Source organism: Mustela nivalis (assembly GCF_964662115.1).
Source record: "Mustela nivalis genome assembly, chromosome: 8".
Taxonomy (NCBI): domain Eukaryota; kingdom Metazoa; phylum Chordata; class Mammalia; order Carnivora; family Mustelidae; genus Mustela; species Mustela nivalis.
The window spans coordinates 130,715,888-130,779,313 of NC_139027.1; the positions used below are offsets into that span (position 1 = coordinate 130,715,888).

General features: G+C 53.8%; 2 protein-coding genes across 7 annotated transcripts; both read right to left on the bottom strand.

Moving 5' to 3' along the window:
- Window positions 1-7,671: 7,671 nt before the first annotated feature.
- On the bottom strand, window positions 7,672-20,581 carry SLC35H1 (solute carrier family 35 member H1). Of its 5 annotated transcripts, none has more exons than XM_082744776.1 (10): window positions 20,491-20,581; window positions 15,971-16,345; window positions 15,212-15,362; window positions 14,279-14,342; window positions 13,505-13,577; window positions 12,790-12,958; window positions 12,624-12,707; window positions 10,078-10,253; window positions 8,861-8,990; window positions 7,672-8,561 (listed from the first exon to the last, which is right to left on the bottom strand). In XM_082744776.1, exons 2-10 carry the CDS (start codon window positions 16,088-16,090, stop codon window positions 8,428-8,430), a joined length of 1,101 nt encoding a protein of 366 aa, XP_082600902.1. In that variant the 5' UTR covers window positions 16,091-16,345; window positions 20,491-20,581; the 3' UTR covers window positions 7,672-8,427. The 5 variants fall into 5 exon arrangements, with proteins under 5 accessions (XP_082600902.1, XP_082600903.1, XP_082600904.1 ...); XM_082744777.1 differs by having other exon boundaries at window positions 19,781-20,491; XM_082744778.1 differs by lacking the exon at window positions 20,491-20,581 and adding an exon at window positions 20,080-20,459.
- A 1,500-nt stretch (window positions 20,582-22,081) lies between these two features.
- ELMO2 (engulfment and cell motility 2) lies at window positions 22,082-60,737 on the bottom strand. Of its 2 annotated transcripts, XM_082744767.1 has the most exons (21): window positions 60,643-60,737; window positions 49,161-49,288; window positions 48,800-48,840; window positions 48,287-48,359; window positions 47,925-47,975; window positions 44,445-44,626; window positions 42,811-42,910; window positions 41,938-42,089; window positions 39,409-39,487; window positions 36,251-36,301; window positions 31,999-32,121; window positions 31,509-31,643; window positions 30,828-30,932; window positions 30,637-30,745; window positions 30,112-30,248; window positions 28,830-28,993; window positions 28,632-28,744; window positions 28,351-28,458; window positions 27,536-27,618; window positions 25,044-25,121; window positions 22,082-23,649 (listed from the first exon to the last, which is right to left on the bottom strand). In XM_082744767.1, exons 2-21 carry the CDS (start codon window positions 49,236-49,238, stop codon window positions 23,449-23,451), a joined length of 2,163 nt encoding a protein of 720 aa, XP_082600893.1. In that variant the 5' UTR covers window positions 49,239-49,288; window positions 60,643-60,737; the 3' UTR covers window positions 22,082-23,448. The 2 variants fall into 2 exon arrangements, with proteins under 2 accessions (XP_082600893.1, XP_082600894.1); XM_082744768.1 differs by lacking the exons at window positions 39,409-39,487; window positions 41,938-42,089; window positions 42,811-42,910; ... (4 more) ...; window positions 49,161-49,288; window positions 60,643-60,737 and adding an exon at window positions 38,236-38,258.
- Between the last annotated feature and the right edge of the window lie 2,689 nt (window positions 60,738-63,426).

The following is a 63,426-nucleotide window of genomic DNA, read 5'->3' on the forward strand; positions in this document are numbered from 1 at the left end:
TCTAGATGAGCAGAATATTCGGAAGCTGGAAACAATGACTGTCCCCACAGAGGGAGATTAGGCATCCGGAAACACGGGCATTTATTCCTTTCGAACCCTTTGAGTTTTGCCTCATGCGTATGTACTCACTATGTAAACATTTTTAAATTAAAGATATATGTACATCTCATCTGGATTTTCAGAATTTGCTTTGCTCCTGAAAGGATTGGAGGCACTTCTAAGCATACACAGAGATGAGCAGAGGCTGCCCTGCTGTCAGGAAGTTGACAGTCTCATGGGGAAGAGAGAAGAGTAAACAATGTCCGTGGAGTGTCATATGAGGAGCAGAGGGCCGTGGGAGGCCACTCGGGCTGGTCTCACATGATCCTGGTGGTGACACCAGGCTGTGGCCTCCAAGCAATGACCTAGCACGGCCACCTTTATCTTGACCCTGTCTGGGCCTGAACACCAAGACGCCCACCTCTGGAACTCAGCTGCATGGCCAAGACACGCTCCCCACCCTCGCAAGTTCAGGCACTCTGGGGAGCTGGTCCCTAAGTCCGTGAGCCACGTGTCCATCTGTCTGTCCAGGGCAGGGAGAGCTGGAACGGCAGCCGGTGGCTGGTGTGTTTATTCTGCAAGAGCCCTGCTGGGTCTGGGTATAAATGCGGGGAGTACAGGAGGGAACTTGCCTCTGGGGCCCTGATGTCCAGCCCGGCCATGATCTCAGGCTGGGAAGCAATGAGGGGGTGGGGGGGCGCCAGGGTTGAGGGAGGGCAGGAGCCGGGCAGGGGGAAGACAGAGAGGACTAGCCAGGCTGCTTGGAGAATGCGGTCTTTTCCGAGCAGCCCTTTGAAATCCAGCAAGAATAACTTTAAACAATAAGATGCTTCTCTCTCCCCCTCGGCTGTTGCCCAGGCAACGCCAGTGCGCAACAACTGTTTAGTTTTTTAAGAAACCAAATCCCCCTCCCTTTGGTCAGCTACCGCCAGGAAGATGAAGAGGCGGCATAGGCGCCCCTGGCGGCCCATTGTGTGGGGACCGGGGTCAGCCGCCTGCGGCAGTGACATTTAAATCTGACGCTACATATTATATATGAACCTGGAGCGCACTCCTCAGTGACTCGAGCTCTCTGACTGGGGGAGGCTTCCATCTTCCGCCCCAAACTGCCTGCTTGTGGCTCCGACAGTTTGGGGGGTCACTGCAGAGGCCGATCTCTGCCTGCAAAGCTGCTGGTGGCAGCGTGGGTGTGGGGAGGCAATGTGTCCCCATCCTCCGAAGCACCTGACCCAGGAGAGTCCTCATGGGCCAGAGGTTCTTGCAACCTCCTGGGGCAGTGTTTATGGCTCTCCTCTCCAGTCCGGAAAACCCTGCCTCTGTGGGGCCTTGGCCATTCACCCCAGCAGCTCACCGATTTTGCATTTTCCTGCTGGCCAGGCGGGCTGATGCCCATTATCTCTGTGGGGCCTCCAACCCAGTGAGGGAAGCTTCTGCTCTCCCCAGGTTACATATAAAGAAACGCAGGGGTGGGGAGCTCTGAAAGAAGGCTGCACTTTCAGACAGAAATCCTTAGGACCCTGCAAGGAGGCAGATGCTACCATGAACCCATTCTGTCAGATGGGGAAACTGAGGCTCGAAGGGTCCACAGGACAGCTAGCTGGCATGGCACGATTTGGACTGGGGCCGGCCCCACCGCAGAGCCTGTGCTCCTGTGTCCCATGGCAGACTGCCTTGGTGAGATTCTGTGACGTGGGGACAGAAGGCTGGAGCTTTCCTGTTCCTGGGACTTGGCCCATCTTCTGGAGGGACGACTGGGCTCCCCACGTGGCCTCTGCGGAAGGAAAGGGGTGAGCTTTGGCCTTATGACATTCTGGATCCTCAGGCAAGGTCAAGGAGCGTCTTTAAACCCTCCCATGCTTGTCTATAAGATGGCAGCCTGGTTGGAGAGGGGCCTGGTGGCCACTTGGAGAGAGCTGTCCCTGTGGGAGGCTGCCCGAGGCCCTGTGCTGGGCACTCTCCTATTCTCGCATTTAATCACCCAGCAACTTGGGACACAGGTATCATCATTCAGTTTTCAGAAGAAAAAATGGAGACCCGGGGGGGCGGGGTCTCTAGGCCCAAGTCAGGGCTGAACGCGAGGGAGCAAGGAGATAAAGCTGGGGGACAGGTCCCGGCACATAGCAGGTTCAGAGCAGGGGCCGGCTCCAGGCTCCCGGGAAGAGAAGCAGGGGCTTGGTCTCCTGGGAAACAAAACATGGGACGAAGTTAAATTTAGAAGAGCCAAACCAGGTTAGAACAGGCCCCTGATCCAAGCTCAGCCGCGAAATCAGGCCGGGAAATTGGCTTCAGCCACAACAAAAACCTCGAAGTCTGGGCGCTTGTGAAAGAGGCCGCGGTGGGGGAGGGCGGCTGCGAGGCGAGGCGGCTGGGCTCCGCTGCTGTCTGCGGCTCCTGTCTGCGAGGGCCCAGTGAGGGATCCCACAGCTGGCCCAGGTGGCCTTGACATGCCTGGGGGTTCCCCCTCCCCCAGTGACAGGGAGCACAGGACCAGGACCAGGCGCCATTGCCGGGCCGACATCTCAGCCCGCCGATGATGGGTCCCTCCGTGGACATCAGGGCAGGCAGGGGGAGATCCCCCTCCGCCTCCTCCTCCACCCAGAAGCTCTGTCCCCCAACAGCCTGGGGCAGCTCGTTTAGCACCGCTAAGTGGCAAGCCCAGAGGGGCTGCCGCGGGAGGGGCCCGGTAATGAACTCCTATTGGCTTCCTTCAGGAGATCACTGCCTTAATTTACGAGGCCTGAGCGGCTCTCATTTCCCCAGTGCACGTTGAGTAATTAACTATTAATAAAAGCATTACCGAGTTAACCACGGGGGCATGTTTAATTCATGGGGCAGCCCTGGAACAGGACGGGAGGGTTTGGCTCAGTGGGGGATTCCTCCCAGAACCAAATATTGCCAGCGGGAAGCAGCCCTGCCACCAGCCCTGGGCCATTCTTGATAGTCCTAGCCAGAGGGGTCTGGTCCCTGGAGGACAGTGAGACTGTGGGCCTCCCAACCAGAGGGCCATCCAGTGGACAGCCGGCCCTGGTAGGTGTGAGTCCCAGTGGGATTGACTCCTTGCTGTGATGAGGGAGCGAGATGAGTGAACTTGGGCAAGTCCCCTGGCCTCTCAGAGCCTGTTTCGCATCTGGAAAGTGGGGTGACTAATAACACGGAACCTGTAGGGGTGGACTCCAAGAGGGAAGGTGATCACTCATACCTCTTTGTCTTTGCATCTGCTCTTCCTCCTGCCTGTTATGCCTTTCTCCTTTTGTCTGCTTGGCAACTCTTATTTTGTCTTCAAGACTGTTCAAAAGAGTCATCTCCTCCTGCCCCAGGCAAAATTGGTTGGTCCCTTTCCTGTCCCTCCCATACATTCTTCTATTATACACTCACCCATCCATCCATCCATCCATCCACCCGTCCATGATCCACCCATCCATCCGTTATCCATCCATTATCCATCCATCCATTCATCCATCCATTTATCCATCCATCCATCCATCCATCCATCCATCCATCCATCATCCATCATCTATCCGTCATCCATCTATCCATCCATCCATCCTCCCATCCTTCATCTATCCATCATCCATCCACTCATCCAACCATCCATTGTCCACCCATCCACTCATTCATATTTATTGATTACCTATAGTTTGCATCTCTGATCATGTTGTTCTGAAGTTTTGGATAAGCTTGTCTTTCCCAAGACTAGTGGTTCTTAATCTTCTGGGGATCAAGGACTCTTCCCCAGAAAAATGCATATATACACATACATGTCATGTCGCCTCCCTCTTCAAAGATTTCTGGTCATCCCTGAAGTCAGGCTGTGGGCCCTGGGAGTGGTGGATGCTGTGAAGGGCTGCTCAGAAGCCCCTCTAGGATTGAAAGACTGATTCTCCCAGCCACCGGGATCTTGGCTGGAAGAAGGCCCTCAACTGTCAGCCCTCTTTGTAGACTGTTTTAATTGGAAGGCAACTGTCTCATCCAAAGTCATGCCTTCATCCAGGGTAGGCTCACTTCCAGTGACAGATCAGTGTGGGAGTGCAAAGGCTTTTCCCAACGTGGGGTAAGTCTGAAGGGCTAGCCCCTTTCCAGGGCTCTCTGTCGGGACTGCCTCAAAGCGGGACTTCTCCCCCTGCCCACACTTATGTCCTTACCCTCCCTTCCACAGGTGTTCTTCTCAAGAACACTTTCTAAATAAGGTCCTCCACACCGATCTCCAGTTGTGCATCTACCTCCCAGGAAACCCAGTGGATTAAAAAGCCCTGTGGAGGGGGCACCTGGGTGGCTCAGTGGATTAAGCCTCTGCCTTCGGCTCGGGTCATGATCTCAGCGTCCTGGGATCGAGCCCCATGTCGGGCTCTCTGCTCAGCGGGGAGCCTGCTTCCCTCTCTCTCTCTGCCTGCCTCTCTGCCTACTTGTGATCCCTTTCTGTCAAATAAATAAATAAAATCTTTAAAAAAAAAAAGCCCTGTGGAAGTTCACTGAGGACAGCAAGTGTGTCTTCATGACTTCTGTATCTCTAGCAGCTCTTACTGGCCCGGGTGCACGGTGGACACTCCGGAAACAGTTATTCAATGTATCTTTGTGCATTTTCTCTTGGTTCTCTGCTCTGTCCCTCCATTGTCCCAGCAGGAGAGTTCTCATCAGACACCCAGGAGAAAGGGACAGCCCTGCCAGCAGGATGCCGATGGGACCAGAGCTGTGGGCCTGTTTCTGGGAAATGCACTAGTTGCCAACGAAGCTGTAAATAACCATGGGAACAGAAGTCAAGCTAATTGGTTGTTACAAAGCAGGGGCAAAGGGGCTTGGCTGCTGTCAGGGCTGTGTGGTTAGGGGTGAAGTTTCAAGGGGATGGCTGGGAGGCTGGAGGATACCAGGAATGGGTGGGGGCAGCCTTTTCTGGCAGGAGGAATCATTTACAAGTTAGACTGAGGTCCCCGGAACCTGGAAAATCCCCACTTCAGTTTCCACTACTGGGAATTCCTTCACAGAACAAATATCTATTAAGTGTCGGGGGAGCCAGGCATGGCAGGCAGGACGACTCCTTTGTACGGCGGGGCCCCCCCATGCTTGAGCCTCTCCCTGGCTTTGTCACCTGGCAAGTGATGGGACACCCTGGCCGCTGGCATCTGCTGAGCGGCCCCTAGCACGTGCCCGGCGCTGTGCTGTTGGACACAGATGATTCGATTTCATCTACACAACAGCTTTGGTAAGAGATATGGCCTATCATTTTTCCTTCTTTACGGAGGAGGCGGCAGGCCCAGAGGGGATCGGCATTGTCCCCAAGGCACAGACCTCGTCACAGGGCGAGAGGAGGAAAGGAGAGCAAACTCCAAGTCTGGTGGGGGCCCGGGGCTGCTCTGTCACAGCGGAGCTGAACCTCCGTGAGCTTCGTTCCCACAGCTCTGAAATAGGGATAATCCACCCCTACTGCCCTGGGTTGTTGGGGACAAGTCACCCCTGTGAACTGCCTAGAGGGTACCCAGCGGATATCCTGTTCTCTTCCCCAGTTCCCTTGTCCCCTGCCTCCACACTTCCCTGGGCCTGGGAGGAAGGGGGGCCCCACTTGCTGTCTCTCCAAGAACACTCATCCCTAACCCAAGTCCAGCACAGCGCCCAGCATGTGGCCAGTGCTCGCTGAGTGTGGTCCACCCAACTGGGTGACCCCATTTGGGAGTCCCCACCCTGTCCTCTGGATTGCAAATTGGGGACCCCCCCCCCCGAGTCCAACATTACCGCAGGATGCAGAGAGCTGTGGCAAGTACTGCGGAGACAATTCTATCCGTACCAAGGGATTCCGCTCTCCAGCCACTGGGTTTTTGGGTTTCTCACAGGAGCAGAACCAGACCCGGGTGGCCCCCCAAACCCAGGCAGAGAAGGGTGCCAGGATGAAGAGGAAGGCATTTCAGGTCCCGCTCCTGTCTGGGGTCTCCCCCCAAGGCGAACCCATCCTCTTCTCCTCCCACCACGACCCGACTGCAGACATCCTCATGTAGTGGGGGCGTAGACCTTCCTTCCCCCTGCCCCGGGGAGACGATGGGCATGCAAGCATTTAAAACTTGAACCGGCAGGGCAGCCCTCCTTCCGCCCTCCTCTGCCAAAGCCCCAGAGTTGGAGGCCGAGTGGGGACAGACGCCACAGCCTTAGAGAGACAAGTCACATCCTCAGCTTCCCTCGACCTGTGCAAGCACCGAGTTGCCATGGCGACGCTGCAGCCCTGAGATGCAATGGCTGCAGACGGCATGGGTGCTTCCAGGGCTCGCGGCCCCGGGTGGACGCTGTCTGGCCCAGAAGGCCAGGCGATCGGGTGGGCCGGGTGGGGGAGGAGAAGGAGGCCTCCTCCAGGCTCAGCTGGTAATTGCTGCTAAGTGAGGGTCTGTCATTGAACCCAATACGCGGGCGGTGCGGGCCCCGCTCTGCACCCTGTAATTACTGCACCAGACAGCAGCGCTTACTCCCCGGGTGGGGAGAGGGCGGACGGTGGGGGGAGCAGACAGGAAGCTCTCATCCACCTGAGCCGGCGCGGGGCTGTGGCAGGCTCTCCCGCCCAGGAGCAGCCTCTCCGGCAGAGGTGGGAGGCCCCCGGCCCCTCCTCTCGGCTGGCTGGCCCCACGTCATCCGTCATGCGGTGTGGAGTGTGAGCTGCTCTCGTCCGGGCCTCGGAGCCCGCAGAATCCGGGGGGGCGGGGGCGGCCAGCCCAGGTAAGGCCCCACAGCAGGGGAGCTCTCGGAGGGAAGTCTGTCTGCCTTGGGACTTGGGGGCGGGCGCAGACCTCCTCCCAATTCCTCCTGAGCCCCGAGGCTCTGGGGACCTCAGGCTAGTCCCGCCCCCTCCGCGGCCTCGGCTTCCCCGCTGGCTCCCTGCCCGCCGGTCCCCTGCCTTCTCCGGGATTTTCTACGGCAGGGGCTGGCTGGCAACCCAGCGCCCCGAGCAGACTCCTGGTTTGGGAAGTGAGGTGTCCCTGGGACAGAGCCACACCTTTTTGTGTCTGTCCGCCTTCCTGCTATGAGGGCAGAGGGCGACAGAGGACGGGAGAAGCCACGGCCCGGACCATCTGGCCCTTTACGGAAGTTTGCTGACCAGTTTCTAAAGTGTAACTCTTCCTAGGCTTATCGGAGTGTACTTTTGTGGCTCCGATGTGATTAGAGCAGTCGGCGACAAGCCCCGTTCTGGTCCCCGTCCTAAGACACCGCTGTCCTCTTCCCAGGACCCCAGCCTGGATTCTGAGCCGGCCGGGTGGGTGGCGCCCGGGGAGTCGCGTGGTGCAACGGCGCCACCTGCTGTGGGTGCCTCGAAGCACTTCTGCCTGGAAGTGCCAGACTTTGGGGAGGCGGCGGCAGCGGGGCGCGGGGAGGGGGGGCGCGAGGCCTTTGAAGCGGAGGCCAGTTTTCAAAACCCTGGCACATCAGAGCAGGATCTCGCCCAGCCCTCTCGTTTTATAAGGGCTGCAGTGCAGGCAGGGGGGGTGTGACCAGTCCAAGTCAGGTGAACAGAAATTCTGCTCAGATCCCCGAGGCCCCTAAGCCAGTCCATCTGCGTCTCTTCCATGGGCATGTGCTTGGGACAGGACCTGGCTGTGAATCCTAGTTCTGTCACTCGTGTAGGGTCCTGATTCCATGGTCGTTGAAAGAATTTGCAAAATAAACACTTATATATAACATTTAATCTACTATCAATATTGACTTTGTCTTCTGAATAACCGAGAAAATTATTCCCATTTCACAGAGAAAAACACTGGGGTACAGAGAAGTTAACCAATCTGCTGAAGGTCACACAGCTAGTAAGTGACAGGACTCAAATCTAGGCTGTGAAAGCCCTAACAGCCCCAGAACGGTGCTCTGTAAATATTTTTTTTCCTGCCTGCAGTCTGACCAGTCATCTGAAGGCAGTCCCGGGCAGGGGCAAAAGGGGAGAGCAAGGTCCACATCCCCCCCACCCCAGCCCCCATTCCTCCAGGCAACAGCCAAGTGGCCAGTGGACTGTAAATCCTTTATTTCCAAACTATAAATAGACCTGTACTGAGAAAAGACAGCCCCAGACCCCAGGGGAGAGGCCAGGCTGCAGCCTTGGCTTCTCCCCTTCCCAACTGCTCCGCAGTCTAAACCCGGCCCCTCAGAAACCCGCTGCCCCTGGAAATCACCACCTGCGCTGTCAGCGCCCAGCAAGCCGCGGAGACCAGCCCGCTCCCTTGGCCAGCGGGGCACATCTGGGCCCTGCTCTGGCCTGACGCTCCCCCCTCGGTTGCACCAGCCCTGCGGGAGCCCCGCCGGAGCCCCGCCGCGTGGTCACGTGCTCCCCGAGGCCCAGCCCCCAGCCTGGGAGAGTCCCCCCCCACCCCGGGGCTGCAGTGAGGTGCGAGGCCTGGGAGCAGCCTGGTTCCCTGCCAGTCTCCTGGCTCGTCACTGCTGCCCCTGGGCCACAAAGTACTCCCCCTCCTCCTCGTTGTCGTCCTCCTCGGGCCGGCTGCTCCGAAGCAGCAGCTCCAGGTCGGGGTGGGAGCCCAGCCCCTTCAAGGGTTTAGGGCCACCGTCACCTGGGGACAGAGAGAAACCAGCTGTAGACCCAACCACAGTTTTCTCGGTGTCCCCCAATGTGCGTGTCAAGTTGCCCAGGTCCCACCTACTCCACCCCACCTCCTGGAAATGACCAGCTTCTAAGTGGGGGGGGGCGGGGGGAGCCCATGTGGCGATGGCGGTGGCCTGGGTGAGTGGAGCCACGTGCCTTTCCTGGCTGGGTGGCTGGGGCCCTAGGGCTGGGTCAAGGGGAGATCCAAGGGGCTGAGTCACGGCGGGGAGCATCAGAAAAGCAGCTTCTGAGCGGGGCTCGGGTTACCTCTGGCGTGGAGGGCTTTGAGAGCCACGTGCAGGGAGATGCCCGAGAGGCAGAGCGCGAAGCCCAGCCAGTTCAGGAGGCTGATCTGATCCCCCAGCAGGTGGGCTGCCAACAGCAGAGTGCAGACTTCCTAAAGGCAGAGGGGCAGGAAGGGGAAGCAATCAGGAGTTGGCTCCTTTGCAAGGAAGGCAGACGGTGGGGGCACCGGGCACAACCGCAGGGCAGAGCCTGGCCTGCCAGAGCTCCTGGGGCCGGAGGTGGCCTGGCCAGCAGGGCAAAATGGGGGCTTCCCTGAGCTCAGAGCACCAGGCCTGCCGGCAGTGCTTTCCTCCCTTGGTGCTACTAGGAGGCAACAAGGGAGGTGCTCTGCACTGCATTCTGTCAGGGTTAAAGAGGCAAACCAGACCCAAGGCTGGGAGCAGAGTGTCCAGCCTGCGGCCATGTGCACAGGAAGGAAGGACAGCTGTGCTTCCAGAAGGCATCCAGACATGGAGGGCACAATGCTGCAACAGGAGAATGCCGTGTCACCCTGGGCTCCACAGGACACACACTGGCCACAGGGCTCTGCAGACACGGTGGCTGCTGGTAGGACTAGTGACATGACTCATTCTGAGAACCGCAGCTCACGCCTCTTCCTAAGCCCCTCGGGGAGACGTATGGTTCTGGGTTTAGGCAGCACTACTCAGGCGCCAGTGTCTGTCTCATGAAGGAGAAACCGCACCCTGCCCCCATGGGCTGAGCAGGGCGGTGTGAGGGATGGCAGGGGAGGGGGATGCCTGAGAGCTGAGGCGCATGTGCTGCTGGGGAGCAGTAAAGGCAAAACAGGCTAACAAAGCACTGTCCCTTGCTGTGACCATGGCAGACATCACCAATCAATCACAGACCCCCTTTCCCAATGAGTCTGGATGGGGCTTCTCAACCCACAGTTCCAGGCCACTGCCAAAAAACCAGAGACCAGAGTGGGTAACGAGATTGCACCCCAGGCCCTGTGGAGTCAGAATCGCAGCTCAGCCACCTGCTGGGTGTGTGTCCTCCATCTGGGAACCACTGTGTAGGACTGTGGCCAGGAAGGGAGGGAGTTTCAGACGAGAGCACCCTAAGCAGGCTCTCTGTTTCGTCTCTGCTGGGGTCTGGGGCGCGGGAGCTGGGACAGAAGCTGCTACGGAGCCTGTGGTCTGTGCTGTAAGACAGGACTGGGGCCACCCCCACATATGCACCTTAAAAATGCCAGCGATGGAGAGGGTGAGGCTGGAGGTTCTGGAGACCAGGAGGAACTCAGAGAAGCCCAGACCAAAGGCGAGGATCCCTCCAAGGAAGAGGCTCCCCAGAACCCGCAGGAGCAGCCCGGTGTCCTGGAAACGGAAGATCTTCTCCGATGTGGACAAATGGAGACCTGAAATCAAAGGGCGACAGTGGGAGGCCACTGCAGCCCGACTCGCTGCAGCCCTGAGGAGGGGGACAGCAGGTGGAAGAGAACACTGTGCAGACAGCCTGACACCTGGGGACCCAGGGAAGCAGCGATGGCCCCCCGAGTGTCCCGGTGCTAGGGTGGAAGCCCTGTCCCCTCCCTCGGTGCTGATCTGCCTGTCTTTGGGAAGGAGCATGACTTTGCGTGGCCTCTGCAGCTGTGGTAAATACGGGACCAGAGAGAGGCGGGGCAGCCCATCAAGTGACAACTGTTAGTGCCCTGGGCCCTGAGGCAAACCCTCCCGCTCAATGTCGGGTGGGCCGCCTGCAACAGGACCTCATTTCATCCTCCCAAACCTTCCCCACTTTAATCTGGGTCTTCGCCATCACACAGCTGCAGGACGCGGCTGAGACATGCCCCCTCTCAGGACCATCCCCTCAGTGATAAAATGAGAGCATTTCAGCCAGACCTGCGTTTCTCAGGCAGTATAAAGTGGAGAACGGTTCTCAAGAAGTAAACGCACACACATAAATATAGGACAAAGCCTTGTTCTTGAGACACGCCCCCAGGCCCCCACACACCAAGTTTGGTGTGGCTTCTAGAGGGTTCCTGGCCCTCCAACACTGTCCCTCCGTAGGTCTGTGCAGAAAAGGCCCGAGAGAGGCACAGAGCAAGCACCTGTGGGGGCTGGAGGCGGGATGAGCACTGAGATTTTTGGAGGGAAGCACCTAAGAAGAGTGGAGTGAGAGTCCCTCCCGGGCAAGCAGCTGCCCAATGTAGGGCGCCCTGTCTGGTGCTGGGCTCAGCAGTACTGCAAAGGCGGCGGCAAATTGAAGGAAATTCGGGAAAGAGCAACATAAGTGCTGAAGGCGCTTGGGGGATTAATTTACCAGAAAAGATTAAAGGAGCTAAATCCATGCAGCTTTGCTAAGTGACAACTCCCAGGGCTTTCGGCGGAGGGGGTGCAGGGAAGGGTGTCCGTGGCCAGGACGGGAGGGGGCGTGCTGGGTGGCGCAGGGGCAGAAGGCAAGGGTGGGGCAGATGGTAACTGGGAGAAAAAGGAGGCTGCAGAGCAGAAGCTTCCTGGACAGTGGAACCAGCTGGAGAGTTCGAGACGCTTCACTGCTTGAAACTAAAATGGATGTGGGGCAGAAGTCTCTGTAAGGACCCTGAGGACAGAAGGAAGGGACTGGGGGAAGGATAAACAGGGACAAAGACTAACCTTGAAAGCCGGGAGGAAGGAAGGAAGGAAGGAGACCTGCACTCGCAGCCGCAGCCGGGACGGTCCCCCCACCCCCTCTCCTCTTGTCTGGGAAGTGAAGGTGAGGGGGGAGGGTGCCCGACCCAGCCTCCTGCCCCTCGGCCACACACTCCATCCCCCAGGCCATCCCCCATGCCACCACCCTCTGAACCTTCTGGTCCCACTTCCTGGGAGACCCTGCCTGTCTGACTCTGTCCGGGAAGTCTTTTTGACTTGGCTTTCCACGCTAGCACCCTGAAAGACTTCCTGGCCCTCTGCTCCTTCTAAGAAACAGCACATGGCCTGGTGAAGAGGAAGGACTCAGGAACCAGCAGCTGGAACGGAATTCTGGCTCTTTGGGCAGTTATCTTCACTTCTCTCCACCCGTTTTTGACCTGCACGATGGACATAATGCTCGTACTGCCACGTGGGGGTTTGGGGGGGCACGTGTAAAATGATCAGAACAGGGGCGCCCGGGTGGCTCAGGCAGTTCAGTGTCTGCCTTCCACTCAGGTCATCATCTCGGAAACCCGGGATGGAGCCCCGAGTCGGGCTCCCTGCTCAGTGCAGTCTGCTTCTCCCTCTCCCTCTGCTCGTGTTCTCTCTCAAATAAATAATCTTTAAAAAGAAAAAAAAAAAAACCAGAACCACGCTGGCATAGCTGTCTGGTTGTACCACGTCCACTATCATTATCGCCTGTTGTCTTTTATATACTTTTTAAAAATTATTTGACAGAAAAAGAGAGAAAGAGAAAGAGAGCACAAGCAGGGGGAACAACAGACTGAGGGAGAGGGAGAAGCAGGCTTTTTGCCGAGCAAGGAGCCTGATGTGAGGCCCGATTCCAGGACCCTGGGACCGTAACTTGAGCTGAAGGCAGACATTCAACCAACTGAGCCGCCCAGGCGCCTCTTACGTGTACTTTCTGTGTAAGCAGTTATCATGCTGGATTCCAGCCATCTGGTTTAATGTCTGTCCAGCCCTTCGACCAGGCTCCGCCAATGGACGGACAGCACCTTTGATCTTTGTAACCTCTGCAGCTACCACAGAGCTGGCCTCAGAGCAGGGAGGGGGATCCACTGCACCGAGGGGACCCCAAGAGGGACGACCCAACGTACCTTCAAATATGGCAAAGAGAGGGAAGAGCCCCAGAAACATGAGTGGCTGCAGGTGGAACATGGTGTCGATGGGGTTCTGGAGCCCTGCGGAATGAGGACGGGCGTGAGTCGTCAGGCCCAGCCTGGCCTGCTTCCACCCTGCCTGGGGCCCGCAGCCCGCTCTCACCAAGTTCCGCCTTCTGCAGGAGCATCTGGGTGAGGGTCCAGCGGATGCCACCGATGAATGAGGCCCCCAGCACCAAGGCAAAGCCCTCCACGTTGAATTGCGTGGACTTGTAGGTGAACATGAATAGGCCCCCGGCGATGAGGAGGACCACCAGGACCAGGGCCGCACGCTAGCAGGGCGGGGAGCAGCGGGCACTGACTGCAGGGTCCTGAGTTTCTCAACCCTGGAGCCTGGGCCCAGGGGCTATGCTGGCTGATCTGGGGGAAGAAACCCTTCTCCCCCGAGACCTCTGGGGTCCCAGCCAGCACCCTCCCATCCATGTAGGCAGGACTGACATTCCGTGGACATGTACCCAGCATCCCTACTTAAACTTCTGGAGTAATTTCCTACAGCTGTTCTAGGCCCCCAGGAAGTCCCCCAGTACTCTGGCCCTGGCAAATAAGGGGCAGCTGCCTCCAGGACCTGGCTGCGCCTGACCCCTATCCTTGAACCCTTTCTCTGTCATTCTTCTGGTCATTACACCTGCCATGCATGCCAGCTGCTAAGTATTCTCAGCAGTGGCCTGTCCTAGGTACTCCCTCAGCAACTGGAGTTATTGCCAGCTGGGGTGGCCTCGTCTCCTCTGTCACATACAGTTCACAAGCCACTGCTCAGACACCCCTTTCAGTCTTAGCATCTGTGGGGGTAGGAGGGACCAGGGGAGCTGGGGCCTCACCAGCTCCTCCAGCTTGAAGATCAGGGAGAAGATCAAGATGAAGAGGACGGCCGAAGACTTGGTCATGGTGTACCTGCGAGGGCAAATGACCCATGATGCACTGCCAGGGCCCAGGGCCCAGAGCCGCCACCAGGACAGGAGCCACCAGGACAGGAGCCCACGGACTGTGCTGGAAAGGCGGGAGGCTGTGGGGACCCCTGACTTCCCTGAGGGCAACCGGCTCTGCTCAGAACAGCTGAGCAATCTGAGTACAAAAGACCAGAGGCCTGAGTCATCCGGCTGATACGTGACCTTTCATTGGCAGCAATCTCTGACAAAGGGGCCTCTGACTGTCGCCAGAGAGAAGAGGCTCCAAGTCAACCCTGAGCTCACCACGTCCTCTTACTTATCTGCTCCTCTGTGGGGACTGGGATCAGGAAGGAGGAAAAGAGAAGGCGGGACTGTGCACCCTGAACTACAAGGTCAGCGATGAGAAACAACTGTTACAGCTGCCCCCTGTGCGGGTCAGTGCCCTTCCTCCCCGGCATGACCGGCACCGCTCTAAGCGCCTGGCACCCCACAGCCATTGGGCACGCAGGCACAGCATTCCTCGGAGCCCACCAACTGCTGGGAGGGCTGCTGGCTACCAGGGCGGAGCTGAGCAGGGGCTGCTCCTGGGGGTGGTGACATACCCAGCCCACAGGCCCCACAGGGTAGGGGGTGTGGACGGGGTCAGAGAGGGCGCCTGAGCCTGGCGCTGGGGGCAGGGGGCTGGGAGGGCATGCTGGGACTCACAGCGAGACAGTGATGTAGAGGAAGCTCCAGTTGGACAAGCCCACGTCAAGCGCCGTTGCCAGTGCTGTGGAGACACGGGCACCCACCGAACATGTAGCCAGGGCGGGCCAGCAAGGGCAAGCCAGTTGTTAGACACTTCCACGGTGCCCCCAAGTGCCCCCTGCTCTGCCCTGAACACCCTGGCTTTCTCTGGGGCCCTTGGGCCTTCCTTTCACAGCAACTTGGCTTAACTCCTGGCCAAAAAGAGGGAGGGGTGCTGCTCCAGCAGTAGGGCTGACGGGCAGGGCAGGGCAGAGCCTGCTAAGTACTGTGACTGTCCCCAGAGGAAGGGTATTAATCCCTCGAGTCTTGTCATCCCTTCTGCGCAACTGGTCAGAGCAGCTTCTCCTCCATCTGGTGGAAGGCACACTCCTCAGAGAGGACCTGGCCCTCCAGGATCTGTCCCTGCCACCCTCTCTTGCCTCCCACTTCTCACCAGCACAGCAGTTCCCGGCATCCCAAGACGGCTTCGGTCCCCCTGCAGACCTGCACAGGCACTAAACCCTCGGCCATTTCAGCCTATGCTCTGGGAAGCCCTCCCCACCTGGGCCTGGGTTCGTTCCCCTCCTCTGTGCTCTGAGGCGCCCCTCATCGTCCCACGAGCAAGGTGAGGGCAGGTGTGGACTTGGAGCTCCTGGTCAAGGCCAGTGCTGCATCCAGGGCTTATCCTGGTGTGTGTGAGCATGCGTGTGGTGTGTATGTGTAGGGGGGCCTGGGGAGGACATGAGAGGCAGAGATAGGGCTGGGGGGAGGCAGGCTGAGAGGAGTGAAGCGGGTGGCTGGAGAGGGCCTTCTCTCCACGCCACCAAGGCTCTGTTTGTTCTCAGCCCACAGTTTTCCAAACAACACTGCCCCCAGCCTCCATGCACCCAGGGCTGCCCCAGGGCCACGAACCTGTGGGAGCCACTCTCCTGAGGTAGTCTGTCCAGCTCAGCACCACGCGGGCCCTGTGGCTGGAGCACTGAACCAGGGCCCTGGACAGGGCGGAGAACAGGAAGATCACAGCCAAGTGCAGCATCGTCATGAAGAGTGGGAAGTGGAAGCTCTAGGAGCCCAAAGCACAGACAGCGCGGCGTGGTTTACAGCCCCCCTCCCCACTTGGCCAGGCCAGCAGCAGTGGCGCCGGCCGCGGGGTTTACCAGGGCTCTATAGCGGCCAAGGGGCTCCCCCCTCCCCCGATCAGCAATCACTTGGGATGAGAGACTCGTAGTTCCAATACTAGAGATCATGCCGAGAGCCGGTGGCAGACCAGGGGTCCACCGTGCCCTGGTGCTGTCTCCACCACTTCCGGGGACCGGTCAGCCTCCCGCTCCAGCCCCTGGGTTACAGCCAGCGCTGGCCAGTGCGGCTGGACCGGTTATCCAAACCCCGAAGCCCTTCTCTACCGGTCGATAACCAGTTGCTGCCCTCCTCCCAAGTGACCCCAGCTCCTCCTTGGTGTCTCTCCCTTTCCCAATTTCCCTTCGACCAACCCATCTGAGGGGAACCCCTGGTGTGGCAGGGCTCTAGGGCCCGGTCCCAGTATGAGGGTGACTGGCTTCCAGTCTCATCAGCCGAAGCCTGTGCCAGCCCGTGCTAACTATTCGGCGACACTGGGGCCCTGGCTGCAGCCCCCTCCCAGCCGGCCCCCTGTGCTGCGAGGCCTCCCGTTACCTTCGTCAGCCACTTGTTGTAGAAGGTGATGCCGATGGAGAAGCAGTAGTAGAGGAGGACCAGCCCCAGTGTCAAGACCGCTTTCCACACAAAGGCCACGTCGAGGCCCCACCGCCCCATCCGGGGCAGCTGCAGCTCCCAGGCTCCGGGCCGGCAGGGGCAGGCGCCCCTCTGGAACTCCGCGGCGGGAAGAGCTGGCCGAGCTGGGCCGCGACTGTCAACAAGGGCTCCTGGCTGGAGGCGTCCTCTTCACCTCCATGATTCGGAATCATCCACGGAGCCCCAGGCAGTGGCCTCATCCGACAGGCTGGTGGCCTGAGCCAATGCTCTCCATGACTGAGTGGCCGCAGGGCTCACGTGTCCCCAGGTCCGAGGCTAGAGGAATGGACAGGAAGCTCGGGCGGCCGGGCAGAGCAAGGGTCCACCCCACCCCTGCCTGCACGGAGGGGGCCAAAGTGGACCCAGTAGGGGCCAGGAAGGGGTGCGCGCTCAGCGTTCACTCTGTTGCCTCAAGCTGTTCTCCATGAATTGCTGCCAAAGTGACCTTTTAAAAACGTAAATCTGATCATGTCAGATCAGATGTCAGCCGTACAGTGCTCCCGGTGCTCCTCTGATCAAGACCAAAAGCCTTCTTGTCAGCTCTGCCATCCTGACCCGCCCCACTCCCCCACCCCCGCTGGCCTCTCCAGCCTCGGCTCGGGGCTCTCTGTGCCCATCCCACCGGCTGCCTGGGCCCCCCAGACACACAGGCTCTCTCCTCCTGCCCGAAGGAAGGGACGTGCCGCCCACCCCCCATTTCCTCTCAGCTGACGCTGCTCAACTTCAGCTCAACGGCCGTCTCCTCAGGGACTACCCCCGCTCGATGGCTGCTCCTACGGCTCCCCACCTTCCCTGCGGTGGACTTGTGCAGGGCAGGCTGCTCTGAGTGGTGTCTGTCCCCTGGGAGGCTGAGCCTTGCGGCAGTCTTGTGCTCACTGGGCGCACGGAGTTGGCCATATGGGTCTATGACTCAGTGCAAGGGAGGGGCACTTGGTTTTTGGGGAACTGATCTGATCTTTAAGGCATTAAAAATGGGACCAGGAAACCAATACCTCCCCTTCCCTTAGGCTTTAAGGACTGCTCCCCCAGAGGCGGGGCCTGCTTTATGGTCTTGCCTAACTAAACCGCTCCAGGCCCATCCACCTAGGCAGCCCTAATTAGGGTTAGAGCACACGGGCTCTGAGATCAGGATGACCCAGGTGCACAGTTACCCCACCTGCCACTTCATGTGTGCATCCCTTCCGTCTCCTCCTCTGTGATGTAACCAACCTGTTGCAATGCCACCTCCTGGAAGCCTTCCTAGAACCATCTACCAGGCATACCCTACTTTTCTCACCCCCAGTCCTTTCTGAAGGGAGACTTTCATTCCGCTCTGTACACTGGAAGCTGGGTTATCACCGCCCTTCCCAGAGGCAAGCTGGGAGCTAGCATAAGGTTTTGTTGGAGGGATATGGTAGGCTATGGTTCTCTTGAGGGCAATTTTGGAAACCTGTGGGGGTGTTTTTAGGGGAACTCTCCTAGCTTTCAGTGATATGGGGGGTTCTGAGAGAGTGAAAGTCCATATAACTGATAATTGTGCCACATCCTTTGTAACTTTGATAATCTATGTAGATATAAGACTTACTTATAATTACCTGAACCCTGGACCCAATTTTTTTTTTAAAGTAGATCCTGTGCCCAGCATGGGTCTAGAACTCACAATAGAGACCAAGTTGTGTGCTCTACGGACTGAGCCAGCCAGGCGCCCCAAGAGCCCAGCTGTTTTACCTGATGCAGTTTTTCCACGGTTCTATCATGCATTGCAATTTCCAAGAGTATGTCTGCCATGGGCATGTTTTTCATAGAACTGTTTTTGAGAACGAGTTTGGAGAAACCACACCATCTACAGCAGTGGCCCAGTAGCATGGCTGTGGTGCTTGCACCGTGGCTAGCACGATCCCTGTGGCCCTGCAGGTGGGGGAAGCATGGGCTGCTTCACTGTGGCTTCTAGCATCCTTGCCTTTCCTTGTATCCGGGTTTTTCAATCTTGGCATTATTGATACTTGGGGCCATATCATTCTTTGTGCATCGTGGGATGTCTAGGAGTGAACTGATCTCTACCTACTAGAGATGCCAAGAGCAACCCCTCCTCCTCATCCGAAGTTGGGACAAACAAAAATGTCCCCAGACATGGCCAAATGTCATGAGGGGCAAAAGCACTCCCTGCTAAGGATGACTACCTACACCACAGAGGCAACCACAGGGCCTTCCACCTGCCAGCACCTGATCCCCGTGGTTCCCACCCAAGGCAGGGCAGTCTGTACTTTTCTGTGATTCAACTCGTCACATACTCTGCCTTTGGTGCAGTTTCTGCTCCAACATGGCAATCTGTGCCAACCCCCCCCTCCCCCCAAAACCTCCTGTTCAAATCCCACCCTTCCTTCAGTCAGCAGGTCCCCTACCTCCAGAAAGTCCCTCTGATTACCTCAGCCCACAGGGAGCACTGTCTCCAAATGAACAACACTCATTCTCCTATTGTCACCTAACCCCAAACACAAAATCAGACCTCAGCTAGAAGGGCTCTTGGAAATCATCTAGCCATTTACTCAATGGCCATTTTATTAAGCACCACTGTATACCTAGCGTGGGAAATAGAGATATATATGTAACTGATACGGTCCCCACCCTACTTTTACGGTAAGGGAAACCAGGCTTAAAGGGGCAAATGCTCTTTTTCAAATCCCACTTAACAAGAAAGGAATTCCATATTCTGCATTAGTTTCCCCTGAGGGCAGCCTAGCTGGGAGCAGCAGCCACATCAGGAAGGAGTTGGTGCACAGCCCCCCATAGCACCTGGCCCCCCTCAATCTCCGGGACTGTAACATGGGCAGTGCTATTTAGTGCTACAAGTGTGAGCTTGGGATGAGAAAGCCCTGGGATCCATTCCTGGCTCCTGTATGAACACTGGCACTCTCGCATGTCCTGAACTCTGGACCTCAGTTTCCAGTAAAGGAAGATAAAATCATCTGCCTCTTGGGAGGCGAGTCAGTGGCATCCAGTACAGTGCCTGATGGTGGCCTGAGGCAGGATTTACGCCCTTCCTGGCCCCCTTACAGCAGAACTCCCCCAGGGTCCTCTGCACTACCATCCCTACTCGCTTGCAGCCCAAACTCACTTCAGCCCACCCCACTGCTCCACTGAATCCCTACACCTCCCCCCTTGTTCCCCTCTGAGGACCAAGTCTCTGTTTTCATCAGCACCTTACAAAACTGACCACTTCCTCCTACTGGTAAAGCCTCTTGGATGCCACACCACACTCTCCTGCTGTTTCTTCTGCTTTTCTGGACTCCTGGCCTTTTTCAATGGCTCCTCCTTGTCAACCAACCTATAAAAGTTGACCGCCGAGGGATGGACCCTGGCTTTTCTTCATTTTCCCTTGAGTAATCTCATCCCATCTGAGAGACATTCCAGTGATTTCTAAATTCTTTCCATTAGCCCCACCCTTTTCTGCCAGCTCCTGGCTGGTACCTCCAAGAGTCTACCTGATAGCTCCACCCAAGATACCTCAAACTGAAGGTGCCCCCAACCTATTCCAAAGTCATTAGGAAATGCCAGCACAACACACCCGGTTACTTAAGCCTAAGCCCAAATGAATGATGAACTCATCCCTGACCACTCTTTCCTTCCTTCCTCCAATCCTATCCTAGGTCAGTTCCTTCTCACACATCCCCTGTGGACCAGCTGCCTGTCTTCACCTGCCCTCGGCCACCGTCTAAGCCATGGTGATCTCACCTCGGGGCTGCAGTGTCTCCTAACTGGTGTCCCTGCTTCCTCTTTCCCCGACAGCCCGGAGTCCACACAGCAGCAGGAGAGAAGGCTCACGCGCCGAAAGCAGACCACGCCCTCATAGGGCAAATCCCAACACCTGAGCGCGCCCGAGAGGAGGGCCTTCCCCCAACTAGCCTCTGCCCGTGTCTGCAACCTTGTTCTCCCGCCACTGCCCCGGAGCCCGCCACGCTGGCCCCTGGCCGTTTGCCAGGGCCAACGAGCCTGCGTCCTTCTTTGCACCGGCCGTTCCCTCTTCCGCGGACCTTTGCTCGGCTGCAGCCTCCTCGAGGGCCCGCTCCTCGTCCTCTCGGCACCTCCTACCACCTGACGGTGCCCAGTTTGCCCACGTGTCTTACTGCGCGCCTCGCACTCCCATCCCACCCCGGGATACGGCCTCTCCGCCGCCCGGGCCGCGTCCGCGCAGTTCCGCGCGGCTCAGCACCTGGCCCGTCGCCGCGCGCGCAGGCAGCGCCGAAGAAGCGCGCGCGTCAGGCGGCTGGGGAGGGCGAGTGGAGGCCCCGGCCCCTCCATGGCGCCGACACGAAGGCCCGAGAGGGACAGGAGCCCGGGCGGGCCGCGGCGCGCAGAGCCCGGCCGGGACCCCACTTTCCCGCCCGGGCTGGGCCTCCCCCGACCGCGGGAGCGCGCGCACATCCCGCGGCGCGCCCACTCACCTCGGTCGCGGGCGCGCCGGGCCGGATCCTCCCGCCGGAAGTGCGAGGCCGAGCGCCGCCGCGGGTGGGGGCACTTCCGCCCGAAGACGCCGAGGGGCGGGGCAGGGCGGGGCGGGGCGGGGCTCCAGAGGTCTGCCCGCCTGCACGGTTCTCGGAGACCCTGTGCGGTTTCTCCTGTCGTCTTTGCTCGGGACACTCGCGCTCCATCAGCCTCGCTCTGGCGCCCAGTGCGTGTTGCGGTGGCACGCGCACCCGGGGCAGCCGGGAAATAGCCACATGTTTACTTCTATTGAACAGATTAATTTACCTTATTCCAACCTAGTGCTGGACAACCATGACACCATAAAGATAAAAACTCTCATGGTCTTTCTCTACTGAGATCTTAAGCCAGCTGGGGAATGGTAAGTCAGGGGCATTAAATTTTAGAAGATCCATGAGAGATAAATAATACACATTTGTGAAAGATTTTGTGTGCCTGAAACTTTCTAAGAATTAATTTCAGTAGGTTGAATGGGGGAGTTGGGGGGAGTGTCCGGGCAGAGGAAATGAGAAGGTAAGACTGGGGCCTGGCTTAAAGCCCAGTTGTAAGGGGAGTTAGCCAAAGCTGTGGTTGGAAAAGTAGCTATGGGGCAGGTTGCAGTGGTCTCAAATTCAGATCTCACTCCTGTTGCAGGATTAAAAGAGGCAGAGTCTGGCACAAGAGTCCCCAGGAGGGCAGAGCTGGCTAGGGTTGCAGGAGGCCATTAGGGTTTTTCTTGCCCTCTCTTCCTGGGGCCTCCTGTGCTCTCTTCTAACACTGGCTGCAAATATAGGTCCTTGCAAGTGACTCAGCTGGGCTCCCTGGCCACTCTCAACAGAAAGTTTGAGCCCAGAGTGTAAGCAGTGCCTTAAGCAAACCACTGCTGCCTCCACCCCCGCCCTCTGGCTTCATGCAGGCATTAGTTCATTCATTCAGCACTTACCAAGCACCTACCATGGTACCCATCACTGCCTGAGGTCTTGGCTGTCTTCAGTCCTCAAGGCCTGTACTGCCTGCACTTGCTATGCCTTTTGAAAGAGCTTGTCCTCACCCCCTTCTCTCTCAGAGGGAAAAGAAAGTATCTATTTTCATCACCACCCTCATTCAAGCCTCCCAGCTATCGGGGCTGAGTTTTGGAGCAAGAGCCTAAAACACCAGCTGGAAGGCTGAGCACTAAGCACCAGTGACACACAGGGTGAAGAACATGTCTTCTTTGTTAAGTCACAAGAACGTGAGCTGTTCCCTGGCTGCGTCCCTGGCAGGGAGAAGAGGGAGGATACATCACGGGGGTGTACAGTGTGCCATTCGCTGCTGTGCCCAGCAAGCCGGAGCAGAAAACACTTTGTCCCAGCGCAACAGTCTGTGAGCATCCTTAACTGTCCAGGGGTGTGTGTGTGTATGTGTGTGTGTGCGTGCACGCACACACACACACACACATGCACACACCCAGGGAGGGCAAAGTGGTTGAAGGGAGGAAGTCTCCCAGACACGATGAAATAAGTCTTACCCAAGGTGAAAGCTCCCTTGGGCAGAGAGCGAGTACAGAGAAACAGCTGTTAATAGGTACCACGGTTTGTACATGAAAGAGTATTTATTGAAAACATGGTTACTGGCAGGAAGCTCCTGGCTGCTCTCGGGTTACTCTCTTGGCTCACAACTGGAAGTGGAGGAGTGTGTTTTTTTTTTTTTTTTTTTAGAGGGAGCCTCCAATTTTATTTTCCTTCAAACATTCCATCCTAGGATAGGTAGATCTTATATAAATATATATACACGTTTGTATAAGTATGGCCTCTAGTAAAGAAAATATATAGTACACTCTTCATCGGGCAGTACCTACCATGCCGGGCTACTACGATACTGATTGCCACTGTGTTCACATGTCCAAGGAGAGAGGCTGGGTGCGTGGTTGACATGTGCCGCAGCACCAGGGAAGCCCCGTTGGCACTGCTGTGGCCTCAGCTAGCTCCCTGAAATCATGGCCAATGGCAGAAACCACAGCACTGGGATGGATGGGGGGAAGGGAAGGCCAAACTTCCTGAGGTCGGGGATGCCAAAGGGAAGCATAGAGGAGGGGCTGCCATTCAGGTTAGGTGAGAGATTGCTCTCTAAGGAAGGAAAAGATAAAAATGTGGGAGGGGGGAGGGAGTGGACGCTAGTAGCCTCACCAGTTTCGCCCAGGCCTCGTTTGGGCTCTCCCTGCAGAGTTCTTTGAGACAAAGGGGAGGACTTAGCTCGCACGTCTTTGACTTGCCAGGATGAGAGCCTGAGAGCTTGGTAGGGAGAACTTTCCATCCGCCCAGACAAGTGCGTGGGCAAGAGAGATCCGGTGGCTCCGGAGACCAGAGATGTTAGAGCCGAGCCTCAGTGGCAGCAGCCTGTTGGCGCTGAATGAGGCCGGAGTGAGCCCTCACGAAGGCGATGAAAGCAAGGGCAAGGCATCTACCAAGCAAAGGCCAAGGCCTCTGCTTGGATGTGAGACACAGGCACGGGTCACCCAAAGGCAGTCTCTCTGAGGCTCCTGACACGCCCAGAACGTCTGTCCTCTGCAGGCAGCCTTTGCCGGGCTCGCGCTTGCCTACCCGGGGATCCAGCTGACCGGAGAGCAGACTCAGGAAGAAAAGGTGAGTGACTTGTTAACTCCAGCCCAAGCAGTCCCTGGCCCGGAAGGCAGGGGTGCCTGCTGTTCATTCCTCATGCTCTGATCCCAGGCTCCGCGGTGACAGGGAGGGCCGAGCACCCTGCCTTGGTGACTTGTGGCAGCGGGTGGGGACCAAGAGGAAGCTCTGGGTGGTCTGAGGGGAGTCTGAGGAATGGCTGGCATTTACTGGCCACCGTGGTCACTACAGATTCTGTACAAGCAAAAGACAAGGCACCAGTCTGTGGGTGTTTCTTCTGGGCCCCAAATCCCTTCCTGGGCACCGTGGAGTCTGGCTCCAGGCTCAGCCGTAGTGATAGACAAAGTCATAGCTGCTGGGCTCCTTGGGCACTGGCGGCGGGGCTTCGGGAATCTGGATGTTCTCCAGATCCAGGAGCCGCAGCTTCATCTCCATGCTCAGCAGGGTGTCCAGGTCGCTCTTGGTCAGCTCACTGGACATGTCCTTCCCCAGAAGGGCACTGAGGCCATCAATCCAGATGCAGTACTGTGGGAGCAAGTTGCAAAATGTCACATGGTGGGTGGCCCCTGGTCAGCAAGAGGGCCTGCCAAGGTCCCTTTGCTGAGAGGACTCACCCTAAGTCTCTTTTGACACCACTGAGTAGAGGCAAAGCTGACTGGGGATAATGGCAAAGATAAAATGGGAGGTGACCATCACTTTCTAAAAAAAGCCCCCCTCAAAACAACAACCTTTGGGCTTTTATGAGGGATTTACATTTAAAGCTTCCTATGATAAGCTAAAATATGATTTTTTTAAAAAGATTTTTTGTTTACTTATTTGACAGAGAGAGAGATCACAAGTAGGCAGAGGGGCAGATAGAGAGAGAGGGGTCGGGCGGGGGGAAAAGCAGGCTCCCCGCTGAGCAAAGAGCCCGATGCAGGGCTTGATTCCAAGACCCTCAGGTCATGACCAGAGCCGAAGACAGAGGGCCTGAGTCACCCAGGTGCCCTACTTTTATTTTTTTTTTAAATCTGATTTTTTAAAATGTAACTAATAAATATAGCAAAATGACACCTGAGTACTGGGGTATCAACTACCCAAAACTGCCCCGGAAATGAGCAATGGTGGGAAGGATACATACCAGGTGATAAAAGCAGGACCCAAGAGGAATCACTGTAGGATCTCAATTTTGTTTCAGAAAAAGTTTTAAAAAAGAGAAGCCCAGCCAACAAATGTTAAAATAAGTGCTAGAGGGTCTCATGATAAGGAGGAATAACAGAATTGTCGGCCTATCCCTGTCTCACTCCTGTTTGATCTTTTTCCCTGCCTTTGCTCACCTGTCTCCCCACCTGCTGGTTCCTCATTTCTTCCCAACAGACCTCCACTGGTGGCTCGGGGTCTGCTGAAGCATCTCCTCTTCCAGAAGCCCCATCTCTAGTCCCCTCTGATGCTCCCCGAGCTCAGCAGCCACGTGGGACTCAAGCACAGTTACTCGCGTGACCCGGAATAAGCTCTAGAGCTGCAGGTACAACTGCAGGCCCCATGTCAGGAGGACCAGACCCAGCAGCCTCAAAGCCCAGGCCCGACCCTCTACTGCCTGTGCCCAGGAGCCCCGAGGAGGAAGCATGTGCTGGGTTCACTCAGGAAGGTGGCCGTGGTGGAGACTGAAAAGCGGGGAGCATTTTCCCAGTCCAGACAAGTTAGTCTATCCCCTGGTGAACTTTCTAATGGCAACTTCCGGCTGCTTCTGAAGAGTAACCTGGGGAGCCCAACTCAGGGGAATGGACTCCAGTCTGGCAGATCCTTGGTGCCAGAAAGCCTTCGTGACACACTGTGGTCCCCTGCCTTTAGGGCAATGTCCCTGTCTTGCCCACTCCTGCCCTCTAGCTAAAGAGTCACAGTAGGGGCTCAGCTGTCCAAAGCGGTACCCCACTGCTCACCTCATACTTGTTGGGTGCAATGAAGTTTAAGGTCTCATCAGGGTCATAGAGGATGGAGAATGCCAACTCCAACACCTCCTGAAAGAGAAAGGGTTTCAGTTCCATGGAGCAGTGGGGTGGCCTGGGCTCTGCGCACCAAGAGTTTGGCCAAATTCCTGGTCACGTGGCACCATCACCGAAGGAGCTGGTTCAGATGTATCATTAGGACCCCGGGCACGTGCACAAGTGTGGCTGGAGACAAGGCACGGTGTTAGCGAGTGTTAACTCACCCGTTCCCTATCCAAGTCACGCCCAAGATGTGGACGCTCCTAACACTGGAGAAAAGTCGTTTCTCAACACTCAAAACCTCTGTATCTCAGAGTCTGTGACTATAGATGACCTTTGGCTTGTATGTTGGTGATCAGACTGAAAGCCTTAATGGTTCAGGAACCGTGACAACAGTAACAAATTGTGACCCAACAAATTGTGACATCAACAATGTAACTGTAACGGGCTGGGACAAATAGCAGTTTGCTTAAATGCACGAGCTCGTGGTAATACTGAACGAAACAAAACAACACACACCCAGATCGATCACTGCTGGATGATACCAGAGAACCGACTCACTATTCTGAAAGTACTTTTTTTTTTTTTTAAAGATTTTATTTATTTATTTGACAGAGAGAAATCACAAGTAGATGGAGAGGCAGGCAGAGAGAGAGAGAGGGAAGCAGGCTCCCTGCTGAGCAGCGAGCCCGATGTGGGACTCGATCCCAGGATCCTGAGATCTTGACCTGAGCCGAAGGCAGCGGCTTAACCCACTGAGCCACCCAGGCGCCCCTGAAAGTACTTTTATAAAAGGAAAGAATCAAGCACTTGTTTTCCTTTCTTATATAAACTGGACCACTGGGAAGCCAAGAGTAGAGGATGGTAGGCTTCTGTTTAGATAAGCAGTTCAGCTCATAAATGAAAAGGAATGACCGCATTAGAACACCACTAGTTTGCTAATCTTAATTTACTTGCGGAAGAAACCCTTAGCACCGAGAATCTGCTAACCTCGCAAAAACAGAGACAATCACATCACGTGTCTCTTGATAGAACATAATGCCACCTAGAAGTTGTCCTGCCCACCCCCCAAAAAGGGGGTCAACCCTGAGCTGGGATCCAGCCTCCCCTTAAATCTCTCCACCAATGTACAGATCTAGGACAGAGGAACAAGTTAAACTGTACCACGGGGAGACAATCAGCACATTTCAGACTCAGAAACTACCAAACAAGCAACCTGGTTTCGTCAACCAATAAACTGCAGAGAGGAAAACAAAGACGGAAAAGAGAGAGAGGGGAACTAAAAACTAATCACAACGTGCATGTCCTATTTGGATTCTGATTCAGTGAACAAAATGGGTATGAGTGTGCGTATGTGCGCGTATGTTTACATGTGTGCATACACGTAAACATTTATATATTTTTATTTTATTTACTTAAAAGATATTATTATTATTATTTTTTTAAAAGACTTTATTTATTTAACAGACAGAGATCACAAGTAGGCAGAGAGGCAGACAGAGAGAGAGGAGGAAGGAGGTTCCCTGCCAAGCAGAGAGCTCAATGTGGGGCTTGATCCCAGGACCCTGGGATCATGACCTGAGCCGAAGGCAGAGGCTTTAACCCACTGAGCCACCCAGGCGCCCAAAAGATATTATTTATTTATTTGACAGAGAGAAAGAGAAATCACAAATAGGCAGAGCAGCAGGCAGAGAGAGAGGAAGAAGCACGTCTCCCGATGAGCAGAGAGCCTGATGTGGGGCTCGATCCCAGGACCCTGTGATCATGACCTGAGCCGAATGCAGAGGCTTAACCCACTGAGCCACCCAGGCGCCCCAACATTTATATATTTTTATACAGAGAAATTAAGTTATCTATAAGAATGCAAACATCTATGGGATATTTGATATTAAATAACAACTTTTAAAATTTCTTTTTAGGTGTGGTAATGGTATTGGGATTATGTTAAGAGTCCTTATCGTTTTCAGATACATTCTAAATATTTAAGAGGGAATGATATCATACTTGAGATTTTCTTCAGAGTAATAGTAAGTGGATGGGTAGGATGTGCCATAGTTGTTAAGGCTGGGTGATGTGTATGTGGGGCTTCTGTTTCTGTGTATGTTCAAAACTGTTCTTAGTGTGGCACCTGGGTGGCTCAGTGGGGTAAGCCTCTGCCTTCGGCTCGGGTCATGGTCCCGGGGTTCTGGGATTGAGCCCCACATTGGGCTCCCTGCTTAGCGGGGAGCCTGCTTTGCCCCTCTCTCTGTCTGCCTCTCTGCCTAGTTGTGGTCTCTCTCTGTCAAATAAATAAATAAAATATTAAAAAAACAAAACAAAACCAAAACGGTTCTTAGTCGGGGCGGGAGAGCACGCACTTAAACAGCAGCCACCACCGATTGAACCCTCCGGGCACCACCATGACCGTGATAGTGACCCTGACTCCAGCGGCCTGCCACTCCACTCACCTTGTTCTGTTTCAGAGCACTCTTCTCTTTCATGTGGGGGCAATCCTTCCCAGTGACAATGGCCTTAATGTCTGCAACAGGAACTGGGAAACAAGGGAATTAGTCTCTGTAAGGTTCATGCTGTGAGGGGGTCTTTGCTGTGCTGGGAGGGGAGCTCCAGCCCCCAGACCAAAGAGCTGTGTCAGCTCACAGAGAGCGGCCTTGTGCTAGTTTCTCCTCCACGGTCCCTTCCTGGGGGCCTGGCCTGCTAGGCTGTGTCCAATCTCACTGGGGGTCAGTTCAGGGCTTTGGGATCATCTCCCTGAGGACCAGGGCCTCAGATGCTCACATCACGTCCACGGCACCGTGATGAAGGTGACAATGCCATGAGCACAAACAGCCAGCCCCCATCCTAAGGGCTTTACGTACATGACTCATTCAATTCTGATGAAGGGGATGTGCCTACTTACTCCCATCTTGCACGAGAAACCAAGGCAGAGGTAAGAATTAACTTGCATGAATTACAACAGCAGAGGGAGGGTTCGAATCCAGACAGTCTGGCTCCAGAGCCCCCGCTTGTACCACTGCCCTACAAGGCAGTGTTGCAGCCCCCCTGACAATCTACACCCCCATATCCGTCGGGGATCCCACTGACTTCCCCGAGCAGCCCCGTGGGGTAGGCCAGGGAGAGATGACCTCGGACAGACTGAGCAGACAGGTCCAGGGAGACAAGCCGTCCAAGACCAGATAATCGGCTTGAGAGCACCAGGGTGGAAACTCATGCCTCCTGACATCGAGTCCAGCTACTATGATACAGCAATGGAGAATGAACCTACTTTTCTCCTGCAGGGATTCAAACGTCACCTCCCCTTGCGGGTTGTCATCCAAGTCACCGTAGTGCAGGACCTTGTGGTTCAAGGCCAAGCGGCAGTACCAGAAACGTTCTGGAACACAAGGCCAGACAAGCAGGTGACCACGGACAGTTCTGGGAAAGGCCTGAGCACACGAAGGGCAAAAGGATGATGTGTTCCCAGGCTGCTCCCCACACAGCTTTGTCCAGCAGGCTCCCTCCCCAGCGGGGTGACTCGGACCAGCCTAGTGGCCCAGATGCCCTCACCTTGCCTCCTGCGGTTCCCGATCTTCCGGAAGCTGCTGCCCTCACAAAGCCGGTTCAGCCGCTGCTGCTTGATCAGCTCCAGGATCTCAGGCTGGATCTTCTCCCTCAGCTCCCTGGGTGGACACGTAAGGGAGCAAAGGGGAGGTGAGGACACGGCGGGGCTGGCGGTGCCTCCCCCCACCCACACGCAGCACTTACACAATTGGCGGGGATTGGAAGTCATCCTGACTCATCCGCTCGGACTGGCGCAACCGCAGGATCTCAGAGTAGCTCAAACTACGCAGTTTGCTCTTGAACTGATCCAAAGAGCTGGGTTTGGAGGGCAAAGCTCGAGTGATCTGCTCCCGGACCACCTGCATGACCTGAGCGGGAGGGAAGGAAGCCGGCTGCCTCAGCGCCTCCAAGGATGAAATCAGGCCAGTTCCAGGCAGCCTGGCCCTGCCCCGGCCTTGAAGGGACCCCAGACACCTGCTGGGTGAGCGAGAGTATGGACTCTCAAAGGCACACCTCTTAGGTGGTTCTCAAGGACAAATGCCTGATAGGGACAAGTGCTTTCTTTGCCGTGAATTTCAACTAGCCGGCAGTGTGGTGGAATGAGCATGGGTCCAGGAGTCGGAGAGAAAGGAGCTCAGATCCTGACCCCATCTCTTAATCTGTGCCTTGAGCAAGCCACTTGCCATGTGCAGACCTTCTTCAGCTCGTCTCTGGAGCAAGAGACAGGAAGACTCGTTTTTGGATACATGCTGCCTGCAGGACGGGGAGGTGCTATGTGGGTGCACAGTGCCTGATGCGCGGGAGTGGGTTCAAGAGACGTGCTACTTCCTCTCAAACAACAGTTAAAGAGAAAACAGGCCATCCCACGGCCTGTCCGGCAGCTCTGCGCCCACTCAAGGCAAAGTCTACAGGAGAAAAGACTAGAGGGAGACGTGAGATCATCACTGGGTGGTGGAACTACAGAGAACGTTCTCCTCTTTATACTTGGCAAATTGTTTACAATGAGATGCGTGGCTTTTAGACTGTCAGCTTCCAAGGGCCCTGCAGTCCCTGCGAAGTGTGGGGACGTGGGAATGGCTACCGAGCGGGTAGCCAGGATGTGCCTATCCTGCCAGCCCCCTCCTCTCCCTCGTGTTGCCCAGTCCCGGGACCACCCCAGGGCCTGACACAGTAAAGCGCTCGGTCAGCCAGTGCCATTATGGTCAGGCTCAGCCTCCTGCCCTCTCCAGGAGACAGGCGGCCATGGCGGGTACTGGCTCCACTGGGTCCGCGACAGGCTGAGGGCATCGAGGGGCAGACCCTGGCTCCAGGCTACAGGGGAAGCACAGGCAGAGGGGCCTCAGGTTCTCCAGGGCTGCACCTCGTGACCCAGTGCAGCTGACCACACTGGTTTCCCAGCTCAGAGGCTCCCCAGGCTCGAGCCAGTGGCCCCACACTGTCACGTGACAGCCTCTGCCCGTGGGCGTCAGAGGTTGGAGGCACGCACCTTGTTGAAGTCCTCGGCTGTCGCCCTCATCTCCTTCCAGGTCTTGTTCAGCAGCTGGATGCAGATCCCAAAGAGCTCCTCGAAGGCGCGGTCGTGGGTGAAGAACATTGGGTGGTAGTCGTTGCGGCCCTCATTGGCTGCGGAGCAGGAGAAGCGGGGCGGGTGAGGCGGGGCGCTCGCGGGCACCCGCGTCCCAGGAAAAGAAGCAGAGCAAAGCCAGGGTGCCTGAAAAGCGTGGGGCGGGCCCGCCTCTACTTCCTCAGCTTTCTTCTGCCGGCCTGGCTCTGCCCTCTCTCCGGCTCGTCTCCTGACTCACGGGGGCGAACCAGCAGAGGCGCGGCTCCTGAACATGTCAAATGACCCGCTCCAACCAAGCAGCAGCCAGGAGTCCCATACACAAGGATGAGACGGCTCACCAAGCACAGTAGTCGCCCAGTCCCACCGACCCCCAGCTTTGTAACCTCGAGTCCCCCAGGCTCCGGCTTACAGAGTGGCTGAAGGAAGAGGCGGGTGGCGGGGACTTACGCAGTTCCCCAACCTGCAGGATCTCACAGAGCATTTTGGTGAGCTCGATGGCGCTGCGGCCGAAGGGGCACTCGTGCTTGTCTTCCCGGCTGCTGTTCTCCAGGACGATCTGTGGGGGCGGGTGGCGGCAGGGGGTTAGGGAGACGAGCGATGTGGCAGCAGGGCGGAGCCCACTGTCCCTGAGCCGTTACCCGGATATAGGTGTCCTGATGGACTTTCGCCAAGTACAGCATGTTGTCCAAGGCCAGCATTCCAGGAGGAGTCTGGGTAAAGTCCATCGCTGGGTTGATATGGTTCTGGGAAAATATAGGAACCGGATTTGAGACTTGGTAGCCACCTGTGTGCAGTGCCACCTGAGGGGATGGCCTACTGCCCTCACCCTGCCACTGGCTCTCGTGTTCCCTCCTCCCTGCCCGCCGTCTCTGAGAGCCTGGGAGCTCCTGACTCTGGATGGTGCTGACTCACTCTGGCCCCCCCAGCGCCCCGCATACTGTACGCTGAGTGGGTAGGTGCACACTCAGTGTTCAACTGAATTAACACCATCCTCCAGTGTGTCCTCTCACAAGATGCCCACTTCTGCTTTTCAAAGCACCTCGCTCTCTTTCGGGAGAGGTCTTCTCTTTACCCACGCGACTGACCTCCTGAGCCCTCCAACATACGGATTTGTTCTACAGGGCCAAATGCTACAGGGAAATGTGTGACCTCCCAGCACCAAGGGCAACCAGGTGGCAGGGCCCCTCTAGCTTCTTAGTGTCATCTATTCCAGGGCCACCACGATGCAGGGGGCAGTTCTCGGGGCTCTGTGTGGGTGTGTCCCCTGACCTCCTGTCAGGGTAGCAGGCCTTCCAAGGTCCGTACTTTGGGGAACTTACAGTAAATCCCAGCATTTTGTAGTCCTTGGTATACATGGCTTTGCGCTTCTCAGTCCCACTCCCGGGGACACTGGTAGGGTCAGACTCGGCATCAAATGCAATTCTTCTCAGTTCAAATATAATGTCCCTTTGAGCCTGAGAAGTGAAACAGACAGCCAGGGGGCAAATCAGCTAGCCCAGGGAACAAGGAAGAGAGTGAGCAGGTTGGGCTTTCCTGGGCGGGACGCTGGGCCTGATCAGTCTCCAAGAAGGCATCACCCCCGCCTTCCTAAGACAGAGGTGGGCTTGGCCCAGAGAGTCATGCAGCGGGAAGAGACGGCACACAGGCAGAGCCAGGTTTCCCAGGGCAACACAGACCCTTTCTGCAGACACAATCAGGCATGCTCTCTGGTGCACAGCAGGTGCCCTGTGTGCAGCCTAATGGTGGAATGCACCACATCAAATAGCATAGGACTTAAGCCAGGAGCAGTCTGTCCCAAGGAGCACCTACCTGGTCATTGGGGTCCATCTTGGTCATCATCCTTTCTTCCAGAAGGTTAAAGGTCAGGACTTGCAGGACGTAGAGCTGATGGGCCATCTCAGTTTTGATTGGGCGGTTCCCTCGAATCACATGCTGGAAAAAGCAAAGGCAGGGGGCAGAGGGCTGAGTGGGGTTTTCTTCTGCTGAAGACTTACATCCATGCTGGTAAAAAAGAGGGAACAGGGTTTCCCTCTCACACACGCAACTTGGGAGGCTTCATGTTCTAGAAGGGATAGAGCATGAAAGGGCTCAATTCAGGCTGAGATGATTCACTGCAGGCCCCAAGGGCACAGTCCCTTTCTCCACACTCCCCTGGGCAGGGGAAGTGGAACCAAGGGAGGGGCTATGTCCGGTCACGCCAAAGATGAGGAAGGCTACCCACTACGATTAGGATCCCGGGCTCAGTGCTGGACCCTCCTCCAGGCGGGCACTCAATCCAAGACATCAGACAGTGTGTGAGGAGGACTCCGCTCTGTCCTCCCTTAGAAAAATACAATGTCGTAGATGGTCTCATCAAGTAGAGGCTTTAGGAAAGGCCATTTTCTTGAAATGGTGTAGAGACACCTACACAATGGAGGGCACTTCATGCTCCCTGTCCAGCCCCCATGCTCCCCCACCACGGTCACCACAGGCTCTCCTTCTCACTCTGCATGTGCTCCCCTCCCTGCGTCCCCTACGTTCGATCCCACCCCCTCTTGCATGCCCCCCACCACGCCCTCTCAGTTCTTACCTCCATCCCTCTGATGCCCACTCCACTTCAGGCTTCCTCCTTCCCTCACGCCTCCCCTCTGTCCTTTCCCCACACACTAGCTCTCTGCGTCCCTTGGGTTGATCAATGCCTGGGGATGTTCTTGCCTCCTACTGTCCTGCTCTCACTCCCACAATGGCTGCACTTCCTGGCTTGTTCCCTTGTATTTTTCTTTTTTTAAAAAAGATTATTTATTTAATTATTTGACAGAGATCACACGTAGGCAGAGAGGCAGGCAGAGGAGGAAGCAGGCTCACTGCTGAGCAGAGAGCCTGATGATCCCATGACCCTGGGATCATGACCTGAGCCCAAGGCAGAGGCTTTAACCCACTGAGTCACCCAGGCGCCCCTCCCTGTATTTCTTGCTTTTTCTCTGTCTTACCCTCCACCTTGAATCGTTCTTGGGTCTCTTCTCACCCAAATGAGACTCCTGCCCACTCTGCCACACACACTCCCTCCATGTCCTTCATGTTCTCTCACGCAGTCAACTCTATGCCTCCGGAGCTGTGCTATCTGATATGGTGGCCCTTCGGCATATGTTAGAATTCACTGAAGTCAAAAATTCAGGTCTTTGGTCACACTAGCTACATTTTAAGCTCAACAGGTATATGTGGCCAGTGACTCCCACCCAATGATAGAGTAGATACAAAATATTTCCACTGTCACAGAAAGTTCTATCAGACAGTCCCGCTCTACAGCTCCGTAACGCTAGTTTGCTCTGGCTCGAGATCAATGTCTTTAGACCTGCGCAGTCCGATTTGGTAGCCACCAGCCACAGGTGGCTGTCGAACACCTGAAACGTGGCTAGTCCAAACTAAGATGTGCTGCAAATGTAAAACGGATGCCAGATCTCAGAGCCTTAGCATGAAACAAAGAAAATACAAAATATGTCATAACCCATTTTTTCCTATTGATTACGCACTGAAATTACAGTATATGGGATAGAGTGAGTTAAAGTAAATATATCATTGAAATTGGTTTCCCGTATTCCTTTTTTACAGTTGCTACTCTAACATTTAAAATGAAGGACGTGGCTCGTGCTGTATTTCCACTTGCCAGTGCTGTTCTAGCCCTCCTCGCCCTGACATCTGACTCCAGAGTGTTCTTCATTTCTGTAGATCTGAACAGCTTAATGGCAGCCACAAGCCACGGTGAGTATTTTAACTGAAATATTAAAAAATTACAAACTTAGCTCCCCCGTCACACTACACACATTTCACGTGCTCGGCAGCCCCACGTGGCCGGCGGGCACCATGCCGGACAACACCTCTGTACTGCAGAAGGTTCCAAAGGCAGCGCTGCTCCTAAGTGTTCACCAGTGCGAGCTTAGGCCCTCCTCCTCCTCCTCCTGGCAGCTGTCTGCGGCTCTCGGCTCTCGGCTCTGGGCAGGTGCTAGTCTCCAGCCCAGGCCGACTGCTCTGCTCCTCCTCCCCCTACCTTAGCAAGTTACCCCACCTCCAGCCTCTCACTGCGGGGTCTCCTCAGCGCCCCCCCCCACACCTCCTCTTCTCTCCCTCTGAGCCTTCCTCCCTTCCTCTCCATAATTCATCAAACCACTCTGAGAAGAGGTTAAAGTTAATGTGATATGGTTTTCGTTCACCTGAATCCCGCTTTCTCAAACTTAAGAGATGTCACAGCGGGGAGGTAACCACTCTGCCAACAACGGCTTCTAGGAGTGCAGCCCGTCGGAGAACTCATCGTTCCAGAGCTCTCATCTCAAGTCTTATTTGACTGCTAAGTAATTCAAGGCCTAGACTCCGTGGCCTCACCTCGTGAACTCCCAGGACTTCAGTGAGCAAACATTAACCATTTCATAGCAGACTATCTAAGTCATGAGTCCTGACCCATAGATTCTTCTATGGTAGAATCTTCGCTTGTTCCCAGGTATGTCCAGAAATGAGCTGAACTAATCCCACTGACGTACATATTAAGCCTCGAAGTTCATTACATTTCCCTCAGAAGTGTACCCTCCCTCCCATGCATGCGGAGCATGGCGCCTAAGAGGGCTGTTCAGGAATCTGGACAGGCACCTGCTGGACCTCTGCGCTCCCCATCCCTCATGGGAGATGGCCGGGGCGTCTGCCCATGGCCCTCCTGCCCACGGCCCTCCTGCCCACAGCCCTCCTGCCTGGCTGGTGGTGGGGCTCTGACCAGGGAAACGGCCAGCGGGCAGGAGCTGGTTCTGCAAGGTGAAGAGGTGGGCTGTGTTTGTTCAAGACAGCCTGTTGCTTGGCTTTGCAAGTGCCCAGAGCTCACTTCTTGAATGCTACCACCTCTGTCTCCCGTTCACAGTAAGAGGCCTGCTGATGTGAGCAGGGCGCTTACCAAGGGCCAGGCACCCCGCTAAGCTCTGTATACCTAAGAGCTTGGTCGGGCCTCACATCCAGATGAGCAAATCAAAGCAAATCGAAGTTAAGTGAATTGCTCAAGATCAAAGATTGGTTAATGGCAGAGTGGAGGCTGGGGACTCTGAAGTTCGTGCTCAGAATTCTCAAGCCTTTCACACCTGACTTCTCATTTCTCATTTGACTCCTTTCACTGGGGCCTCCTGGTTTTCCCTTGGTTTTGACAACGGATAAAAGAGCCCCCCTTTCACCCAGATCCCCAGCTCTCTTCTCCAGCTCTCACCCTTCCCCTCCCCCCCGCTCACAGCCCCGCGTGGGGACAGGGAGTCAGCCCCCTTCCCAGATGCTTCCCTCCTCGCCACCTCTCCCTCTACTTTCCTCCCTCATACACCCCCAGGAAACACACACACCTGCTAGTAGGAGGTTTCTAAATGCCAGCCTGGTTATGTCACCCGCCTGACGACAGCCCCACCACTGCGCCTGGGAGAGAGACTAAGGCCCTACCTGACCTGGGCTTCGATGCTCTCCGGCCTCCAGCCCCTGCACACGTCTGCTACTTGAGCCACCCTCTGTGTGGTCACACGCTCCTTCTAGGTCTGCTTTGGAAGCCTCTGCCTCACCAGCCATCTTTCCTCTAGAGGTTCCCTGACAGCAGCCCCTCCTCCTGAAATCCTCCCCCAACCCTGAAGCTGGATGGAACCACAGACCCCACGGTGCTCTGGCGCCATCGCATGGGACCGGAAGATCTTTGAGAGCAAACACACCTTCTGCTCGTGCCCCCATGCAACTCAGTTCTGATCACTGTTAGCGGAACGGATTACTTTCCTCTTTGGGGCCAATTTTAACACGTTCCTTCCGGATAAAAACTGCCGGAGCTGCAGGGCCATAAATAGACAGCTGGCTGGCCTCTACCTCCTCAGAGGCTCTGCGAGTCCTGGCAGGACGGCCTCCTAGAGACAGCTCTGTTTACAGAAGATTACAGGAAAAAGCTTCCTGCTTAACAAGGGTTTATTAGCACCTATCTATCCACTCAACAGTAATCTCAGTAATAACAATACAACCACAGTAACAGTAGCAGTTGGTATCACCAGTAACAAGTAACAAAACACAGTTTGCTCTGGGAACTTACGTTCAGGATAATGGAACGAAGGTGCTTCTGTGCAAAGGCATTGGCCATATCCTGTTGAGAAAAACAAGCCAATGTAAGGCAAGGTGGCAGGCCCCCAGCTGCGACAACTGTCAAGTGAAAAGTGGAATCACGGTTCTCTGGGGCTTTTTCTCTAAAACTTTTTCTCCTTTCAAATAAAAAGTGGGCGAATGGAAAAAAAACAACAACAACCACCCATGGACCATCAAACATATTCTACACTCTGAAAACCTCCCGCACGCTTTTTTTCTGGGAGGGCAAACTGACTCAAATAGGACGTTCCCTCCCCCGTGGCACAGTCAACCACACCATCTTCCACGAGGAACAGAGACCGCTTCAGGACGAGACACTCGAGTCACAAGGATGCCGGGCAACAGGCAATGGACAATGCGCACGGGGCACAGAGCAGCGAGATGGGTCCCATGCACCGTTCCAGACAGACACCCACCCCAGAGGCTGGAAGGGTCTCTTCCAACCGGCCGACAGGGCTGAGGCCCCAGCGGCCCCTCCGGGCCCCCCAGCGCCACACGGGCTAGCGGGGCTGGGCACAGGGGCTCCTGCCACAGTAAGTAGCCGTGATTCACTTTTGACCGGTTTGGAGAACAGCACATTAGTGCTTTGGGGTAATTTCTCATAATAGGGGCATCGTTTTTACTGTATTTCTTTCAGATTCTGACAGTAACCGCTTTATTTATTTGGCACACACAGGAAATAAAGGATCCCGCATAAAGCAGCCTTCCAGGGAGCCGAGCTTCAAGGGTCCTTTTAGGACCTTGTTTTGGCTGTTCTTACACAAATTCTCTAAAAACGGATGATACAGACACTTCATGATTTTTGAAGGGATGACAAGTATTACAACCTCAACACTGCCGAGGGCTCGGCTTCACCAGAAGATCGGGGCCCTCAGACACTTGGATGGCCCGAGGAGCTCCAAAACGTGTGGCCATTTTCCCTCAACAAAATGGTCCCAAAGGTTCCTGTGCCTTTAATCTTTGTGACAGCTTTTCATAATTCTTCTGTCTCCTCCTTCCAATCTCGGCCATCACTTCTTACCACGTTAATTAGTATGACTTCACTTTCTAAACTGCTGCCTTAATTTAATTTTATGGGTAATTCTAAATCAATGGGCCTGAGGGAGCTGTCACACCTCTCCCACGGAGCAGTTTCTGTGAGCACACTCATTTTTCTCAGAGCTAAAAGGCCTTTCCCTCTCCCTTCTACGTCTCTACTTATATCCCCAATGGCTGACACTGCCAGGAACATTAAGTTTTACTTTGCATCTCCTGAGCACACACGCTGGCGGGCAGAGGAGGAAGGTGGCCTAGAAACTTCTTTGGTAGCCATAGGAGGTCGGCTTGAGATTAAACCTTGCTGCGGACAACTCACAAAGTGGGTAATTGACATTGGCCTACTGCTAGAATGTGATGGCCTTAGACTAGAAGCTTCCCTGGGGTGCTGGGGGAAGCGTTCATCTTTCTTCATAGCCTCATAAAGCCGACCTCTACAGCTCCCTCTAAGAAACAAGCATGCAAATTCCCTCCTGACAACTGTCTAAACTTCTTCAAATTCCAACGGCCCAATATGTACCCAAAGCAACACGGATTTATCTTTACTCTCTGCCATACCAAGCTGGAAGGTGATGCATCTGTGTTATCAGCTGGGTGAAAGTCTCAGGCTGTTTCAGAATCTGACCTCCCCGGCTGAACCACGAACTTATGTAAAGGCAGGTTACAAAGGAAACACTGGGCAGCATCCCCTGGGGGAGGCACCCCCTTAATCCTGCATGTAACGCTAGTCTCCAGCACATTCCCTGAATGTTCTGACCAATGACTTTTACAGCACGCAACCTTTCCCTGGGTCTTGGGAGTTCCGTGAACCCCTCGATCAGAACAAGAGGGTCTCGCCCAGCTCTGACCTCCCCACCAGGAAGAGAGCTGGGGCCCTTTCCACACGGCGGCGCTACTTACAGTGACAGGCAGGTCTAGAGGGTTAAGGTGCTTGTCCTGCCGGCAGAAAGCAAAAAGCACAGAAAGAAGCAGATGGAAGAATGAGCTTTCAGCTTACATTCAAAACAGGACTACGAAGGGAGAGATTAACAGAACAAAGCCATCCAAGAAAGACAAGGACACACAGAACCATAGATGCTCCTGGTCCTCCCATGGGAAGCCACCAAAAGCTTGGTTCATGATCCCACCCGAATTTCAACTTCCAGAGACCATGCTATGGACAGAGAATTTAATAGTCTTTCTTCTGTATGCCACTTGGGCTTTTTTTTTTTTTTTTAGCCAGAGATATCTGGAGTGTCAGAGTTGGAAGAGCCCTTAGAGATAATTTATTCTGACCTTTTCATTTATAGAAAGAGAAATAGAGACCCGAGAGGTTAAAACACCTGCCCAGGCCGGAAATGCAGTCAGTCTCTGGGCCCCGGGCTCAGGTCAGTGCTTGTTCCCTGGCCCAGCCAATCCTTGGTTTCCTCAATCATAAAACAGGGAGCTTGTTTTTCCTCATGACGCCCCTGGGAAGTACACAGGGCACAGTCTGCTGCTCCCCTATCACAGAGGAGGACCCTGGGCCTCTGAGCAGCAGAGCTCGGTACATCACGTCGCACGGCTAAAGGGCCGGGGAAGAAAGCAGCTTTGAATCTGGGCCTGAGGGTCTTTACACATGAAAACTTCATGCCAAGATCTCATTTGTCCCGGTTTCCTTGGACTGGATGGTGATGTCTAGAGGGCCTCCTCTCCCTTCTCGATCCTCTATCCTGGGTCTGCAATGAAGACCAGCCTGGGCTTGTTGTATATGAGGTCTTCTTGGAAGACCGCCACCCTGGCTTGTTTACCTGTTGTCGGAGGCTCTTTCGGCTATAATGACAAAGTTGGCTGCCACACAGGCCCTAAGCCCTCAGAGCAAAAAATATTTACTCTCAGGCCCTTGGGAGGAAAAAGTCTGCAGGCCCTGCTCTGACCTGAGACCCGGGCCTCGCTTAGCAAGGCTGCTCCGAGGGCCCCTGCCACAGAGGGAGGAGAGGAAGGACTCTTAGGGAAATGGCTGCGCATCTGCTGTCTGCACAACGAAGGGCGGATGGGAGACAATTCTTCTCCTGGAAGAGCCCAGATGAAAAGCTTGAAAAGGCAGCCACAGACCTGTCGCTTGTCCTCAGGAGCCTTCAGGAAAAGCGCGTTAATCAGTGCAATGGCGTAGGTCTGAATCTCCTGGTTGGAGCTGTGCCAGTGGAGAAAGAAGGCAGAGGGAGATTAGAAGACTGACCAGCGAGAGGACACGCGGGTGCATTTGCAACGGTCGCTCAGACGGTAATCAAATAATCATCCAGGGTGATATCTCAGAAGCCTTAAAAATGGGCATACTCTGCAACCCGGCAACTCTACTAATACGGTAATCAGAGAGCTGCGCAAGATGTACTGGCAAAGCATTTCATTCAAGTACTGTCAAAAAAAAGAAAAAGAAAGAACAGTAAATAATTCAAATGCCCACATTCGCAACTCTGTTTATCACGTTACAGGACTAAGTTGTCACTGAAAATCACGTTGTAGAGTAAAGGTTCTTCACCCGGGGTTCAGGATGGGTTTGGAGTGTCTGTAAACCCAAGAAATGGTGCAGAAATTATTCCACGCAGTTGGTTGACTGTGTTATTTTCTCCAAGAAAGTGAGAGTCTATAACTGTTACTGGATTTTCAAAGGCATATGGGATGCAAAAAAGATGTAGAACTACCCTTTTAGAAGAGTCTTTACCATGGGGAAATGTTCAAGGGCTATTACTCTGTAAAAAAGTCAAGGTACACAGAGTATACAGAGTAAGCTCTCGATTCTGTTAAAAATATACAAGGAGAAAACGGCTAGCAGGGCGAGTCAGTTTAATGTGAACAGTGGTTCTGTCTGGAGGTGGGGAAGTGGGCAAAGGATTTATTCTTTGTGCTTTTCTGTATTTTCAGAGTCTTCAACTACAAACTTACTTCATTTTAAAACAGATTTGCTAGAACTGTTCTCTGGAATCTTATAATCCTGGCCCTTGGCAAGATGTTTCCACCTGCCACGCTGGGGGTACACTCGGGGCAGGGGTGGGGCTCTCTTTTTAGATAGGCCGGCAGACCTCCGAGTCAGGTGCGGGGCATCCTGGAGGTCTCATGGAAGGAACTCGGTGTCCCAGCCCGAACAGCAGAGAACATAATGTCTAGTAACAGCTACAGGCTGAAAATAGTCATGGACCGAACCCTAAAAAATGCCATGCTCCTCTATTACCCTTGGGGAACACAACTGGGTCATTCCTGATTCAGAAACGAAGAAACTGAGGGGTAAGTCTGACGTCAGGAAAATCGGAACTCTCCGTCTGGAGTTTATGATGTTCCCTTCACTTCAAACAACATTTTTGGCTTTGGGGTATGAAAACAGAGACTAAAGAATTCCTTAGAAGTGACCAGGAAGATATCTGAACTGCAAATGATGCTTTCTTTTTATTTGGATTATTTGTGGGGTGGAGGGTAAAGCTGGGAGCAGAGCTGAGTCAGGCCAGGGCTGCTATAAACAGGCAATACTGGGGTTGGCATCTGTCCACGTCCAAAATGCTAAAAGGGAACAAGAGTCAGAAAGGAGTCAATGCTTTGTTTGGGGGAGTCCAGCCCCCTTAAATTGTTTAGAGGGGTTAAAGTGAAGTGAAAGAAATGGAGAGGAAAGGAACAGTGCTCCAAAGGGTTCATCTGTCTTCTGGTTTTACTGCTTTTAAAACATTTTAGGATGTGATAAACTCTTAGGGTTTTTTTTTTATTTACTTTTATTCATATTTATTTATCCATTTTTAAGTAGGCTCCACACTGCATGTGGAGCCCAATGCATGGCTTGAACTCACGACCCTGATATCAAGGCCTGAGCTGAGATCAAGAGTCAGAGGCTTAACCGACTGAGCCACCCAAGCGCCCTTGTGTTAAACTCCTTAGAAAACAAACAAAAGCAAACCACTCCTGAATTGAATACCTCACCTATGCTGGCCATCAGGCAAGATCTTTTATCTCCTTTGATCCTCAAAAGTCCGAGTGGTGGGGAGAACTAACCCCAGTCTAGAGAGGAGGAAACCGAGACCAGGCGAGACCAGGTAAGTTGTTGCAGGCAGAGACCTGGTCAGAGTATAGGAGAGCCGGGATCTGACTGGAAGCCTGAACTCCTGCTCAGTGTGATATTTTTTGCTACCCCCCACGGCATACCATTCGTTTGCTAAATGTTCATTCCACAAACACTAACTGACTTCTATTAAATCAAAGCAGGGAACCCAAAAAGAATTGGTCCTTTTTCCTAGAGAGTTCAAAATTTAAAGTGGGAGACAGGTAACAAAAATAGAGAATTTTATATCATTATCATAGGTAAAGAGAGACTATTTGGCCCAGAGAGGAGAGAGAGCATCTGATTCTGTCTGGCGCGCGGCGGGACAGGAGGCTGGAGCACTTGGCTTCATCCTGAGGGACGAGGAGCACCACGGAGGGTTTTAGCAGGAGCATGCCATGATCAGGCCCCAACACTAGGAGCGTCCCGACAGCAGTGTGGACATGCTGATGCTGAGTGACCGGGCGGACCGGCAGCTTGGAACATAAGCCACGGAGGAGGGCTGGGAGACAGCCAGAGGACGAGAGGCGCGAGGGGAGGCTGCGGCGGGATCTCTTACTCACACCTGGAGGTGAGAGATGAGCTGTCCCACGGTGATCTCCTCTGCGATTTTCTGGTACAGACTCTGGCTATTCAAGACCATGCTCTCCAGGATGGCCAGGGACCTCTGAAGGATGGACACGTCCACCATGGGCTGGCTCACGTACCCTGCAATCTACAGTAAGCGAGGGCCAGGTCAGTCAGAAAGCCTGGGGCTCAAAGTCTTGGAATCTAATAACTCCCCATTATTCTCAACCCCCATGATATTGTTCCTGATACATGGTCCTTTCATTTTTGCCTAAATATCTCCAGCATCAGGAAGTTCCCAATGTCCCAAGCCAATGGCAGATGTGACTCTAGGTCAGTGGATACATGACTCTTCGTTTTTAGTCCAGTTTTGAGAACTGACACCGCCCCTTCCGGCAGAAGAAAGGAGGGCCGAAGGAGAAGTATCCCCCTCCACCTGCTGAGCTCGATCTGACAATCCAAACAGGCTGCTTTGCAGCTCTGTCAACAGAAGGCAGACTTAGAAATCTAAGGCGAACAAAATGAACATGCAGAACCAGAGAAGGGAGTGCTCGGGGAGCAGGTCAGAAGACTCCAGGCGGCTCCTGGCGGCCCGGCTGGTGTCATCCCAAGTCCACTGACAATCCCATCTCACTGTGGCCACATTCAGTTCTGAGAGCCCGGCCCCATCTTCTCAGAGCAGGCCTCAGAGAACAGTGAAGGAACCGTTTCAGGAGCTCTAGGAAGACCCGAGCGTGAGGATGAAAAATTGGGCCTTGGGGACAGAAAGCCGACCCTCAGAATGGCTGTGTTGCCTGCACCTGTCCCTAAACTGACAGGACAACCAGCCACAGAGGGAGGAGAGGACGATGGAATGCTGGAGGCCTCACCTGCTTAATGAAGGTGATTGAAACCATGTCCCAGGAGACAATGCCGTGGTCCATGAGCTCTAAGAAGGCAGTCAAGGTGAATGCCAGCATCTCACTATAGCTGGGACATAAGCAAACACACACAAAAATCACACAAAGATTCGGAGCCAGGGAACACAGGTGTGACAGTGGCCACGATGGGGATGGATTTCAGCGTGAGTGTCAGGGACGGTCAGCGCAGCTGTGAGTAGCCACCTGTGTGCACACCTGGCCAGGTGTGCAGCAGATTCTGTCCAGGCATCTGTCTCTGGGAAAAAAGAGCTGCCAGAGGACTGGCTTTCATTCCCTGTACCACCTCATCCCGGGGAGCACAATCACTCACCTGTTTCCAAAACCAAAAAAAAGTATCAGACCTTTATCAACTCCAATACTTGGCAGGGCACCCAAAGGAGCTTACAGCCCATGTTCAACACCAAGAGGCAGTAAAGCTTAGGTACAAACTTCAGACAGGGGCTCAATTCCTGTTCAACTATTTACTAACTGTGCAAATTTTATCCTTTTAAACTTCAAATTCCTCCTTGGTAAAACTGAGTCAATCTCACAGCGTTAAGATCATAATGGGCAAGGTGACAATGTGTGCAAACCCCTGGCTGCAATGCTGACAGCGTTCTGAAGCCTTCTCTCCTGTGTCCCCCTCTCTCTACACACCACCCTTTACACAGCTCTATAGTGCTCTAGATTCAACAAACCCTATTCCCGTTGGCAAGGCAGGATCGGACCTGTTAACAACAATCTTTGTGACAGTATTACAATGTAAGCAGCACCCCCATTTTAAAGAGGAGGAAACCAAGGCCAGTCCAGTCATGTACCGCCTCCATCCCACGCCCCCAGAGACGGCTGAAGTCTCTGAGGGCCACTGAAAGCTTCAGGATGTCCACGCTGCTGCAAAATCTGAGACTTAAAAGGAACACCCAAGATTAGGTGCTTGGTTTGGCTGAAAATTTCAAGAGCTGGTCCATCAGCTGGAAAGATTTCCAACGCCCTCTGTGTGCTGGCTGAGAGGGACAGAAAGCCAGCACAGGCCTAGACAGCTAACGAAACGTGTTCATTCACGGCTGGCCATGGGCACAGAGTGCCACTACACTCATCTCGGCACTGGATATGATAGAGAAGTCTGTGGCCTATTGCAAAGTTCTGGAGCTCGTTTTCCCTGTGAAAATGGGTGGTAGGGAGAAGGCCTGCGTGTGTGTGTGTGCGTGTGTGTGGGGGGGGGCGGGAGCAGGGAGATGACGGGAAAGGGAGGAAGCAGGGGTGGAGATTAAGTACAGACAGATGCCTGTTCTGGTCAATTCTGGACAGTCTGCTCACTAGCCATTTTCCATAAATTAACAGATCTGTCATGATCTACCTTCTCGCTTCCTGACTTCTGTACCCCATGATTTTACTACTGCTTGGATCTGTGAAGACCACCTAGAGTACGAGATTCAGGACCACAACAAGCAAATCCCTCAGTGCAGAGCCCAGTACTTGGCACACTGCTCTGTACACAGAAGGTGCTCAATAAATTCAAGTGACTCGGTGGAGAGGAGAAAAGGATGCCCCGCGGACTGAAGTCAGTCTCTGAAACCCCCCAAGAAGAGCTCAGTTATACTCACTGGGACAAGAGCTTGGTTCCGCTTTCCACAAGCCGTGTCAGCACAATGATGCCATCCATGTTGATGAACTCAGTGGCAAAGGTCACATCAGCAGAGAGCTTGGCCAGCTCCTTCATGGCATCTAGCCGGGTCTCCATGTTGGACGACTGGGTCCTCTCCATCAGCTGGCGTGCAGCCCGGGACTACGAGAGCAGGAACAAGATGTATGCCTTCTGCTCCTTGCAGCAGGTTACTGCTCTGTGAGTAGCTCATAAAGGTTTTTCTGTGGACATCCAAGCCTGAGGCAGAACTAGTTGTTCACGCTGTCTAGGAGTTGCTTAATAAATGCTTATTGGATCAATCAGGGAATTACCAGTATGCCAAGACCAATCTGAACCTATGTAGATCCTTTCTGTAGCACTCTGGTCTATGGATTACAGAAACTTCCCACTGAAGGACCAGGGAGAAGATTGTCTACCACCTCCGGCAAGTCACAGGGACACGGATATTGGCTCAACAGAGGGGAGTTTTCTATTACTGTAAGCCATCAGACAGCAGACCAGGTTGTCCCTTGATGTAATGAGTTCTCAGGCCCTAAAAGCAATCAAGGAGAATCTGGACAACCAGCTGTCAAAGATGCTACACAAGGGATTCTTGCATTGGGTGGAGGACTTAATCTGATGACCAGCTTTAAAGTCCCTTTCAATCTCAAAATGTGATAAGCCTGACAAGTTGTTTTTTTTTTTTTTTTTTTTTTTTTTTTAAAAACTTTCTCTGAAAGCCTGTATCATTGTCCCTTAAAATGACAGTCCTGGGGAAATTTTAAGAATACCGCAGGGCTGGAAGCTTTCAAAATAGCTTTTTCAAAGTGATGGCTGGTGACCAAGCCTTCTCCCAGCACATGAACTTTCCCCAGAAAAATGCTTGCTTCCTTGCTGCAAGCTCTAGCCACAAGCCTTCCCGAGCGTCTGCTGGCCCTTCCTCCTGCTGGACTTCCTAGCTTTACAGTCAAGGCCCCCGCAAGTGACTGACCTGCAATTTGTCACTCTCTTATTTTTTGTCTGTTAATTAATATTCTCAGCTGGAATGGAAGAGCCTTGAGAGCAAAATGCTCCCGCGGTCTTTATTTTTTCTTCCAGAGCTCAGCAAGTGGCTGCAGCCTGGTTCCTGCTGCTGACCGAGGAGTCAGATCTGGTCACCTCTCTCTCCCCTCTGCCTCTCCTCTTTTATTATCACAGAGATGGGCCTACAGCAGCCGCGGCTCTGGATGACACAGAAATCCTCCAGACTCCCGCGGTGGAGAATACGCACACCGCGAGAAAAGGTCACTGGATAGAACCATTTGAAGAGCACTGGTCTGCATCACACTTGGAAACTTCCACCTCCAAATGTTAATTTTCCTCCTGAGACAGCAGTTCTGGGCTGCCGCCTTCTGCTCTGGAGAGATGTACTCCTGGGAAAGTCAACTGCTCAGCGCAGGAGGTCTGGAAAATGCTTCAGCACGTCCACGAGAGCAGCTCCCAAATGGTTATATTAAGCTAGCAGATATTAAGCTAGCAGAGTTGATTGGCCAGTGGGGCGGGGGGTGGAGTGGTGGGGTGGGATTGGGAGTCAGCAGGGGTTGGGTGGGTGGGTAATGAAGTCCTTAGGGTGAGAAAGATTCCGGAGAAGGGGGAAAGCAGGACTCACTGGTGAGAATACAGGCCAGGAGTCAGACAGCCCCCGGTTCGAGAGACAGTTCAGCCATGTTTTTATCGTGTGACAAGAGGCTAGTCACGTAACCTGAGTCTCAGTTTGCTCATCTGCAATACGGGGCTATCACGAGTACCCATCTCTTTGGGTATCTGTCAAGATAAGAGGATATGCTGCATGCGAAGCAATCACTCGGTGTTCTGGAACTATTAGCTGTTACTACCGCACACCCCCTGCTGCTCAAAGGGACTGGTCTCTTGCCTCGCCAAGAAAACAGGTGCCATCACAGCCTTAATTTTCTGGCAGCCCTTCTACACGTAAGTCCTCCTTAGGGACCGAGCGGTCAAAAATCCCTCCACCCGGGCTTTGGGTTCCCCCTGTCCTGACCCAGTGAGGTCCTGTTCCATTAATCACCCCCTTTCCTGCACCATCAACCTTCCTCTCTTTCACCTTAACTTCTTTTCAAAGACACAAAAGAAACTGCAACAGAAGTTAGCAGCTCTGAAGGGTCAGAGGAGGTGGGGAACTGAGTAGATGAGGCATGGGAGAGGGAGGGAGACCTGCCACTTTATCTTTGTCAAACTTTTTGATTTTTGCAACCCAGGAATGTTTTACCTCTGTTTAAAAAGCATTATCTTTTTGGCTCCACATCCCCGAGTTCCTGCCTTCTGCTGTCTACTTCCTTTTATAACCAAGCTTCCTGATAGTGCGGTGAAGTGGGGACCTCACTTTGCCACCGCTGTAGCCCGGCTGTCACTCATCACCCCACCAGAACTGTCTTCACAGAGGTCACCCGGGACCATGGACTTCCTGGGTCAGTGAACAACGTTTCTGCTCTCGGTCGACTCGATCTCTGCTTGCTGCAGGCCGCGCCTTCCTCTAACTTGACAGTCCCTGCCCACTCCCTCTCGGGTCTCCTGGTTTTCTCTCTGCCTTTCTAGTCGCTTTCTTAGTTACCCTTCAAGAGCTCCGGCAGGAATCAGGGAGTCGCCTCAGAGTCCTCCGTCTCCTTCGACGTCCAGGATATCACCCCATCCCCGGGTTTACCTCTAAATAGCTCTCATGCCTGTCCCCCCATCTCCACTGTCACTTGCCTTCGCTTCATGGGCTGCTAACATTCCTCATTAGCTTCTTAAAGATTCCTCCCACCACCAACCTTCCTTTTTTAGCCCGTGTTCCACACTGTCACTACAGTGATCTTCCTAAAATATAAATCTAAACATAATGTACCTTCCTGCTTAAAATCTTTCAATGTCCCCACATTTCCTTCTGAATCAAGTCCAAACCCTTGAGTGAGCCGGCCGGGGCCCTTCCAGGTCAGCTTCCCACTGGCTGCTATAGGCCCCGCCTCCCCCAACAAAACGCGTCACTCTGCTTGGGATACCCTTCGTTTTCTTATTTCTCTGGCCAATTCTTGCTTATCCTTCAACATCTGCGCTAAGCGTGCCTTCCTCTGGGAAGGTTTTCTGGGAATCCTCAGGCCGAACCAGGCAGCCCCTTGTCTGAGTCCCCATAACTCCCTAAGCAACCTTCTGTCAGAATGCTTGAGAGGGGCCTTTGTTTACTCCTAACAAAGTTGTGAGAGCACAGATTGACTTATTTTAAGTCATCTCTACACCCAATGTAGGGCTCAATCTCACAACCCTGAGATCAAGAGTTGGATGCTCCACCGACCGAGCCAGGCAGGCGCCCCTCAAAGACTGACTTTTAAAGCTCTGTAGTCTTGGTTTCTAGAAGGGAGTCTGGCCCATGGTGGGTGCTCCTATGTGTGTTAAATAAATGTACTCCTGAGGAGAACCAGATACGTACCGGGGAGATGGCCAGCTGTAAGATGGTCCCATTCTTAATGTCACTGCGTGTCTGGGTAACAAAGAGGAAAAAGAGTAACTAAGATACAATATTAGACCTGAGCAAGCTGGCTGACTCAATTTTACAGTAGTTGTAACTGAACCTCTTTGGTCAGGCCTCCTTTTGCATGTGTCTTGCCCGAGAACTTCTCAGAACCCTTCCATGTGACCTGGGCCCTCAAGAGGAGAAGCCTCAGTTTTCCAGCCACCCGAGGAGGCAGGGCTGGCGTGCCCCAATTTGCCTGGGAGGCAGCCCCTCCCTGGGACACAGAAGCTGCCCCGCTGTCAGCAAGGCTCCCGTGCCAACTGCGCTCCCGCACGCACCTGCTCGGTGATGTAGAGCTGGGGGCCGTCTGCATATCGGAGGGTGTAATACTCTGGGTTTGGCAGCGACCACCTGTGTGAGAAACCACAGTACAGTCGCCCGGGCCTTCCGCAGGCCCAGCTAAAAGCAGCAGATGCATTAATCATTTCCAGCAGAGTCGCCTCAGGCTTTGGGCGGCCTGCCTGGAGGAGGGGGAGACCCAAAGCTACAGGCTGAGATGCTGAGCAAAAACAAGTGGCTCAGGCTTGGGTACCAACCGGCGCCGTCCAAGGCGGTCCGCATGACTCAGCGCGAGCCTCACAGCCCACCAGCACCTTCCTGGGCTCACAGGAAAAAGAAGGATTTCTACGAGGTCGTAGGGACATCCTCCTCCGCTACACCTCCTTTGTAAGACAACGATCCACAAAAGTTCCACCCCCGGGACCCGGCTAACTGGAGGTTCCTCCCGGTGGGGCGGTGTTCCTGCAGTTGTTAGCCTACCCTTGTCCAGAACGAGAGCACTTTCTACTCACCCATCACAAACTTCCTTGATGATGGATGCCAGGGGCCGTTTCTGAAAGAGAGAGAGATGGAGGTCCTTCACCAGCAATCCATGCTATTCCCACCACGGTTCTGACGAGGGCCTGCCTAGCAGGACCAGCCCGGGGCCTGAGTGGGGACTGCCTCCCCGACGGCTTCTGCTGGAGAGGAAACCTCTCTCCCAAGCCACAGGACCAACCCTCCATGGGGTGGGACAGATCTTGACCTTCCTGTTGCTGGCTCTTACTCCTGATGCCAAAAGCCCACATCCCTGAAGACAACCCTGCCGTGCGCTTCCCTGACGACCCCCCTCCCCCCAGCATTTCTGCTTCTGTCCTCCTTCCAGGAGCTCACCTGGTCGATTTCAAGGAGCTGAGCGTTAGCACCTGGCCACTCAATGGCTACTTTGACGATGTCTGATGGGGGCGGCATTGTTCCCAATCGGCCCTACTTCTCCAAGAAGCACACACTGACACAGCCGCCTGGAGACAGAGTCAGAGAGAAGGAAAGAGTCAGAGCGTCTGCCTTCATTTTTCACTCGTTAGATATTTCTGAGAATCAGAAGACGGTGTCCAAAGTAACATATGGAACTGCTTGGTTGGAATTTTTTGACATCACACCAGACCCTCTCCTTGGGCTTTTTGTCTCTTTTAGATTAAGTCAGCGAGTAGAAATGGGACAAGCCATCCATCAACTGCAGATCGGGCAGGAGCAAGGTCTGCCAACGTGACACTTTGGTCTAAAGGTCAGGAGGACTGTGTGGTAGAAGAATGAATTTACTGCAAATTCCCATCTTGGGACGTTGGGAGGGAGAAGCATATGCTCTGAGACAGATAAGAATAGGCAGAGCCTTCTCTTGGTTGAGTGGCCGGCTGACGGAGCCTGCCCACTTCTGTTCCGCTCTCATCCGAGGAAGATCCCAGTGTCGGCAGGGCCCGGCTGCTTGCTCTCGCCTCCTGCCTAGTAACCGCTGCCACTCCTTCCCCCTCAAAGGACACAATGTGGAGCCTCCTCTGTGTGGGATGACGCAGAGTTCAGAAAATGGGGAAGAAAACTGGGACAGGAAATGCTATTTTAGTCCCTACTGCCAAGGGCAAGGGCTGCTGGAGCTCAAGTGCAGGGAGGTGAGGACAGCCTCACACAAAGGCCCCTCTATAGGAGGACGAGGCTCCGAAAGTACCTCTGACCCCCTCCCCCATTTGTCTCCAAAATAAAGGAAAATAAATCATTTTGAACGGGTCTGGAAGATGAGCCCATGTGACCAGTCTCCTAGGCAACCCCACTAGCTTAGTGGTATTCCAAGTAGCAGCCAAAGCATCCTCTCTCCAAGGTCTGATGAAGGCAAGTCACTCGACTGATGGATTATTTCCATGTATATTTTACATTCCTTGCCGACAGGTTCAGAAGAGGCCTCTCTCTTAATGAAAAAAAGAACTTTCTCGGCATCCGCCAGGCTCAGCCGTTCACCCGCACATCAGGCTTCGATAATGGAGACCGCCTGGCTCTCCTGAACTCAGGGCAGAGCCGCTGCTAAGCTGGTGCTGGTGTGTGCTGCAGCTTTTAGGCCCAGACACAGATGTCCATTCTCACAGCCCTGTGAGCACAGGTCTGTCTGGTGAAAGGGGGAAAGGCCCTTCCCCTCCACACCTGGGAGTCTCCAGGAGAGGGAAGCTTCTGTGACCGTTTCCTGGTCAGGTTGGGCTGCCCCAGAAGGCAAGTGTCAACAGTACTGGCATTTCCAGCACGTGACAATGCACAGATGGTTTTCCAAGCGCTTTCACTGACTCCGCTGAGCCCTCCCGGCAGCCCCAGGAAGTAGGCGGAATCAGACTGTTAGTTCTGAGACAACACAGCTGGAGCTCAGAGGATGGTTAAAGGGCCCCAGTTCCACCAGCTAATAGGTAGGAAAGGGGACAGAACTTGGGGCTGACTTTGGCCGGCGCTCTTCCCTTCCCTGCTGAGCTAGTCTGAATTTCTGTTCGTTGGAACTAAATCAAGCCTAAAGAGCCTGTGGGGGGCAGGCCTGGTGGTCCTCAAAGCTTCTGCCACGTCTGTGGCTCCAAGCAGAATTTCCCGTGTGTGATGTTCGTATGCTTAGACACACAATGAACCGTTCCCATTAGGACACCTCCTGGCTGAAAGGCCACATGGCAAAGCAGGGGTGGGACTGTGACTCTGGATGCCTAGGGCAGGCATCTTTATCCTTACCGGTAAATGTGCCATAATTAGGAGGTATGACTGTACAGTTGTGAGATCATTTTTTAAAATGGAGATATAATTTACATACGAAACGCACAGAGCTCATGTACGTGTATATATAGAATAGAAATACACACGTCTCTCTGTAACCACCACCCAAAACAGGACTTCGAACATTCTCATCACCCTAGAAAATTCCCTCCTACCTCCTTCCAGGCAATCCCCTACCTTCCAGCCCTCCAAAAGGCAACTCCTTTCTGATTCTCTCGCCATACATGAGTGTGGCCCGTTTTTGCACTTTGTATACACAGCAGCACACAGGATGGCCTCTTAGACCATTTGTCATTTAGTTCTCTTTGAAACAAGGAGGCGAGAGAAGGCGCTGGGATGACTGTCCTGCTGAAGAAGCAACTGGGTTTGGACGCCATGGAGTCAGGACCCCGTCACAGTTCCATCCCTAGGTATCTGGGTGATGTGGACGTGGCCCTTTCACCCAAGCCTCGACTGTGGGATGTGAGTGTTGAACTAAAGCACACGTAGAGTGCCCCCTAAGTCTAAAAGCCCATGGTTACAAAGTAGAATTTACAAATCCAAATGAAGATCGCCCACTTCAAAGTCCACACCCAAGGCAGCCACACCCTTATTTCCTGATGGTGCTGCTAAGCCTTATTTGTTAGAGCTCCTTTCTGCATACTGTCTTTGGAGACAAGGAAGCTAAAGCTCATGACTTGGCCATTCCACATTATTCGGACCCAACCTGGCATTTCCTAGGTTGACTGTCTCTTTCTTTATTAAACCTCGCCCTGAGTGATTCGTGGCTGTTTCAAAAACTCATATCCATCTTAAAGCATGGAGATTTGCAACTGCCAAGACTATTCGAGAGAGACTCCGAGCCCCCATTCTCAGTGATTCTGCCCTTTTTCACACAGGGCAGGCTGTCCATTTAAACTGAATGACACTCTCCCTAACCCTGCCCCAGCTGGTGGGACCTAGGTGAACACTGAACCTTAGCCGGGTAAATCCAATTCTTTCTTTTAAATTTACAGACACAAGCTAAGGAAGCTGGATGCCAAGGGGCCCTGGGGTAGAAAGATCATCATCAGCCTCCGAGCAGGTACTGTGGCAAGATAAAGCCACCAGCAAGCCAAAGATACCAAGAAGCAAAAAACCAAGAGTCTTTTTAGAGGAAGCTGTTCTGCAGAAGAATCCAGAGATGTGTAGATAAGTGGAGGCCAGAAACCAGAAACCACAAAGTCCTAAAAACAGATGAAAAAGCCTGATGACTTCCCAGATCCCATGGCTCCAACTCCTACACTTGAGGTGCCTGAAATTCCCCTGGATCCTGCCCAAATAGCCCTTCTTTAAATGGAACTAGCCTGCTTTTCTGTTCACTGCAACGAAAAGGCTTAAGACTAAGTTTGACCCCAGGCTTTGAAGGAACTCTGATCTGGGTGCCTGTGCAAGCAGCAGCGTAACAGGCAAAGGGTAATGACAGTGAGCAGGACCTTCCTTGACACGGGCTCAGTCTGGTGTCTTTAAAAACAGTTCAGTTAGGGCGCCTGGGTGGCTCGGTGGGTTAAAGCCTCTGCCTTCAGCTCAAGTCACGATCCCTCGGTCCTGAGATCGAGTCCCGCATCGGGCTCTCTGCTCGGCAGAGAACCTGCTTCCTCCTCTCTCTCTGCCTGCTTCTCTGCCTACTGGTGATCTCTGTCAAATAAATAAATAAAATCTTAAAAAAAAAAAACAAACCAGTTATATAAGGGATTTCATAGTAATCATGTTGTATATAATAGTAATGGGTAGACAGCCTTTTTACAGTTGATCACTCCTTTTTTTTTAAAGATTTCATTTATTTATTTTACCGGGTGGGGTAGCACAGGGGGCAGAACAGAGAGAGAGAGACAAGCAGACTTCCCACTGAGTGCAGAGCCCACTGTGGGGCTCACACCCCTGAGATCATGACCTGAGCTGAAATCAAGAGTCAGTCGCTTTACCCACAGGGCACCCAGGCGGCCCTGATTGCTCACTTTATTTATTTATTTATTTATTTATTTATTTGACAGACAGAGATCACAAGTAGGCAGAGAGGCAGGCAGAGAGAGAGGAGGAAGCAGGCTCCCTGTTGAGCAGAGAGCCTGATGCAGGGCCGGATCCCAGGACCCTGGGATCATGACCTGAGCTGAAGGCAGACGCTTTAACCCACTGAGCCACCCAGGCGCCCTGATCGCTCACTTCTATGGCATTATTACAGCCAATGCTCAAGGAACCCTGAAAAATAACCCCACTGTACAGATGAGACAACTGAAGTTCAGATGGGTTGAGCTTGTCTGCCATAGGGCTCCTTCCCATATCTCCCCTCCCTCCAAAATAAAGAAAGCAAGCACATCAGAACGGATCTCAAGGCTGAGTCATGTGACTTCACAGTTAGTTCTTCTCCCTCTACGTAATACATGGGTCCTTTTCAAAGGACTTTACACATATTGATTCATTTAATCCACACAGCAACCGCGCGTGGTATATTTTTGCGCCCATTCAACAGATGAGACAAAGCGAAGCACGGAGAGATTAAGGACGATGCTCAGTGTCACGCAGCTAATAATAATAACTGGATTCCGGGTAGTCTGGTGCTGTTTGAAAGCCATGTGAGCAGCAGGTGAAGCCGTCCGTGGCCCGCAGCAGGTGTCTGGAGGACTCTGGTTTGCCATACCTGAAGCTAAAGTACCCTGAAGGGAAGAAACCTGCATGGCGAGAGCTCACTGGTCCAACAGGGAGTGGCTCCCCACTGTCTAGAGGACAGCCCCGCTTCCTCATGTGCTACTGGGTTCTCCGTCTAGCCAGGTCTTCCCAGACTGCTTGCTGTTTCCGTGAGGCAGGCCACATTCTTCCATTTCTTCTGTCCATCCGCATGTTCTCTTCCTTCCCTGGACTGTCAAAAGAGCTCCTATTTAAACATCAAAGTCCAGTTCAGATGTCACTGCCCCTTTACCCTTCTGAGGGGTCCCCTTTCCCTAGCGAAATGAAACAGGATGGGACCACTGTGTTCTCACAGCACTCTGCTCTGACCTCTGTGAGGGCTCCTGTCCTCCTCCGTGACAGGTATTATTACTATTGTACATACTGTTATGATAGTTAAGTATTTGTGCATCTCTCTTCCTCACTAGCTCCTCCCCCCAGGAAGGTACACCCTGTCACCCACTCACCTAGCACAGCACTTGGCACACCGTTCTGGCTCAGCAAGCACCAGTGTCTGCGCAAATCCTTCACCTCTGACTTCCTCCACTCCTGTGAACCAGCGCCGCCTCGGAGTGGAAAGGGACTGGCGTGAACTGTTCTGGTTGTTTGGTGTTCCCTCCACGTCCCGCCACTTTCTAACGACACAGTATTTCCACTGTTGAGAGTCTGGCTGTCGTCTTTGACGTCTCATTGGACGTGTCTCACTGCAAGACCAGGTTTAGCGCCCCTGACTCTACTGCAAAGAAAGGGGCGAGTATCCCACTGCTTCTCTGTGGAGGCGTCAGGAGGCAGGCGAGTAGGAGCGGTCGTGTTCTCCCGAGCCCATCCCCGGACGGAGGGTCTCCTTGTGGGGAACTCCTTCAGTACTTGCTTGCTAACTCTTCATTTTCATTTTAGAAAGGAAGTGGAAATTAGGTCGAGGCAATTCAGTAACATTGCAAAACTCTCAGGGTTATAAATAGCCTTCTGCTCGGCCGCTCAGCGGTGCTTGAGTTCAACAGCGAACAGCCGGGATAAGGGAGCTGTGGTTTCCATCCAGACCCAGGGGGGCAAAGAAGTCATAGCCCTCTTCCAGATGAATCCGCTTGCCGCCCCTCACCTCCCACCCCCTTAAAGGCAAGCGCTGCAGACATCAAGCCGGCTGGCAAAACTCAACACGCCACCAACAGGAGAGAAGCACGCACTCGATCTGAGGAAGGTAATTCTGCAAGGCAGGAGAATGAAAGCGCACGTCTTCAAAGGCAAAGCTCGGGAAACAGAGAGAAATAGTACCATCGGCATCTCCAGGGGAGCAGTCCCTAAGTGGCCTCTGGCAGGTGCGCTTGTAAAATCAACACGGTTACAAAAGGCCCTGTGGAGCTTTATCTACCGTCACCCATGCAGTGACTGCTCCAGAGGGCTGGACTCTGCCAGCGGGTGACACAGCCCATGTGCAGAAAGCAAGTGAAAGAGGATGCCTTCCCACTAGCAAGGAATTCAGAATGAAGATTCCCGCTTCCAGCTCTCCGTCCTCCCCGCCCTCCTCCCCACTCTTTGAAGGATAAGGAGTGACGTGTGCTTTTTTGTTCTCATCTTTTGCTTTTGATTCAGTGGGGGGGGGGATGGTGTGGGTGAGTCTGGTTTATGTTTCCTGCAACAGAGTCCACCACACCAGGAAGGGAACTAGAGGTCACACCCTCTTTCTAATTGAAACCGCAATCTCACTAGAGGCTTCTCCCTCTGAAATCTTCTCATCTGAGGAGTGACGCCACTTCCCTGAGTTCGGCCGCTAAATGGGGATGAGCTCTCAGGTCCAGAGGAGGGGAACTGGGTTGGCAGAGATTCAACTTTTCCACGCACTGTTCGAAAGGCTGAGAGGGACCATCGTGACAACAGCGGCTGACATTTCTTTTTGTAGAAATTTGCCGAACACCCGCCTCACCCCAAAGCCACTAAGTTGGAGCCACAGCATAGTGAGGAAGGGGACGGGAATGGGAAGTGGTTAACTGTTCGGGCTTCTTCCCTGAACACTTGCCCTAAGGATCACCTGGGTCTCCCCTTACCCTGCACAGAAGCCCTCTGCGGAGTTCCCAAGCATACAGAACAGAGCTCAAACTCGCTAGCAGAGTGCTGACCCCAGTTCCACTCAGTAGCTCTTCAGGGTGGAAGCGCTGTCCAGACTTTCACGCGTAGATGCTAGCACGTCGCCCCAAACCATCTTGCTCCCTCAAACATCACGCTCTTCTGAGTCTGCACTTTCTTTCTTCTTCTTTTTTTTTTTAAGATTTTATTTATTTATTTATTTGACAGACAAAGATCACAAGTAGGCAGAGAGGCAGGCAGAGAGAGAGGAGGAAGCCGGTTCCCTGCTGAACAGAGAGCCCGATGCAGGGCCAGAACCCAGGACCCTGGGATCATGACCTGAGCCAAAGGCAGAGGCTTTAACCCACCGAGCCACCCAGGTACCCCTGAGTATGCACTTTCACACACGCTGCTGACCTTCCACCTTAGCCAACCGGCAAACTCCTACTCATCCTTCAAGGCCCAGCTCACACATTCCCTCATTGGTGTGGCTTTCCTTGTCTTCTTCCCTCAGGCAGAATTAACTGCCCCTCCTCTGTGTTCCCAGTCTTCTTACACAAACCTTCACAGCCCCCTGACTTCAAATTCTCTGTGCGGCCTCTTTGCTACTCAAGTGTGAGCTGCAACCAGTAGCATGCGCAGTGCCTGGGAACCTGCAGTCATGGAGGATCACCTGCTCAGTGGGAATCCACCTTCAAACAAGACCCCCAGTGGCGGGGGAGGTGGTCACATGCATGTGGGGGGGTGGTCACATGCATGTTCAAGTGTGAGAAGCAGACTCTAGACCAGCGGTCCTCACCTCTGGTTGTGCACCATCGATGCCCACCCCGCACTCTGAACCCTCTCACCACCCAAGTGATCCTAATGGTGGTCAGGGCTGAAAGCCACAGCCAAGAGGACTATTAGCCATCTGAGAGCAGGGACACATCCAGCCTGTGTCCCTTCCCCCCGCTTCCCCAATGTCTGCAGCACACTGCCTGGCACACTGCAGAACCTGCAGAATTCCACACTAAAAATACCCTTCATGGGGTGCCTGCGTGGCTCCTGATGTCAGCTCCAGCCATGATCTCAGGGTCATGAGATCGAGCCCTGCACTGGGCTCTGCACTGGGCGTAGACTCTGCTTAAGATTCCTTCTCCAACTCCCTCTCTAAAAATAAATAAATAAATAAATAAATGAATTAAATTAAATGAAAATAAATAAAAATACTCTCCAGGATGTCCTGAGACCTACTGCCTTTCAACAAGAACAAAAACACTGCAGAGAACTGTCCATTGCCTAGAACTTTACAAATCCCTAACTATAATAGCTGGCGGATTTAGAAGGGTTCAGGGTTTACAGACTACTTGCTTCAGTTTTTGGAAGTGAAACAGACAATGAGACGGAAAATACTGATGAACTTTAAGGAACTGTTCCCCTTCAACAGCCCATGGTGGTTGCAACGGGGTGGCAGAGCTTGTGTAGGGAGGGGGTGTGGTGAGCCCAGAAGAGTTCTGGGTCATGGCTGAAGTCCCGGGCTGTGGGCCCAACTCTTTCAATACCAACCATAACAACACAGCATTGTTCTCACTGTAAAATCAGGCCAAGCCCTCTCACTTTATAAATAAGAGAACTGAGGTCCAGAGAAGCTGGCAAGGCCACACCACCAGTTAGGGACAAAAGAAGGTCTCGGTCCCCCATGTCTGGGTTAGTTCCCTCTCTACAGCACAAGGGATCTGACTGCCCAGATTCACCATGATCACAAGCCACTCTGGCCCTCTTGTCCTGATCTAATGAGGGAGTTAGTAGATGTTTTTGAGGTCCCTTCCCACCTTGACCTTCTGGTAAGCCAGTGTCACTTAATGGTTAGGAGCTTGAGTTCCGGAGTGGGCCAGACCTGGATTTGGAGCTCAGCTCTAACAATTTCTGTATCTGTAAAATGGGGATTCGAATCAACCTTCCTCTCTCAAGAGGTTATGAATATTAAGTGAGATAATCTATGTTAATCATATAAGCGTGATTTCTGACACAGAGTAAGCAGAATTCCAGCTGTGTGAACTTGAAGAAGCTGCAAAAACACCATAACCACATTTCCTAGCATACAAAAACCCTACCCTCAGGCTGCAGGAAATTGATGACAAAATGAGAACATATGTGAAGGCAATCAAGGAGGCAAAGCACCGCTGGTGGTGGTGTTCTTCTATAATAATAATAATAATATCAATTATTATTATTATTTTCTTCCAGAAGCAGCACCTTGGAGACTTTTTAATCAGTTTCAGAGCCATGGCCACTACAAAGCCTGCCACATAACAGGCGCTCAACCAGTCTTTCCTGGTGACTCACATTAAACCACCATGCCTAGTGGGGTGACAAAGTCAAATGCCTTAAGCAGCCAGGCAGATAAGTAAATAAGCCAAGGAGCATCTATGCAGGCACTGAGGCAAACTGCAAAGCGTCCATCCCACCTAAGGAAGCTCAAATTCAACGCTTTCAAACACATTTTACAGCTTGGTCTCGACAACAACTTTGCAGGCTCTACTGACCACTGATTCTGGGTCTTCGTCACACCATGTGGTTGTCTTGGGCGTCACCTAATCACCCTACGATCTGGTCTTGTCCTTCCATGGTAAGCATCCTGAAAATGAGGGCTGTGACTTACACTCCCCAGTCACCCTAAGTAGAACAGCGCTGGCCTCGCAGTAAGGGGACGCTCACTCGGTGAGCAATCGTGGAACTTAGCAGCCAGTGTTAACTCGAACGTGCTGCTCCCAGCACCACCAGGACACTGCAGGCCCTGAGTATTTCTCTCCCCATCTCCCAGGACCACCGTGTAGACTGTGCTGAGAGGTATAGCAACTGGGTCAAAGAAGGACTTGCCTTGCAGGGTTTTCCTCCAGAAGCATTAAATATGCTTGTTCCTGAGCCACCTAGACAGGTGGTACTGATGTGTCCAGACATATTACTCCACACGAAACCAGACAGAATGTGCAATATAGCCACAGGTGCCACCATTCTCAAGTTTAGTCCCCACTTCCTGCACTCCCAGACCTCCTTGGCACCTCCTAGAGGCAGCATAGGGTATAGAGAGACCAGACTCCAGAAGAACACACGGGGTCCTAGTCCTAATGTTCCCTCCTCCACTCACAAACGCTAGCGTGATCACCAGCAGGCAATGTAACTTTTAAGAGCTTCCTTATTTTTATTAGTAAAATGCAGGCAACAAGAACTACCCCAAAAGACTCTAAAGGGGATTAAATGCCACAAGTATACAAAGCTTCTAGAACTGCACAGCCCAAGAGGGCAGCCCCAGACCTGTGTCCTGTGTAGCCACTGAGCACGGGGCATGTGGTTACCACAAACTAAATCAGACCCGCTATAGGTAGGAAACACATGCCAGACTTCAAGGACTTAGGGCACCCACAAAAATGGGAATTATCCCATTAATAGGGTCTTTATATCGATCGCATATCAAAATAATATTATTTTGGAATATAATAGGTTAAGTAAAATGTGTTCCAAAAATTGATTTCACCTGCTTCCTTTTAAATTTTTAATGCGGCTACTAAAAGATTTAAACTACCCATAGGGCATTCTACTTCTATTGGACACAAAGCATTGTTCTGCATAGAGCTTGGCACACAGAAAGTATTCCCAGGTTGGTTTCCTTCCCCCACTGGCAGGCTATCAGGGACCACGATTCACACCCCCTTCCTCCTGTCAAAGCCAAGACCTCCACCCCCTTCTTTAATAAATGTTTACGGTGCCTGGTCCTGTGCAAGAGGCTGGAGATGCACAAGGAGCAAAACCAGACACTACCTTCTAGGCCTTCTTATCTGGTGGGACGGACAGACATTCTAATTCTTTCACAAATAAAGGTAAAACTGCAGTTGTGCAAGTGTGGTGAAGAAGTACCCAGGGTGACAAAAGTGGGGAATTCACCTGGAGAAGGAGTCAGGGTGACACCTGAGTGCAGATCTGAAGCATGAAGATGAGTTTACTGGACTAAAATGGGCGGGGAAGAGGGGGGCGACACAGAAGAAGGCTAAGTGTAAAGACCCCGAGGAAAGCTAGGGCTTGGGATGTGTAAGGAACAGAGAAAGGACAGTGTGAAGAGAACTGAACAGGAGGGACAGTCTGGAGGTTCCAGATCTCCAGGGCTTGGGCGAGGATCTCGGGCTGACCCTGCAAGAGCTGGGCGGCTGGCCAGTTTTAAGCAGCGGAGTGTCCGGATCTGATGTGCATTTTGAAAACCCCACTGGCCACGGTGCGAGGCCCACAGCAGAGCGGCGGGAGAGCGTGGGGGCCCATCAGGTAGGACAATGCAACCGCCCAGGTAGGAGGCGACAGACGCCTGAACGGAAGGGGAGCGGCGGAGATGAGAAGTAGACGGACTGGGGGCCACAGAGCGGCCGGCTCCACCGGGCGGGGTGATGGGCAGCGTGTGCGTCGCGGCGGCGATGTCAAGAGAGACTCCCCGGGCCGCGGCCGAGGGCCACCCAGCCGCACACACTCCCCGGGCTCCCAGCGAGCGCGCTCCCACCCCGTCCCTCCCCCATCTGCTCATCTTGCCCGCAGGCTCCATCCCCCCACCCTTCTCCCTTCGCTCCTCCAGGCCCGGCCCGCCCTCTTCCCCACCCGACGCCACTCCTGGTGGGGAACCGGCGCCCAGCAGGGCCGCGACCCCCTGACGAACCGGCGCGGTGCAGCCGGGGCCCGCCCTCCAGCCCCTCAACCCCTGGGGCAAATGCAGGCCGCAGCCTCCGGCCCCCTCCCCGGCCCGGCCTCTCCTCCCCGCATCCCTCCGGCCAGGGCCCTCTCCGCGGCCCGCCACGCCCCGGCGCCCGGCGCCCCCTTCACTCACCAGGGCGCCGACCTAGGCCCAGCTCCCGCGCCCGGGTCTCGCCTCCGCGGCTCCTCCAGCCTCCGCCCGCCCCGCCTTCCCGGGACCCCGCCCCCGCAGGCCGACCCGGGTTCCTATTGCTCCGCTTCGCCGTCACGCTGAATCCTCTTTCTTCAATTGGGTTGCTTGCCTGTCACTCAAAGAAAGGCGGGCCCAACTGCCGGAGGGGGGGAAGCGCCGGCATGTCCCCGCCCCACTGGCGGAGGCCTCTGAAGGAAACAAGCTTCCTTCCCACCCCACCTCGCCACCCACTCCGCGTGCTGTGGGGTCCGAAGGAGCGGGATTTTGCAGCGGATCCAAGAGGCGGCCTTTTCTCCCTCCAACTTTTCTTTTGGCACAGCCCGGGAGTGAAGGAAAAGGCTTGGGTTCCTTGTGACAACTCGGAGATTTTGAGGGCTGAGCTGTCCTCCGGTGGCACTCAGCCCCATGCCCAGCGGGCATGTAATGCACACTCAACAGTGGGGTAACTGAGTGGGAGGTGACAGTCGTGTCAGAGGCTGTGAGCAGCCGTGGCTGCTCACCCCCGAGAGGGAGCTAATTATACCGGCACCCGGGGCTGACCGTGGGCGCTGAGTAGAGGCAGAGGGCTGCGGCTCAGCTGTACTGTCAGTGGAATCCCGTGGGAGGTGGCGTTTGTTACCGGGATCAGAGCAAGGCCGGAGCCAAGGCCTCCCTCATGCTATCTTCCTATATACTCACAGCAGCTCCAATGTAGGTATTATGCCGATCCCTTTGTTTGGGATAAGAAAACTGAGGCTCCCCAGCGGGCCAGAGATGGCACAGCTAGTGGCCCGCAGAGCAAAATGCCCCACTGTGCTGGTTTGAGTCTGAAGTTTATGGTTTCAGCATTTTGTCTCACAGATCCTTACAACAATCCCGAGAAGTATGGATTTTGTTGTCCATTTTACTGATGCTCGGCAGAGGCTGCGTGAGATGGATACTACCCAGAAAGGATTAAATAACGACCACCACCGTTCATAGGGCACCTTGCAATCTACAGAGCAGTCGTATGCGTGTTGGTTTATTCGATCCCTGAAACATCAGAGATGACTTTTGTTAGTCTTATTTTGCTCGTGAACAAACTGGTGCTCACAGAAGTTGAAGGTCAGTAAGAGCTAACATCAAGGCAACCCTGCCCCACCACCAACGCTGAGGTCCTCAGCAAACTTTCCCCAAAAGTCCACCCAGTAAATACTCAGCCATATGGTCTCTCTGACAACTACTCCACTTTGCACAGGCGACAGATAAACCGATGAGTGTGACTGAGTTCTAGCGGGTGGCCGGAGCCGTAATTGGCCCACCCCTGGTCTACCCGTTTGCTGGATATCAGAGTCTAGTATAGACCATTGTTTCGTGGGCTCCTCATGGTGACTTTGTTAGTGACCATACTGTTATTGTCTGTTACTGTTGTTGTTGATGACGCTGTCATCTCAATCCTTTTACAAAGGAGGAGTCGAAGGTGTGGCATGGTTAAGGATGTGCCGGAGGTCAGTGCAAGAACTAGAAGTCAGATCCAGCTTTTGCTTACTCCGATTCCCATCCTCTGCCTACTGCTGTCCTTCTCGCCCCGTTGCAAGGTGGCAAGCCATGTTCACCTTACCTTTCCCGGGCTCTAGGGAAAACTAACTCCTATAACTAACCTCCTAAGGAACATTCTACTCCTTCCTGCCTTCCCCATTTATTCCAGCCCATCAACAGCTCCCCCTCTCGGAGCCCCTATGGTGCTTATACCCAGCAGCCTTGATTATTACTGAGACATGGTCTCCATGTGGTCAGGGACTGTTGTGGCTGACCAGCTGTCTGCCAAGCTCCCTCTCCCTGGCTTCCATAGTAACATGACTGCCCAGCTAAGCTGTACTGCCTACTTCCACTCGCAGTTAAGAAAGGCCAGGTAGGAGCCCCTGGGTGGCTCAGAAGGTTAAGTATATGCCTGGGGCTTAGGTCACGATCTCCAGATCCTGGGAATTGAGGCTGAACTGGGAGTCTTCTCCCTCTGCCACTCCCCCTGCTGTGCTCTCTCTCTCTCAAATGAATAAATTAAAAAAAAAAAAAAAAAAAAAAAAAAAGAACAGCCAGATACCTGAGTTTTCGCCAGTGGAAGTGAAACTTCAGGCAAGGCCTTTAGTCAATAGGCCTGCCTCCCCCCCCACCCCCCATCCTTCTCAATGGCTGGACCCAGCCTTGACCTTGTCCTGATGATAACATGCAAGGGGATGACAAGGCCACAACACAGAGGGTGCCAGGGTCCCCGAATGATCACATGGAGCAGAAAGCTACCTGCTGACTTGAAATACTTCCAGGTCATTTCATACTCTTATGTAAAAGAGAATTAATCTTTGGTCCTTAGGGCATTCACTTTTGGGGGACGGAAAGAGAGGGTCATCTATTAGAGCGAGCCCTGCACTTATACAGCCTGAAGGGGACATCTCCTTAAGTTGGCGTCTTGGTGCCTCTTTGCCTTGCCCTAGTCCTGGGCCTGCTCCGTGCACGTTAATTTCAGGAACGAGTCACTCACTCTAGCTTTATACTACCTTGTCTTTTTTCCCCTGATAGGCCACTGCAGGTCTTTCATTGCAAGTTTCGGGGACTAATTCTAGCTAACTTCAGCAGAAAAGGAGCTTGTGGCCGGCTGGTGGCTAACTCACGGAAGTGACAGGAAGCTGGAGAGCCAGGGTAGGGAAGGACAGAGACCGGAGATGCTGTGAGTGTTGAGGTAGTCAGAATGAATTAGCTTCATCCTTTTCT

Excerpts from the sequence above, each read along its gene's own strand:
- SLC35H1 (XM_082744776.1), bottom strand. The coding sequence starts at position 16,090 with ATGGGGCGGTGGGGCCTCGACGTGGCCTTTGTGTGGAAAGCGGTCTTG. Across the intron at positions 12,959-13,504 it reads TCTTCAAGCTGGAGGAGCTG|CGTGCGGCCCTGGTCCTGGT; the intron begins GTGAGGCCCCAG and ends CCGCCCTGCTAG. Across the intron at positions 10,254-12,623 it reads TCTCTTTGCCATATTTGAAG|GTCTCCATTTGTCCACATCG; the intron begins GTACGTTGGGTC and ends CTTTGATTTCAG.
- ELMO2 (XM_082744767.1), bottom strand. The coding sequence starts at position 49,238 with ATGCCGCCCCCATCAGACATCGTCAAAGTAGCCATTGAGTGGCCAGGT. Across the intron at positions 48,841-49,160 it reads AGCTCCTTGAAATCGACCAG|AAACGGCCCCTGGCATCCAT; the intron begins GTGAGCTCCTGG and ends TCTCTCTTTCAG. Across the intron at positions 28,745-28,829 it reads TTCCAATCCCCGCCAATTGT|GGAGCTGAGGGAGAAGATCC; the intron begins GTAAGTGCTGCG and ends GTGTCCACCCAG.